Source organism: Pleurodeles waltl, chromosome 4_2, assembly GCF_031143425.1.
Source record: "Pleurodeles waltl isolate 20211129_DDA chromosome 4_2, aPleWal1.hap1.20221129, whole genome shotgun sequence".
Lineage (NCBI taxonomy): Eukaryota > Metazoa > Chordata > Amphibia > Caudata > Salamandridae > Pleurodeles > Pleurodeles waltl.
The window spans coordinates 1,019,950,944-1,020,023,032 of record NC_090443.1 but is presented as its reverse complement, the minus strand read 5'-3'; the positions used below and the strand labels follow the sequence as shown (position 1 = coordinate 1,020,023,032).

At 44.9% G+C, this 72,089-nt stretch overlaps 1 protein-coding gene across 1 annotated transcript; it reads right to left on the bottom strand.

The window, feature by feature from the left end:
• Nucleotides 1-27,964: 27,964 nt before the first annotated feature.
• On the bottom strand, nt 27,965-69,347 carry LOC138293604 (bile acid-CoA:amino acid N-acyltransferase-like). The gene is made up of 4 exons (XM_069232875.1): nt 69,162-69,347; nt 42,173-42,678; nt 39,100-39,302; nt 27,965-29,209 (listed from the first exon to the last, which is right to left on the bottom strand). The coding sequence occupies exons 2-4, from the start codon at nt 42,636-42,638 to the stop codon at nt 28,613-28,615; spliced, it is 1,266 nt and encodes a 421-aa protein (XP_069088976.1). The 5' UTR covers nt 42,639-42,678; nt 69,162-69,347; the 3' UTR covers nt 27,965-28,612.
• Between the last annotated feature and the right edge of the window lie 2,742 nt (nt 69,348-72,089).

The following is a 72,089-nucleotide window of genomic DNA, read 5'->3' as shown; positions in this document are numbered from 1 at the left end:
TGATTAATATTTATGTACATTGTGTAACTATATTTATTATATTATTTTAGGTCTGTGTAAATATTATATTTATTATAATATTTTAGGTGGGCTGCTGGGATTGTAGGTTTATGGGGTGGGAAGTTCAGTAGGTAATAATTACCAATTATTTATAACTTTATTAATAAATATTTCATTGATTGTTAATTATGTAAATTGTGTAATAACTTTATATGTTTGTTATATTTTAGGTGTGGGGTGTTGGGTATGTAGGGATATAGGGCGGGAAGTTAAGTAACAATTAATGAGTATTTATTATGGACTGTTTAATTGATAATTAATTAAGTAATAATTAAAAGTACTTATTAATTGTTATTTAATTAGTTAATTGATTAGCAAGTATGTGAATTGTGTTATACTTATTTATTTTAGTTATATTTTAAGTGTGGGCTGCTAGAATGGTAGGGGTATAGTGTGGGAAGTTAAAGTAATAAATAAATGATTGTATAATTGTATATATAGGGGGTTAATTAAGAATGTTCAGATTAGGGGCCAGATGTATCAAACTATTTTTCATTCGTAAACGGTGCAAATCGCAAAGTTCCACCGGTTGCAAATACAAAAAAGCCTTTCACATTTTATGAAAGCCATTCGCAGTTCAGTTTTAAGGAATCTCTAAAATAGCGATCCCCTAAAATTGCGACTCAATTTTGAGAATCGCAAATAGAGAATTCCTATTTGCTATTCCCTATGCACATGAATCAAGCATTTCCTAAGTGCGAACTGGGCATTTTGGAAATGCAATTACCACCAACTCCAAGTTGGTGGTAACCATGTGCAATTTTTAAAAATGCATTTTTAAAAGTGCCATGTAGTACGCACATGCCCCTAGGGCTTGTGTGCACTTCATATGTGCACACTTCAATTTTAGGGTGCCTCAAAGGGGGCCTTAGGCCCTTGGCATCCTTGGTTTTGCATTTCCTAATTTGCAATTCCCTAATAAGGAGTCACAAATTAGGAAATGCAAAAATGCTAAAACATTCGCACCTATGGGCCTGAGGGCCCATAGGAACGAATGGAGTTTCATTTCTTAATAGCGATTCCCTAATAGTGACTGCGACTCTGTGGGAATCGCTATTAGGGAATCGCTATTTTCGTACATACCATTTTGCATTTCTTAAATAGCAATTCCTTAAAATTCGCTAAGTACTTTCCTTACTGTTGCTTAAACTTGAGTGGGAACAGTAAATCCAACCCCTCCAAAGTCCAATGCTTTCTTTAATGTTGCATAGGCTGGAGCGGGAATAGTAAATGTTATCCCTCCTAAGACCAATATATTCACTGCTGTTGACCTCTTTGAAGTGAGAACAGTAAATGTAACCCATCTGAAAGCCTACGCTTTCACCACTGTTGCATAAAGTGGCCTTGGAATAGCATATCTATTATTCCCAGACTCCAGTACTCATCCTGATATTGTTTAAATACATCTACTATTATTATTTTTTAACTTTTTTATTTTATATTATTTGTCTATATGTATATATATATATATATTAACTTTAAAAAACAAAGGTTACAGGGATATTATAGTTAGGCTCACATTCTAAACATACAAAACCATAGAAATTCACATATTTTAGTTATAGTTATCTCAAGCAACTATTACTGTGTCCTAAGGTAACTATAACTTGCGCCATTTGCAGTTGGCGTCAGGGCCTGGCCTATGCCAGGCACTGTGGCCAATCCCCTTTAACCACCCAAGCTTACGAGAGAGAGAAAGTGAGAAATTGAGAGAGAGACAGAGAGAGACAGAGAGATAGAGTTTTTTTAGGCTTTGATGAAAGATATACTTAGAATGAGATATTTCCGGACAAATTGAAAAGAACAATTTTGTTGTCAATTAAAAAGCGTGCAATCACCTTTCAGTTGTTAAAAAACTATCACTCATTGCCCAAAGTTACTTTCCGGCACTAGTTATAGTTTCTTCAGATAAGCTTTAATATAACTGCTAAATTTTCGTGGTTTTGTATGGGTAAAATGTCAACCCAACTATAATGTCCCTGTAATCTTACAGTGAATTTCTATAAGTTTTGTAACGCATACGTTAATATTTCTGTCAGGTTGCGGCCAGCCAATCAGGGCTTTGCTTTTCCCCTGGATTCGAGGAGGATTCGTTGGATCCATGGATCGTCTTAAAAATTAAAATGGGCAATTTTTCGCCAATGAGTGGTCCCTAAGGGACCCTTCCATGTGCCCTATGGAGTCAGGATGCCTGTATCTTGACCACTTATATGTTTTTTGCATTGTTTTTTTTTTATTCAACGTTCCGCAGCCGCAAAACAAAGCTGCCATCCCTGGAGTAGCGCGTGTAATAGGGCGCAGTCCCCGAACACACACATTGAAGAGAAACACCTTCATTTAATGAAGAAAAGCCAGCCCCTGCAACACGTTTCAGCACTAAGCCTTGTTCACACATGGGATGGGAGTGTCCAATACAACCCTATGTATCCCATGAACCCCAAACACCCAAACAACATTGAAAAGGGACTCAAATTCCAATATATTTTAAATTGCATTGTAAACATGGCGGCTATCTTGGACCTGAAACTGGGCATTAAATAAGTGATAATAGGATGTTTAAACAATCACCACACAATGTGAAGTTATGTTAGATTGTGACATCATGTATATAGAGTAAAATGTAACCAATCTACTTAAATATGCATAGCCTTGCGTGTAATGGAGATAGCACACCTCGTACTTTTCTAAATACTGACTCTCAAACTTTCTACAGTCATTCTCACAGAACTATATTGCATTCATAATCCCACAGTGATATGTACAGAATTATCATATTAGGTAAACTTACAATAGAGTTTTGCAGATGCCACTTTAAACATGTGAGATCAAAATCTGTACAGGGATACACTCTTAAACAGCTAGCTGTTTACCCCTAGCCACAATCCAGTGCAGTCCTATCCAAGGATAATGGTTATACATAGGCTATAGTATAAATAAAATGTAAGGAGTTGTAGTAAATTTAAAAGAAACAATGTATATAGTTACGCTATTACTTGTCAGACTCCCAATATACAGTATACCTTGTTGTAAGAAATATAATGTGAGACCTGAGTCTCTCCTAGTGGCTGACAAGGATTGCTACATCCAAATGGTTTTCTGACCTGAACCCAGCGTAGGAAAATAACTACCAGTGTTATGTAATCTAACTAATTTAAAGAAACTAAGAAGTGGCCTAACACCAATGGGGCAAGATTATAATGAAATCAAGCCCAAGTGGGCCGGACTCAAAAAGATGCTGATGCTGACCTAGCCAATAAAGAAATACTGTCCAAGTGGGCAAAATGTGTCAGAAATACAAAGCCCAAAAACACAGAGCCCTGTATGGCATGCCTCATATGTACCTAAACAGTCCTTTCTAAGAAATAAATTAATAAAAGATGGATATCACCCAGGTGCTCCATGTGTTTGCCAGAAGAAAAGGGTAGGGTGCCCCAGCGGGGGCCTTCTCTCATACCCAGCACGCCAAGCGAGAGCCCCTTACCCTCCTCCCTAAAATAAAACAAAGATAAAAACAGGTTATACACTAACTCAGAAAGAGCATCTGCAACTGCACATACAGTTCCATACCTCACGCAACTGTAGGAAAGTACCATCTTGCCTGGCATGTTACCCCCATATTTCACTGTATATATGTTGTTTTAGTGTATGTGTCACTGGGACCCTGCCAGCCAGGGCCCCAGTGCTCATAAGTGTGCCCTGTATGTGTTCCCTGTGTGATGACTAACTGTCTCACTGAGGCTCTGCTAACCAGAACCTCAGTGGTTACGCTCTCTTTGCATTCCAAATTGTCACTAACAGGCTAGTGACCAATTTCACCAATTCACATTGGCATTCTGGAACACCCTTATAATTCCCTACTATATGGTACTAAGGTACCCAGGGTATTGGGGTTCCAGGAGATCCCTATGGGCTGCAGCATTTCTTTTGCCACCCATAGGGAGCTCTGACAATTCTTACACACGCCTGCCACTGCAGCCTAAGTGAAATAACGTCCACGTTATTCCACAGCCATTTACCACTGCACTTAAGTAACTTATAAGTCACCTATATGTCTAACCTTTACCTGGTGGAGGTTGGGTGCTAAGTTACTTAGTGTGTGCACTAGCCAAGGTGCCCCCACATCGTTCAGGGCAAATTCCCCGGACTTTGTGAGTGCGGGGACACCATTACACGCGTGCACTGTACCTATGTACAGCGTCACAATGGTAACTCCGAACATGGCCATGTAACATGTCTAAGATCGTCACCTCGGCATTGGGGAGACAATTCCATGATCCCCCGAGTCTCTAGCACAGACCCGGGTACTGCCAAACTACCTTTCCCGGGGTTTCACTACAGCTACTGTTGCTGCCAACCCCTCAGACAGGTTTCTGCCCTCCTGGGGTCCAGCCAGGCTTGGCCCAAGAAGGCAGAACAAAGGAGTTCCTCAGAGAGAGGGTGTTACACCCTCTCCCTTTGGAAAGAGGTGTCAGGGCTGGGGAGGAGTAGCCTCCCCCAGCCTCTGGAAATGCTTTGATGGGCACAGATGGTGCCCATCTCTGCATAAGCCAGTCTACACTGGTTCAGGGATCCCCCAATCCCCCAGCCCTGCTCTGGCGCGAAACTGGACAAATGAAAGGGGAGTGACTACTCCCCTGACCTGCACCTCCCAGGGGAGGTGCCCAGAGCTCCTCCAGTGTGCTCCAGACCTCTGCCATCTTGGAAACAGAGGTGCTGCTGGCACACTGGACTGCTATGAGTGGCCAGTGCCAGCAGGTGACGTCAGAGACTCCTCCTGATAGGCTCTTACCTGTGTTGCTAGCCTATCCTCCTTCCTAGGTAGCCAAACCTCCTTTTCTGGCTATTTAGGGTTTCTGCTTTGCGGAATTCTTTAGATAATGAATGCAAGAGCTCATCAGTGTTCCTCTGCTCCTCTGCATCTCTCTCTTCACCTTCTGCCAAAGGATCGACCGCTGACTGCTCAGGACGCCTGCAAAACCGCAACAAAGTAGCAAAGACGACTACTGCAACCTTGTATCGCTGATCCTGCCGCCTTCTCGACTGTTTTCCTGGTGGTGCATGCTCTGGGGGTAGCCTGCCTCCTCTCTGAAGAAATCTCCTGTGGGTCGACGGAATCTTCCCCCTGCAACCGCAGGCAACAAAAGACTGCATCACCGGTCCTCTGGGTCCCCTCTCAGCACGACGAGCGTGGTCCCTGGAACTCAGCAACTCTGTCCAAGTGACTCCCACAGTCCAGTGACTCTTCAGTCCAAGTTTGGTGGAGGTAAGTCCTTGCCTCCCCACGCTAGACAGCATTGCTGGGTACCACGTGATTTGCAGCTGCTCTGGCTCCTGTGCACTCTTCCAGGATTTCCTTCGTGCACAGCCAAGCCTGGGTCCCCGACACTCTAACCTGCAGTGCACAACCTCCTGAGTTGTCCTCCAGCGTCGTGGGACTCCCTTTTGTGTCTTCGGGTGAGCTCCGGTTCACTCCTCTTCTGCGGGTGCTGCCTGCTTCTGTGAGAGCTCCCTGACTTGCTGGGCGCCCCCTCTGTCTCCTCATCCAAGTGGCGACATCCTGGTCCCTCCTGGGCCACAGCAGCATCCAAAAACCTAACCGCGACCCTTGCAGCTAGCAAGGCTTGTTTGCGGTCTATCTGCGTGGGAACACCTCTGCAAGCTTCTTCACGGCATGGGACATCCATCCTCCAAAGGGGAAGTTCCTAGCCCTCTTCGTTCTTGCATAATCTACAGCTCCTACCATCCGGTGGCAGCTTCTTTGCACCCTCAGTTGGCATTTCCTGGGCATCTGCCCACTCTCGACTTTGTTGCGACTCTTGGACTTGGTCCCCTTGTTCCCCAGGTACTCTCGTCCGGAAATCCACTTTGGTTGCATTGCTGGTGTTGGTCTTCCTTGCAGAATTCCCCTATCACGACTTCTGTGCTCTCTGGGGAATATAGGTGCACTTTACACCTACTTTTCAGGGTCTTGGGGTGGGATATTTTTCTAACCCTCACTGTTTTCTTACAATCCCAGCGACACTCTACAAGCTCACATAGGTTTGGGGTCCATTCGTGGTTCGCATTCCACTTTTGGAGTATATGGTTTGTGTTGCCCCTACACCTATGTGCTCCTATTGCAATCTACTGTAACTTTACATTGCTTGCATTACTTCCTTTTGCTATTACTGCATATTTTTGGTATTGTGTACATATATCTTGTGTATATTTGCTATCCTCATACTGAGGGTACTCACTGAGATACTTTTGACATATTGTCATAAAAATAAAGTACCTTTATTTTTAGTATATCTGTGTATTGTGTTTTCTTATGATATTGTGGATATGACACCAGTGGTATAGTGGGAGCTTTGCATGTCTCCTAGTTCAGCCTAAGCTGCTCTGCTATAGCTACCTTCTATCAGCCTAAGCTGCTAGAAACACCTTTTCTACACTAATAAGGGATAGCTGGACCTGGTACAGAGTGTAAGTACCCCTTGGTACCCACTACAAGCCAGGCCAGCCTCCTACAGCAACTTACTAACAGACCCCTTGTAGCATACTCAATCCAGATTTACATGTAACACTTCATCGGAGTTGAGACCCCCGGGACCTTAGTGTTCAATAATATGAAAAGTCCAGGTATCAATTTTCTCAGTGCTAAAATGCGATCCCCACCCCTGGGATCTGCCGTCACATGATCTATTCCAATGTATCTTAAAAGATTCATGTCGCTAAGATGAAGCGCTTTGAAATGCCAGGCAACCGGATAGTGTTCATCCTCATTCCTAATGGCTCTTGCATGTTCCAGAATTCTCTTCCGTACAGGATGCAGGGTACTGCCTACATACCACAGACCACACGGGCATTCAAGAATATAGACCACAAATGGTGTACTACAGGCAGTGAACTTAAAGATGAGTCTTATTGTTTTTTTGCCAGGGATTGTAATTTTCTTAGTATTAGGTGAATGTTTGCATGCCTTACATCTACCACAAATGAAAAAAACTGGTATAGATCTATCTAAAGCATTCTCTTTTGCATCCCTTGCCTCAATATTGTTCCTGACAAGTAGATCCCTAAGGGATCCTGCTTTACGTTATGTGATCTTAGGTCTACTGCCCACAATTTCACCAGCCACTGGATCACACTGTAACAGATCAGCAATTTTCATTCAGAATTTCTTGAATACCTTTGGCCTTCCCATTATATGTTGTAATCAACCGTACATCGCTGTCCCCAGTGGCTCCTTGCTTTTTCTGTTAGTCATTACATTTAAAGAGAACCTCATTGCAAGTGTGTGAATCTTTTTTCTCACTTGCTTTTCTCAGAAACCATTTAGGGTATCTTCGTTGGGCAAAACGGTCAAGCATAATGACTTTGGGGGTCATTACAACCCTGGAGGTCCAAGACCGCCAGGGCTGTTTCGACGGAAGCACCGCCAACAGGCTGGCGGTGCTTCCCGGCATATTACGACCGCGGCGGTAACGCCGCGGTCGCACCGCCGGGGCCGGTAGTTTTCCGCCACAATGGCCCCAGCGGTTGTAATCCGCTAGCAGCGCTGCCCAGGGGATTACGAGTCCCCGCCAGGAAAAGGCTGGCGGTACGGGGGTCGTGGGGCCCCTGGGGGCCCCTGCACTGTCCATGCCACTGGCATGGGCAGTGCAGGGGCCCCCTGTCAGGGCCCTATGCGGCTTTTCACTGTCTGCTATGCAGACAGTGAAAAGCACGATGGGTGCAACTGCACCCGTCGCACGGCAGTAACACCGCCGGCTCCATTTGGAGCCGGCTCCCATGTTGCGGCCCACATTTCCGCTGGGCCGGCGGGGGGAAACTTGGTTTCCGCCCGCCGGCCCAGCGGGGATGTCCAAATGGGCACCGCGGGAGTGCGGCCGCATTGGTTACAGGTAGCCGCCCGCCAATGTTGTAATGACCCCCTTTGTCTCTTTCAAATGTGGCATCATCACTGCACTTCCTACAGGCCAGAACTAGCTCCCCATACCAGATGCTCCATGTGAGGTGATTCGGATGGCTGCTATGAGCATGAAGTAGGCTGTTGCTTGCTGTAGGTTTATAATATAGTCTTGATATGATTTTGTTGTCACCACCATCACCTCTACATCTAGGAATACTATGTATTCCATGTGTATGTGGGCTGTAAATTGCAGGTTCAAATCATTGTTTTTTTTTTTTTTTTAACACAGCTACTAGCCGCCTCCTCCTCACTCCCCTGCCTAATCAAAAATAAATCATCAATGAAACATAACCTTAAGATTATTTTTTCATGTCATTAGCCAAGATGGACGCCGTGGACACCCGATCCTGCCACAAGCCCATGAGAAGATTAGCACAGCAGGGAGCTCATCACCATCCCCTGTACCATCACCATCCGCCTGTATAGACTGCCCTGGAAAGAAAAGATGTTGTTAGTCAAACAAAATAATATAATTTCAAGATTGTGGTGAGGGGTAAACTGCCAGCTGTTTAATAGTGTGCCCCTGTACCTCACATGTTTAAACTGACATATTTAAAACTCTTGTGTAAGTTTACCTAGTATGATAAATCTGTACATATCACTTTGTGGGATAAAGAAAGCAATACCTGTTCTGTGAGAATGACTGTAGAACGTTTGAGAATTAGTATTTAGAAAACTATGAGGTGTGCTATCTCCATTACACGCAAGGTTATGCATATTTAAGAATATAGGTTACATTTTACTTTATATACATGATGTCACAATCTAACATAACTTTACTTTGTGTGGTGATTGATAAATCATTGCATTATCACCTATTTAATGCCCAGTTTCTGGTCCAAGATGGTCGCCATGTTTACAATGCAATTTATAATGTATTGGAATTCGAGTCTCTTTTCAATGTTGTTTGGGTGTATGGGGTTCATGGGGTACATAAGGTTGTATTTGAAACTCCCACCCCGTGCGTGAACAAGGCTTAGTGCAGACATGAGTCGCAGGGGCTGGGTTTTGTTCATTAAATGATTTACTGAGTTATCCTATATGTTAGACTTGGCATCCTTAGCGTGGTCTCTCCTAACTTTTTGCCTCTGTTTCCCAGGTTATTGATGTGTGCTGGACTCTGTTTTTACAGTTTTTGTTACTCTGGACACTTTACCACTGCTATCCAGTGCTATAGTGCACGTGCTCCTATGTAAAATGTATGTGTAATTGGATTTCCATGATTGGCATATTTGATTTACTGGTAAGTCCCTAGTACAGTGCACTAGAGGTGCCCAGGGCCTGTAAATCAAATGCTACTAGTGGGCCGGCAGCACTGGTTGTGCCACCCACATTAGTAGTCCTGCAAACATGGCTGAGAACTGCCACTGCAGTGTCTGTGTGTGTAGTTGTAAACTGCCAATTCGACTTGGCAAGTGTACCCACTTGCCAGGCGTTAAAGTTCCCTTTTCTTACATGTAAGCCACCCCTAAGATAGGCCCTAGGTAGGCCAATGGGTGGGGTGCAGTGTATGTTAAAGGTAGGACATATACTAATGTGTTTTATATGTCCTGACAGTGAAATACTGCCAAATTCGTTTTTCAATGTTGCAAGGCCTATCTCTCTCATAGGTTAACATGGGGGCTGCCTTTAAATATTATTGAAGCACAGATTTCCTTTGGGAGTAGATGGACATATGAAGTTTGGGGTCTCTGAACTCACAATTTAAAAATACATCTATTAGTGAAGTTGGTTTTGAGCTTGTGTGTTTGAAAATGCCACTTTTAGAAAGTAGTCATTTTCTTGCTTAAACCATTCTGTGACTCTGCCTGCTTGTGGATTCCCTGTCTGGGTTAGTTTGACAGTTGGGCTGTTTGCACCTCTCTCTAGACAGTGACACAAAGGGAGCTGGGGTGTAGCCTGCATATCCTGATGAGCCATATGTGCTAGGAGGGAGGGAAGGAGCGGTCACTTAAACCTGAAAGGGCTGTGCCTGCCCTCACTCAATGCAGTCTCCAACTCCCTGGTGTGTGTATGGGGCTTGGCCTGGGCAAGGCAGGATCTCACAAACAAGAGAGACTTTCCTTTGAAGTAGGCTACTTCAAAGGCAGAAAGGGGTTTAAGAAGAGCACCCATACCCCTGAAAATTAGATCACTTCTGGAATCAAGAGGAACCTCTGCCAAGGAGAAGAGCTGAGGAGAGGTGCTGCCCTGTCTGTGAAACGGGGCAAAGACTGGACTGTGTTGTGCATTCCTGCTTGTGAAGAATCTCCAAGGGCTTGAACTGAGCTTGCCTCCTGTTGTTAAAGTCTCAGGGTCATCAAAGACGTCCCCTGCCAACACCGGAACACTCTGCTGAGATTCCTGTACTACCAATTGGTGCCCTATCCACTTCCTGGGCCCTTGAAAGGTGATGCTGGTAGACCAAGACTGAAAATCCACACACAGATCGCCGTGCAGGGACATTTTCGACGCACGTTCTGTGACGCGGCTGATAAACGGCACGCCCCTGGCTTCACAGCTGAAATCAATGCTCTACCTGCATTGCGGCTGGAAGATTGACGCAACGCGGCTGGAGAAACGATGCACAGCACCCTCTAACGGAGGCTGATAACGACGCAAACCCCATGCAGCGTGGTTTTGTGATACCATGCAACCTGATTTTTTATGCAACATCGCTGGGCACGGAAAAACAACATAAAACCTACCCGGACCTGAGGTGCCTGTCCAGATCGACGCATTGCTCTCTTGCAGTAGAGGATAAACGACGCACACCGACCCAACAGGAGGAGGAACGACACACGGTCTCGCTTGCAAGTGAGAAATCGATGCCAACCCACCACATCCTCGCATGTACCACCAGGGCAGTTGGACCCACCGAGGATTAGCATCTCCGACCCAGATTCTACCTTCCATGTCTACACCCCTTCTCCAAAGCTAACATTTAGCAGGAAAGCAGAGTTAGAAACTGTTACCTCATTGGACTCATTGAAAGAAGACATTTTCACAAATCTGGACCACCTGGCTATGTAGGTCTTGGTGTTTGTACTGTTTACTATCCTTTCATATATTACTTGTTAGTTGTGTTATTTGTAGCAGGCATTGGAGTCGATTGCTATGTGTTCCCTATTTAAGAAAAAAGCTCATATGAAAAGCAGGAGCCTAAAAATAAGTCTATACTCTCAGTCAGATTATTCTTCAAAATTGATTCGGCCGCAAATCCGAATGGCCGCCTGAGCACAAAGCTCCGGGTGCCGGTTCGGATTGGAGCCTGCGGAGGGGGCTCAGTGCTGGAAGAGAGCCTCCCTCGCTATTTCAAAGATCCCTATAGCCATACGGGATCCAAGGAAAGCGAAAGGAGACGTCCCATGACACTCGCCGGCCGCGGTGGCCTCTGGCAGTGTTTGGCCGGGTGCGGCCTCGCGAGGGACATTGCGCCGCGGCCTCAATTTCTGTTGGGCGGGTGCACGCACGTCAACGGTGGAGCGGGAGGAAAGGACAGCCTCCCGCGGCCGCGCGCACCTGTTTTCGCCCATACTGATGCAGGGCTGTTGAGAGGAGCAAGTTAAGGGGTAAATGCCCCCACCTCTTTATGGCCAATAATTCAATTCAATTCAATCTAATTTTTGACGCACTTTCATATTCATTGAAATCAAAATGACAGAAACGACTAAGAAGAACGCCGGGGATGCCAAGTGTAGACAGCAGTCAGTCACACATGTGCGCAATCCCAGGAGCCTCACATATCTTCCTGTAAGCCCTGAGAAGCGCTAATCAAGCGCCAACGAACGCACCCAGTGCTGCATGGCACACTGGGGTCACTTGGCCCTCACAGATCTATACTGAGGGCCTAGTCTGATGTTTGGAGGAGGCGCAGTTCTACTAAGCGTGCGGGAGGGAGCAGCATCATTCTGTCCCATCCGGAGCTTCCTCGACGAAAGCCAGTGCCAGCATTGGGAGCTCAGGTGAGGAACCACTGTTTTCAGGGAGTGGCTGGGCCCCTCGGAGAGCGTCTTACAGGATAAGAACCATTGGTCTGCTTACAATGTCACAGTTACAGAGTCTCTATCAATTGGATCCGCCGGGCCTCCTTAACGCAGTCGTCCCTCCTCTGCTGTCCACTCCTATGTCCTGGCTTTAGACTGGTGAATGACGTTGGCCCAGCGTTACCAGGGATTTCTTAAACTGAACATTGAAAGAAGAATATGAGGAAAAGTGGACGCAGCCTGGTGCTCCGAGCCTCCTATATACCGGTGTGATCCGTGCATCAACCTTATCTCCTATTATGGACTTCCTCTGTCTGTTTGCTACCTCCTGTTGACTACACTCACCAGTTTTCCTGATGGCTACATTGCTAACAAAGTGCTCTGCGCACATCCTTACACAGCGCTTTATTTTTGGATTGCTCGATACCCTGGGGCAATGCCAAGCGGGATGTCTTCTGGTAAACACTCCCGCCAACTGTTGTTCTCTGAGGCCCTGGCACAACTTAAAGCCATGGCAACACAGGGAACCTCTCCAGGTTCTGCGCCATCACCTGCTGCTTCTCCCCGTTGGAGGCGACAGATCGAATACTGCAGGAGATTGCTGCGGTGGGGCACCGTCTGGAGACAATGGACGCCAGAATCTCTGAATTGACTATAGCCTCCTCCTCCATCCGGGCAGACATAGCTGGCTTTCGAGAGACTGTGCATAACTTGGATCAGCGCCTCACGATCATGGAAGAACATGTGGCAGTCTTACCCGGTCAGGAGGCTGAGTTGAGATCCCTGCGAGCAAAGGTCACTGACCTGGAGGATAGGAGCAGTAGAGATACCATACGCCTTTTTGGTATTCCGGAACACAAAGAGGGCTCTGATGTAAAAACTTTCCTCAAAAATCTCTTACCCGAGCTTACAGGTTTGGAGTATTCACCACCATTAGAGTTCCAAAGAGCGCACAGGATCGGTCCTCTTCAAAGAGCGACCCCTGACAAACCACGACCCATCATTGTATGCTTCCTGAGGCATGAACAAGCTCGTCAGACCATCTTGGCAGCTAAATCCCAAGGATCATACTCCCTTGAGGGACAAGAAATCAGGGTGGTGGCTGATTTCTCCAGACCAACAAATGAAAAGCGGAAAGCATTTCTGCCCTTCGTCCCCAACTCAGGAACGTAGATATTAAATTTGGCCTCTTTGAGCCAGCACGCATGTGGGTCACTTACAATGGCAAATCCAGGGATTTTACTAAACCAGCAGACCTCAGCGCCTTCCTGAGCGGCCTGGCTTCTCACCCTATGGACACTACCGCTACGCACCCCGACATGGACAATCTCACCCACGAGGATCTATCAGCAGCTTCATCTTCGTTGTCTCAACCACAGCGTCTTGTCTCGCAAAAGAGAGGCAGGATCTACGATCGCGCATCCAAAACTCAGGAGGGTCGCGACCACGTCCTCCAAGCGGTGATTGATCATACTCCGGATCAGGGCAGGGACAAGTCTCGCTCCCCCCTTAAAACCAATTCCTGAGGAACACTCCTGTTGCTGGACCTAGGAGAGCTCTGAGATCTTCCCACCTCTTACTCTGCAACAGGTACCTATTCCTCAGACAGCTAAGTGCCAAAATAAGCATTTAGTGTCATTGTCCTCTTTCCTGGTGGGTGAGGGGGCAAGTGTGGTTGGGGCAGGCAACTTGTCCTCAAGCGTTAACTGTATTTGTTATGATTAAACTCTACTCTTGGTTGGGCTATCTGGCCATTTCCCTTGTGAATGTCACACTATCCTGAGGATTGGCTATGGCTCATGTCTCGGAGTGACAACGGATATACCCTCTTGCTACTAGAATCTTGCATATGTTCTTTGATGCAGCTGGTTGAACGTTTGTTCCTCTTGGTATAGGTTTTATGTATGGTATTGATTGCACTGCATATGTCATGTGCTCAACCTTCGGTTGTTGATTGAGGTCATGCAGTCCTACCCTGTTGGCCCACCCCTTCCCCCCGTCCCACTCACTTCCACTCAGGGTACGGGTCTTTTTTCCTCATGCTGGGCCTTCCTGGGATTGTGTTCCTCCTTCTGGGTACTCCTTGGGCCACGTTGCTTCAATTATCCTTTTTTCTCAACTCTGGGACTTATATATTGCCCTCCTCTTGAAGTTGGTGTTACTGACTTTGGTGTATATGACATGGACTACATGTTTCTTTATTACAATAGCTGGTTCTCTTTTTATTGCTCCTTGTCAGAATGATCAATTAGGGTGTACCTCTCTCCCCCCCCTCCTCTTCCCTAGCCTCTTTCTCAAATGTATGCCATTCCATGGCTTTGTTTGCAGGGGAGGCCCCTTCGAAATCATACTAGTTAACATGATTGATTTCCTTGTCCCCCCTCCCGGTTCCCTCCGATGACCACCCGGTGCACGGGTCTTCCAGGTTTTGACCCGCAGTTTAACAGGACTTCTAATGACGAGACATTTCTCGATCACTGCATCTTTCATTTCCCTCGTCTTCATCTCCCGTTTTGCCTTATTTAATTGTCCCATTTCAAAACACAAGTTCGCGGAGATTCGCTAGATTTAGCTCTTACATATATCCATTGTCTCACCGATCGCGAATTCCCCAACTATTTGTAAGACTGTGCTCCTACTCCTCTACATAATGGGGTCGGCGACCCCACTCACAGTTCTCTCTTGGAATGTACATGGCATGACTCATTATATCAAGCTTCAGAAGGTCCTCTCTTATCTTTGATCAAAAAGTACTGACATTGCTCTTTTACAGGAAACTCACCTTACTCCATCTGAGTCAGAAAAACTCTGCAGAGATTGGGTAGGCAAGGTGATTTATAGTGGAGCGCCAGCTGTGCATGGCGAGTCTCAGGGTTCGGGGAGGAAATGCAGGGTTGCAATACTTATTTGCCGATCTCTCCAGTTTAGGCTTCTTAAAACAGGGAACGATCCAGAAGGGCGCTACGTATTGGCCAAGCTTACCCTTGGATCTTCTACGATTTGTATTGGTTCCATTTACCCTCCTGTCGGCTCAAACGCTCTTTTTTCCTCTCTCTTAAGAGACCACTGACAGAGATTGGGGCCTCCCAATACTTGTTGGGCAGGGACTGGAATTTAGTGCAGGATGCCATCTTAGATCGCTCTAGTGGTCTGGATACGGGAAATAATTCTGTTAGACCATGGTCTATTGGATCATTGGCGCCTCTGCCACCCAACGGACCGCGAATATACTTTCGTCTCTGCGGTACATGGAACTCAATCCCGGCTAGACTACTTTTTAATTAACCACCGGTTATTGCAATCGGTTCGTGTGTCTGAAATCCTTCTGGCCGCACTGTCGGATCACTCCCTGATTTTGCTGGCTTTGGAGCTGGGGATGGCCTCACCGGGTCGTAAGCTTTGGCGTCTCTCAAATTCCAGATATCGATCCCCGAAGGAAAAAGAACAAATCAGGTCTCATCTTGCCACATATCTCCAGAATAATAGGGGTTCTGTCTCCTCACCACAATTATTGTGGGCAGCGGCAAAGGCGACCATCAGAGGGCAGCTTATGAGGGATGCGGCCATTTCCAATGCCCAAAAGAGGGCCCGACAGAGCGTCCTTGACATCTGCATCGCTCAGACCACCCAAGAATATACTCGAACACCCACCCCAACCGTTCATCGACGTCTGGAGCTAGCTAAAATGGAGCTCAACTTGCTCTATACGTCACAAGCGGAATATGCCTTACAGAGATTGAAAGGCCATCATTATGAACACAGCGAGAAGGCAGGTCGTCTACTGGCTGCTCAACTCCGTCAGAGGGAGGCGGTGCTGGCCATCCCAGCTTTACGCAATCCCGACGGTTCGTTTATCACACACCCACAGGCAATTGCGGAGGAGTTTGGTAATTTTTATCGAACCCTATATACACCGAAAACTACTGACGATATTGGACGATTGGAGGCCTTCCTTGATAGGGCAAACATACCGTGTCTTTCAGATGAGGGTAGAGCACTCCTAGAGGGCATCTGCTTTGTGAAGATAGGAGTACTGGAAAAGACTTCCTTTAAAGCTGAAAAGGCCTTATCGGCTTCTGGGGACCACAAGAAGGGCTCTCCTTTCTTCCTTGACCCCTCCACTTCAATGCATGATACGTTTTGTGAAGGCAGTGTCTTCTCCTTTGTAGCGACTATAGCTAACTGAGATTCACTCATTTGGAACATTCAAAGTTTTAAGACATCTTGCCTTACAAAGGGATGACTGGAACATTATCTTTCTCTCCTCCCAGTCTATCTGAGGATTATGGTAACTCAACCAGGGCATTCCGAGGATGATTCCATACTGAGGAGCGTGAATAACATCAATGGTTACCAACGCAACGTGTCTAGTGTCATACGTTTTCCATTACAAATTACTGACAAGGGCAGGGTCTGCAGAGTCACTGGACCTCCCGTAAGGAACTTGCCATCTGCGGTTTCCACTAGCTCTGGTGTTTTCTTTTACTCACACGGGATCCCCCATGCTTTCACCAATTGAGTGTCTATGAAATTCTCAGTAGCACCTGAGTCCACTAAAGCTTCTCTTAGGTAAGTTTGTTCTTCTACTTGAATTTCTAGATCCAATTTCAAATACCGTGATTTTCTTAACGGTTGTGTCTCTTCCTGGGAAGGGTCTGTGGTAACTCCCAAGACTAACCCTTCCTTACACCCTGGGTATTTTAGTTTTTCCTGTTCAATATTTATGTTTGTCATAACCTTTTTGGCAACAGCCAATTTGCTCTTTGGTTTTACTGGACACTCTTTAACAAAATGACCCTCCTGGCCACAATACAAGCATTGCCTCTTTTTCCGACATAGGTCTTTCTCTTCATTCGTTAAGGACTGCCTGATAGTTCCAATTTCCATTGGTTCCTCATTGTTCCCTTTCTGAACTTGTGATTCTCTATGATCATGAACACGGCAGAAATATTTCTCCGTTTTTTTGCGTGTTCCCCTTCGTTCTGCAAGACGACGTTCCAGTCTCAAAACAAGGTTTATTAGATCTTGACATTCTGTAGGCTGCGGGTCTATCTGGGCAAGAATGTCTTTTAACCCGTCCTTGAGTCCTTGGCAGAACAAGGCTGCTTGCTTTCCTTCAGGCCAGGATGTCTCGGCTACCAGCCGATTAAAATTAGCTAAGTAGGATCTTGGTTACCTTGTCGCAAGTCTAATAGTTCACGATCTGCCGACAATGTCACTGTTCTTCGATCAAACACTCGTTCAAACTCACAAACAAAATTTCTCCAGTCATAGAGCAAAGGACTGTATTTATGCACAAGAGGAATTGCCCAGGTTGCCGCGTCTCCAGTCAGATAAGATAGCAAGAAGCCCACCCTGGATTGGGCATCAGGGAAAACACTTGGTCGACAGTTAAAATGCAATTCTACTTGCATCAAAAAGGATTGCGCTTTCAAAGGATAACCTAAGAACCGTTCTGGAGGAGCCAGAGGAATGGCTGAGCAAATGTTGAGAGAAATGTTGGTTGGAGGATTACCTCCTGTACCCTGAGGAGGAGGACCAAGCCAACCCGCACCCAAAGTACCTTGCTCCATCTTTCCCACTCTCTCCTGCAACTGACTCACTCTCTCAGCTAATCTGGCTGCTGTATCCTTTGATGACACTACCTCTGCTTGGAGCTGCGTGATAACTTTGACTAGCTCGTCCAACGTGGCCATGCTGAGAACACGCGCAAACCAGGAGGATAATAAGTTAGTGGGCTCACTATTCTGTCAGGGAGACCAGAGCCTCGGGATCTGCACACGTTCCCAACATGTCCACCACTAGACAGCTCCAAAGCTCCGATAGAAATATCACAGAGCCTGAGAGAGTCCAAGTGGGGGAAAAGTGGATTAGGAAGGCAACCGCTGGGAAGCAGACCTGTAGGAAGCAAAAGGTTAAAAAACACAATATCAAGATAAAGTCACATTAACTTTTAATAGTCAATGGTTCTAGGAGTTCAATGATACTCAGAACATGAAATAACACTCTGTTGAATCTAAGGTTCAATGATAGTCAGAACATGAAATAACACTCTGTACTGAAGAAACAGGAATGGCCTAGAACTAGACTCCAACTAGGCCTAAAAAAATCTAGGTACCTGGAAAGATCAAGAATGGTTAATACAATGTTTTATAGGAGTCTTTCATGAAATGTCACATAATGTCTAGGAATACAAGAACCTTCTAGAATAATGTTTCAGAACAAAACATTGCGTCTTTAACATAAGGACAAAATACAATCTGAAACATTCTCTGGAAAACAATAGGAATAATAATTTCTTAATATGCACAAAGAAAGTCACATTTTGAATTTAGCATCTTCACAGAAAATCCAAAGGCCCAGGATAAATGTGTGCACTTTAATAAACATTACACATCAAAGTTTTAATTGCCCTGAAATGATCACGCACACTGTTGCCGATCTGAACGTCAAGTTTTACATGCTAGAAATGAATCACGGACACTGTTGATTCTAACAAGAATATGCAAATGCCATGAAATGATCGCGCAAGCTGTGGCAGATCTGAACACCATGTTTTACATGCGGTAAATGAATCGCGCACACTGCTGATTCTAACAAGAGTATGTAAATGCCATGAAATGATTGCGCAAGCTGTTGCCGATCTGAACAAATTTACATTAGAGCAATGATTTGCGTACGAGTAGGCCCAAAACTCAAGAGTCTTTTAGAACGGGGACGGGGCCGAGCCCGGCCTTCGTCTTACCACCCTGCTCAAGGATCACCAAAATAATGCGGGGCAGGCCTGGAACGTGAAGGTAGGCCTCCGGAACAGGCGCTCAGGAAATTGCTGCTGCTCTGCACCGGGACCTCTGAATAGTGAGCACGTGGAGCTGGGCTGGCTCCCTTATATAGAGTCTGGCCCAGCCCACAAACCACACCCAGTCATGCTGCAGAAAAAGCTTCTAGAAGGTCCTAGAAAGGGACCACACCCTAACACACTCAGTAAGTCTCCAGCAATACCTTGCAAATGAACATTATTTTCAAACATCGTTAACAGTATTTTTCAAGGTTAAACTCTGCAATGCAAAAGGTTAACATACTGCATATAAACACATTGCATGAATTATGCTCTTGCATAAAGACTGGGTTCTTGCACTTTAGTCACCCGTAGAGCGCGCACTGTCTTGATGTTGACACAGATACTGTAGATTCATTGTATGAGGCATTTCGAGGGGCAGATCAAACGGGTACATTACATCCTCTTTCCAACAAAGCCTCCATAGTAGTTCTCCCCAAGCCGTGCAAAGACCCTATTCTATGTGGTAGCTATAGCCCTATATCTCTTTTAAATGGAGATATCAAGATACTGGCAGGGATTCTGGCATCTCGCCTCAGGAAGGTCGTCCCTTCTTTAATTCATCATACTCAAGTGGGTTTTGTTCCAGGCCGTTCGTCAAGGAATCATCTTCGCACATTATTCCACACTATTTGGACTGCCGGGACTCGCAGGAGGAGGCCCTTGCTTTTTCACTTGATGCTGAGAAAGCGTTTGATCGAATAGAGTGGTGGTACCTCTTTGAAGTATTGCGCCGTTTTGGTCTAGGGACTAATTTTATCAACCGAGTACGTTTGCTCTACGACTCCCCGACAGCCCAGGTAAACTGTGGTGGGTACCTTTCTGATGTTTTTTGCTCAGTAAGGGGACACATCAGGGCTGCCCTCTGTCCCCGTTATTATTTATTTTTGCTTTGGAGCCCTTAGCCGCACTGCTACGCAATTCCAATCTTATATCCGGTATCCTGGTCCCAGGCGGCCGATCCACCATTTATTTGTATGCTGATGATATTCTCCTCACTCTCACTGACTTATCCACTTCTCTTCCAGCTCTTCGAGCTGTTCTGACGGAGTTTGAACATCTTTCAGGCTACCGGATCAATTGGGACAAAAGTGAGGCGTTACAACTGTCTCTAGTAACAGTTCGTGCTTCAGTCCAGGGACTCCCAGTTAAATGGAAACAGGCACGTCTTCGTTATTTGGGCATTGATGTCAACAGAGGTTTGGACAACATGGTGGCGGACAACCTGGATCCTTTAATTTGCAGTATGAAACGGGATTTTGCTAAATGGACCCATTTGGTCCTTTCTATGTGGGGTAGAGTTCAGACTGTGTGAATGGTGACCTTGCCACCTTTCTTATATGTTTTAGGTATGCTGCCCCTACGAATACCCTTGTCTCTCCTCTGAGAGATTGATCGTCATATTTGGTCTTTTGTTTGGGGATCCATGCGTCCGCAGTTGCCACGAACCACCTTACTTGCCAGACGTGAGTACGGAGGTTTGAGTCTTCCCTCGGTAGAACATTACACCTTGGCACTACACTAATCACAGATGGTCTATTTACTCCCAGGAATACGAGATACGCCACATTGGGTGGAAATCGAACGACTGCTTTCATGTGCCGAATCAGGACTCCAGGTTATATACAACGCATGTCCGATTTCCCACCACATTCACAATCCTATGATTGGAGCCATGCGTACTGCATGGCGGAAAGCACACCGCTTATGAATGTAGAACCCTACATACACGACAAGGCAATCATTTCATTGGGGGGAAAAAGATCATTTTTTGGAAGGACTAGGGTCTGAAAGGTCTCCCAAAGGTAGATCAGTTTCTTATGGGGGACAGACTGAAGACATTCTCGGAACTCAAGGAGGAATTCAGACTCTCCGATCACCACTCATGGCGTTTTATACAGCTCAAGCACTGTCTGATGAGTCGTCTTGGGAACCCCCCTCAACGACTCATTTAATCTCCAATACTTCATTACTTGGAAACATGGGGGAAACTGAAGGGGGCTGTATCAGGCCTACAAGCCTTGCTAAATCGTCACCTCTTTTCACTCCCCCTCCAGGTTTCTTTCAAGAATAAGTGGGAGGCGCGTCTACAGGTTGAATACGATTTGGAGGACTGGGCAGATATAATCAAAGCTAGAGACCATGGAGCCCGGGAGGCCTGCTCAAAATTTCGTCTTTTTAAAACGTTACACGATTGGTATTGGACCCCCCAGAAGCTCCGTACTGCGGGGTTACTACATCATGCCTCCTGCTGGAGATGTCCTCATGTGCGCTGCGATTTACCTCACATTTTGCATGATTGCCCAGCCATACAGCCTTTCTGGCGAGCAGTGGGGGCTACTCTTAGGGAAACACTACCCTTGCCACTTTACCTTACCCCTCACCTTCTCTTGCTACACAACAATGGGGAGCTCCCTGATCTGTCCAGACCACAATGTCGCTTGTTACACACTGCACTAGCCACGGCAAAGATATGTATCCTCAGATATTGGCCAGCGACACTTGTACCCTCCCACGGGGAGTGGATCTCTGCAATGTATCAGGCTGCCTCCCATGAGCGTCTTATTTATGATCTACAGGATAAGACAGATGTGTTTCTACAGACATGGGCGCCCTTTCTCTCTGGGCCGGTGACCTGATTATCCCCTATGTCGACTACTTTACGGATGCCCTAGTGGCACCGCGCCTTTCCAATAATCTTAATCTTAACCTTATTATTATACCTCAGTACATATCGGTCCTTCTTGCCCTTCTTTATTCCTTGTTGCACTCCACTAAGTGCGCACATGCATTCTCTTCACACACTCTTTCATACCTCTCGCTCCTTCCCATCTGTACGCTGGTCTTCCATAGACGTGTCTCCTGTTTCCCTCCCCCCTTGGTCACTATTACTATAGTTGTTAATCTTCATATTACTATTATCATTATCATCTTCACTAGTATTACCATCATCATTCATATCACCATTATTCCTCTCGTTATTGTGCTCATTTTTATTTTACACATGTTCTCGGCTTCTGTCCTCTCTATTTTTCCTCGTACCTTTTCTTCTGCCTTTGCCTTTTCTGTTTCCTTCTTTGATATTTTCCTTCTTTGATATTTTCCTTCTTTCCCTCTTTTTTCCCTCTAGCTTCCATTACTTCTTCTCCTTATACAACTCTGGTTTTCTTTATTTGTCCTTTTTTAGCCTAATTTTGTATATATTCCTATCTTGTCAGATATATTTCCTTTAACTGTGACTATATCCACGTCATTGTACATCACTATTTAGAGACACTCGTCCCTCCCCTCTACTTGGCTCCCATAGGCCATCATGTCCCATCTAAAGTCAGATGTCTTGCGCTTGGTGGTTCTACAATGCTAAATGCCTACGGCATTTTGATATCCCTTTTAATTTCCTTCACCACTCAGTTGGGGGGATCTTTGTAGTTACGGGACCTCTAATGATGGGGCAGGTTGGATAGGGCAGGTCTATTAGTTCTATTAGGAATACAAATACCTGTGTCCTGAAGTGAGGTAGATAATTACATACATTTATATAATTGTAAAATGGTCACCCTGACTTGCTCCCATAAATACGTTATGTTATTCTATTCTATTCTACTATATCATCGCATCTCCCCCATCAAGATCTGGTGTTTTGGTATTGTATTATAGATACTTCATATGGTATATTTCAGTAGTTGTTGTATATCCTAGAAATTATTACTAGATAGCAGACACTTTCGGGAAGCTTTGCTTCCATTGATTGTCTCTATTGTTTTATTTGTTTGACATCTCACTGGTGTGGCCCTGTCAGGTTTTCAGTTGTATGATGCATGCGGATGTTAATGGCTTATTGGTCGCTCTCTGTTTCTGTATATTGTTTTGAAAAATGACAATAAAAAAAATACCACACAAAATTCAAATGAAGGAATGAAAGAATGGAGTATTTGTAAAGCTCAGCTGTTACTCCGAGGAGCATCCTGGTGCTCTTCTAAAAAGCTACTACAAATTCAGAAAGGTAAGCAGATGACCCTGGATTAGTAAATGACACAGTACATCCAAAGCTTGAAATAACCAAGTTTTTAGTTCCTTTTTAAAACTGACTTCAGCTTCAAAGAAACACATGATGTGAGGAAAGAGGTTCCATGCTTTAGAGCCTTGTACTGAAAAATACTTTCCACTCTGGCATTTTGGTCGGAAGGGAGGAGGTTTCAAAAGATTCTCAGCGGATGTTCTCAGAGAATGTTGAGGCAAATAATGACCGAACCAAGGGCAAAAGCCACCATTTTCCTGGCCGCTAAAGGTAAAAGATATACATTTTTTTCAAAGCTTTTATGAGGCTAAAACAGGTACCTTCAACAGCCAAGGCTTGAGGCATGAAAGAAAGGTCAATTTGATGCCAAGATATTTTGCAACACTTACAGTGGCTGGGGAGGAGGGGCCATTCTTGGGCACCACGTTGCAGGGGAAAAGCAATTAGATTTCCCAAAATAAAGTATTTCAGTTTTTTCAGACTTACATTTAAGGTGATTATCTTGCATCCATCGAAAAATAGCTGCTAAGCAGTTCTGAAAATTGACTTCTGAGATTTCTGAGTTTGATGAGTTTTTGTCCAAAGACAGGATTAAATGAGTGTCATCGGAATATGACATCGTGCCAACGCCATAAGAGGCAATTCATAACATAATTGGGGTCACATAAATGTTAAAAAAGGCTGGGCTTAAAGAAGCACCCTGAGCACGCCACCATGACCTTCTTTTCTGGAGACAAAATGTGTCCAAGTGATACTGATTGTCTTCTCTTAGTCAGAAAACATTTTAACCAATCTAAAGCGCTATTAGTTAGTTATTCCAACATTCTGGATCTGTTGCAGTAAAATGGCATGCAAGATGGTGTCACATGCAGTAGATAGGTCTAAAAGTGTCAGTACTGTATTGTTTCCTGAGTCCAAGGTCATCTTTATAGATTCTGAAACCTCAACAAGTGCTGATTCAGTTGAATGATTAGGCATGAAACCAGATTTTCATAAGTGCGGTAAATTGAAATTCTCAAGAAATGGCATGAGTTGTAGATTGACAATTTTTGCTTAGCATAAAAAGAAGAGATGGGCCTTAAACTGGACAGAGTGGTGGGTCCGCCACAAGAACTGTCACTTTTTTAATGAGATATTTATTATGTGATTGATAATTGGATCTACCATATTGATGGATGCATGTTTTATGGCTGGGGGGCGGGGGTCAAGCGGAGAAGACACAGAGTATGAGAGAAGCATATTCAATCTGTACAGAACTGGCAAGGATGCACATCCCAATACCACCAAAAGGAGGCAGAGTACCTCCAGGCTGCGGATAGGAGAGACCCAGGTCATCTGGTAAACAGCACATGGAGACTAAAATTATGAATGGAAGTTCAAATATATACAAATATGTCAGTTCTCACAATATTAAACATCTTAGATCTATTGTTAACTTTATTGAGCAGAGCACAGAAAACTAAAATCTGCATTAGCCATTTTGTTACAAACGGGGAGGTGTGTGTGAGTATGTATTTATACATATATAAATATATATATAAATATATACACACACACACACTTGAGATATGATATATATATGTGTGTGTGGGAGTATGTATGTATACATATATAAATACATATATACACACACACACACTTGAGATATGATATATATATATATGTGTGTGTGTGTGTGTGATTACTATATATATTTACTGAAAAATACAAAGGTTACAGGGATGTTATAGTTACTCTGAGTTCACTCATACAAAACCATAGAAATTCAGTAGTTATATTTAGAGTTATTTTACTCGCGGCCACGCCATGCACAGTCTTTTCTTCAAAAATGTGACTGCTAATGTTTTATTTATATTTTGAATGATGGTATTGAAGTTGTAATGAGTGTTGTAATAGCTGTGGTAATTAGCAGTGCATGGCGAGAGCCCGAGTTATAGTTAACCTTAGGGAGGGAGTTATAGTTACTTGAAATAACTAACTATGACGGAAGAATTTCTATGGTTTTGTGCAAGTAAATTCAGAACCTAACTATAATGTCCCTACAGCCAGGCCCTGCTGCCAACCCTCTATAAGCACCAAACACTGCATCTCTTCTTGCTCTCTTTTGTAACCTTTCTGCTCGCTTCTTGCCCTCTGTTTGTGCCTCTCTGCCCGTTTCTTGCCCCGTTTCTGATTCTTCATCAGTTTCTTGACCTGTTTGTGCCTGTCTGCCCATTTCCATCCCTCTGCTTGTGCCTCTATGCCCATTTTCTGGTTGTTTCTTGCCCTCTGTTTGTGCCTCTCTGCATGTTTCTTGCCCGGTTTCTGCCTCTCTGCGTTTTCTGCATGTTTCTTGCCCTCTGTTCTGTTTGTGCCTTTCTGCTTGTTTTTTCCCTTTTTGTGCCTCTCTGCCCATTTTCTGCTTTTTTCATGCCCTGACCCTGCCTCTCTGTTTCATGCTCTCTGTTTCTGCCTTTCAGCCTGTTTTCTGCTCGTTTCTTGCCCTCTGTGCTTTTCCGCTCGTTTCTTCCCACCTTTTGTCCATTTCTGCTTTTTTCTGCTAATTTATTGCCCTCCGTTTCGGTCTTTCTGCTCGTTTCTAGACCTCTCCTTGCGCCTTTCTACTCCTTTCTTGACTCCTGCTTATGCCATTCTGTGCATTTCTTGACTTCTGTTTCTGCCTTTCTGCTCATTTTCTGTGCGTTTCTTACCCTATGTTTCTGCCTTTCTGATCGCTTCTTGCCCTGTTCGTGCCTCTCTCTCCTCTGTAGGGGACTGAAGGGGAGCCTCAGGGCCCTCGCAGTCCCAGCCGGCTCCCTGCCTACAGCGGGAGCTGGAATTGTTGTTGGACACAGGGAGCTGCTAAACATGCATGTCCCTCTGTGCAACAGCAATAATTTCATCTCTTTCCTTGCCTGCTTTCAGCAGGCAAGAGTATTTTGACAGCTCTCGCCTGCTGGAACAGGAGTGTTTGCTCCGACTTGGTGGGAGCTGTCAAAGCTTACACCAAGTCAGAGAAAACCGCTATATCCCAGGGGTGGGCATTTCACGAGATAGCAGGAGCTCGCCCTGGGGGGAGGCAGTCCCCAGGGCCTTTATTGGCTCCATGAGGAGGGCTGAGCAGCCCCCCTCCAACGTTTAAGTTAGCCCCTCGGAGGTGGTGGTCCCTGGGGCCAGTGATCTGCGACAGACCCCCCTTTGTTATTTCTTTTTTCAGCCCAAGGGATGTGGCGGTCCCTGGGAACATGGGTGGGCCATGCAGACCACCCCCCCTCAACACATAATAGAACATTATGCCCAGGGAGGTGGGTATGCAAGACCACTCCTACTATAATTAAGATATTTTGCCCCAGGGAGTTGGTGGTCCCCAAAGCGTGGGAGGAGTGTCATGCGGCCCACCTCGCATACTATTGAATTTAAGCCATGGGGAAGTGGCGGTACCCAGGGCATAAATAGGCCTTAGTAGGCGGGCCCGTGCGCCCCCCTCCTTTATTTTTTGCATGCCCCTGGGATCTGGCCTACCCGGGTGCTTTAGTAAAACAAGAGTGGGAGACCGCGCTTGTTTTAAAAAAAAAGAAAAAACATTTTGATACAAATTTGCCTGGAATTTGCAGCAAAAATTAAAATGCCCATTGCTTGCCCTGCTTGTGCCTCTCTCCCCATTTTCTGCTCGTTTCTTGCCGTTTGTGCCTCTCTGCCCATTTCTTGCCCTCTGCTTGTGCCTCTATGCCCATTTTCTGCTTGATTCTTGCCCTCTGTTTGTGTCTCTCTGTCCGTTTCTTGACCGGTTTCTGCCTCTCTGCTCTTTTCTGCTTGTTTCTTGCCCCGTTTGTGCCTTTCTGCTCTTTTCCTCCCCCTTTGTCCCTTTCTGCTTGTTTCTTGAACTCTGTTTCTGCCTTTCTGCTTGTTTCTTGCCCTTAGGCTATACCTCTCTGCCTGTTTTCTGCTCGTTTCATGTCCTCTGTTTGTCCCTTACTGCTCATTTCTTGCCTTCCGTTTGTGCCTTTCTCTTTGTTTTTTCCCCTTTGTTTGTGCCTTTCTGCTTGTTTTATGCTCGTTTCTTGCTCTCTGTTTCTACCTTTCTGCTTGTTTCTGGCCCTATGCTCCTGCCTTTATGCAAATTTTTTGCCCTCTTTCTCCCTTTATGCATGTTTTATGCTTGTTTTTGTGCCCTCTGTTTCTGCCTTCATGCTTGTTTCTCGACTTCTGTTTGTGCCTTTCCACTCTTTTCTTGACACGTTTGTGCCTTTCTGCTTGTTTCTTAATTTCTGTTTCCGCAATTCTGCTAATTTTATGTGTGTTTCTCACCTGTTTAAGCCTTTCTGCTTGTTTCTTGCTTTGTTTAGGCCTTTTTCTCCTCTGTTGCGGACTGCAGGGGATCCCCAAGGCCCCCAAGTCCCAGCTGGCTCCCAGTCTCCTGTGGGATCCAGCATTGCTAAACATGCAGCTCCTTGTGTGCAAGAGCAATGTTTTATCTCTTTCCCTGCCGCATCTCTGCTTCCAGCAGGTGAGAGCACTTCAACAGCTCTCCCCCGCTAAAAACTGGAGTGTTAGCTCTGACTTGGCATGAGCTCTCAAAGCTCCCACCAAGTTAGAGCAAAACAGCTATGTCCCGAAGCTCCCACCAAGTTAGAGCAAACAGCTATGTCCGGGGGATGGGCACCTCGGGACATAGCAGGAGCCGGGCCTGGGGGGGTGGTGGTCCACAGGGTCATTATTGGCTCCACGAGGGGGATCCCTCCCACATTTAAGTTAGCCCTGGAAAGGTGATTCCCGGGGCTGGCGGTCCACAACAGACCCCATTCATTATTTCATAAAAAAAAAAAAATAAAAAAAAAAAAAATAAATAAGTCAGACCCCCGGGGAGGTGGCGGTCCATGGGGCTGCAGGGGAGTCGCAGGCCCCCCCACCGCCCCCGGAGAGGTGGTGGCCCATGGGGAGACATTTTGCTTCGGGGAGGTGACGGTCCCTGGTGTAAGGAGACGACGCTCGGCCTCAACCCCTTCTCCCCCCCCCCCCCCCCCACACCATAATATTCAATCTAAGCCCCAGGGAGGTGATGGTCCCTGGGGCATAAATAAGCCCTAGTAGTAGCCTTTAGTAAAACAAGCACAGGAGACAGCATTTGTTATTATATTTTTTTAATTTTGCAGCAAATTTGTCACAAATTTGCAGCATTTATTTTTAAGTGCTTTTTTTGCCCTGGCCCTGAATAAAAGCAACCCCTGACATGGGTGTTGGTTCTCTCCACCTAAACTTGAAAGCTACCCAGATTTCTCTGCTTCCTTTTTTGCATACATTATACAGCAGTCTAAGCCTGAAAGGGTATTTTTTTGACTTATACTGGCCACACCCTTATTACTGGACAAAGTTAAACCTCTCTGAAGAGCTGTTTTAACAGCAACCCAACTTGCTTTTATTCATTCCAGGTTAGCTTAGATGGTATTTTATCAATCCAAAGCTGTAATATTTTGCCTGGAGTGGTAAAACGCTTTTGCCATTTTTACAGATTGACAAAGGTGGCACTTGCTAATTTGTTGATTACTTTCTAGTATAAATTCAGACAAATAAGCATGGAAAAATAAAAATCCGGGAAAACTAACTGTGTTCAAAATTTGGGGATTTTAAAAACAGACCCAAAAAACATTGATTAAACACATCTGTTGTGAAAACGATCACATTCAAGCTTAACTATTTTGAAACCACTCTGTTTACAAGCTTTTTTGTGCACCATAAGTTCTCACAACCAGTTCAAGGACAGTGTTGATTTACATTTTTAGATTTTAACATGTCACTTATCAAAGCTTGCTGACTCCTGGACCTTTTATTTGGCACTGGAGAAAATTTAGTATTTCCTTCCAGGAATGTTCTTGCGCTTTGCCGTGGGCTTCTAACTCCCCTCCCCACAGAAGCGGCAGTGGGAAAATAGGGACAATTGAAATGTGACAGAGAGGCGAGCCCGGGGGCTCTATTAAGTGTCCAGCGCTCGGGTAGAAGAGGAGGCGACCATTTGTCTTCCCGTTCCTTTTGAGCCGCGCGAGTGCTTCACCCGCATACAGTTTGCTGTTGTAGTTCTTATCATCACCGCCCACGATGAACAGTAGGGAACCCGAGGCTCTTTCCACAGGGAGGATACAGTCCTGATGTTCTGGTGCACGGGGATCCACAAGCGCATCATATATTTCCATTGCTCCATAACTGGTGGTGCGAATAAACTCTGGATTATATGGCGATCCATTGATACAGAGGTCCCGGTAGCGTAGTGTCATGCCGTTAATGCTGTTGGTACCGTTAATGCAGACAGTAGCTGCCACTTGTTTTAAGAAAGTCGCCATAGCCAGAGCAATCTCCGCTCCTTTGCAAACAGACACCACTCCAACAGTCGGACCCAAGACCTAGAAAAAAAAAAAACATACTTGTGAGCAAGAAAATGACTTGTACTCACTGCAGTTATTTTTTTGTCAGAAACTTCAGGTTGTATTGCAAAATCAATTCCAGACTATGGCATTATATCTGCTAAGCAAATGTTTACCAGTCAAGACAGAGGGCTTTATTGAGTGTGGCAGTCTGTAGACCGCCACACTCGTGGTGGTGATTTGACCACCAGGGAACTGCCAGCTCCGCTAGAATCTTGGATCCTGACTGTCTGGCAGTGGCAAAAGATCCTAATCCGCCTGGGCAGTGCTGCACGCAGCGCTGCCCTGAAGATTACGACCTTTCATGGTGGTAGCACCTCCATGAAAAGGCTGGCGGAGAACAGGTGGGGCCCCTGCACTGCCCAGGTACCTGGCATGGGCAGTGAGCCTCCACCACCCCCGACAAGCACCCTCGCAATGTTCACTGTCTGCTTTGCTTTTTAGACAGTGAACATTGCGAGGGTGCTGGTGCGGCCTGTAGGAGACAATTACGAGCAGGAGACAATGCTGTAGCCTGTTTCCTGCTACGTTTCCCCCCCGCCGTCCTAGCAGGAAACCCATAATTGCTCCAGCAGGGAGGTCACTGGGTAGGCGGCGACCACCCTGTCGGGAGTTTGGCAGATGGAGTTTTCCGTCCACCAAACTCATAATGGGACCCAGAGTGTGATCTGGAATTTTCCATTTAGGAAAGGGGAATTCACTTGTGTAGCATAGACTGTATACTGATTCCTCTCTAGACAGTTTGCAACAACTTACAGGATGCCAGGCTTGCGTCACCCACCAGTACACATCAAGCGGAGACTGGTTAAGAGGAGTTCAGTTAGAGTTTGATATAGATTGTGAAGCATCAGAGCCACAGTAAAGCATTCTCTGAAAATTTAGGTTTGAGTAATGAAGACTGCCCTTATGGTTGACTAAAGAGGCATAATTTTATTGCTTTTACTTTCAATTTGAAAACGTATTTTAGGGCTAATTAGCAAACCTTGCACTACACTTGCGTTTTATTGAGGAAGCTGGGATAACATAACAAGAAAGGAGGCACTGGTTTAATAAATCAGAGCTTTATAAAAGTTATTGGAAACAGGAGTATTGGTAATGTAATATGCATCTGTTTATTTTGCAAGGTTGCTCTCCACGAAATAGTTTTTGTAAACTAATTTAGCTGCCATTTTGGGAGATAATGCAGTTAGTACTCTCATCTACTCAAGTGACACTGAGCAAGGGCAGACTTCCAAAGGCAAGCCCCATCCAAAACCGTGGCCAGAGCACCTGGCCACATCTGGCCAGAAATTGTCATGGTGCACTGCTTGAGACAAGTTAGCAGTAAATTACTGGAATTCACCTCAATAATTTCAATTGCCAGAATTCAGTACACAAAGGTTGTTTAAGGAAGACAAAGAATATAATAAATGATTCTATTTCTAAATTGGGATAATAAATGCAAGATCTTTACCTAAACATAAAACGGAGGTTGGCAAACTCATTCAAGACCTTAAACTGTACATATCATTTGTTACGGAGACATTTCTAACATGGATTCAGCAGGATGAAAAATACTCCAGCTAGAGAAAAGTTGGTAAGAAGGGGCGAGTTGTTGCTATAATTTATAAACCGGTTATTTTGCTACCTACTACAAATACAGGTCCTATAAATGACTTGTAAATTAGCTGTAAATCTATCCATATCAGTGACTAATTTGATCTGAAATAGTCTGGTCTACCATCCATCATGTCAAGACAGGACATTATCCCTGAGTTTAGGTAGCTTACGGCTCCTGTTGTGCGGACAACTGCTAACTTATTAGACCTTGGTGATTTTAATATCAGAATTGATGTAACTGATTTTAGGGGAGTGAAAGGTTTTTTAGAGTCAATAAATGTATTAGGGCTGGCTCAGGTGATTAATCGCCCCACATCTGTTACAGGAAATTGCTTAGATCATATCTTCTTACATTTGAATTTTCTGAAGCTCTTAATCTCATAGAAGTCATTTTAATGGACTGGATGGACCATTACTTTATTTTAGTAGAGGTATGCCTAAAAACCTTTGAAAATACACCATATCTGGGTAAGGAGCATAAACATGCATAATCAAAAAATATACAAGATAATATTAAATTGTCTGAGGTTGCACCAATAGAGTAAATTCCGCTATTAACAAATTAACGAAGTAGCAACATTTAAGATGGTATAATCGGTTTGAAAAAACCCACAGCCATCTGGTATAGTGAGCCGTGACGACTGAATAAGCGGGAATGCAAAGCAGTAGAAAGTAATTGGCTAAGGATGATGATCCTTAGAAAAAAGTAGAATATGCAGAAATCTTGAAAAAATACAAGAAAGTAGTTAAGGAATCTAAATCAACCTACTATTTGTGTGGAATTGTGACAGCAAATAAAGCTTCTAGCAATGTTTCCAAAATTATAAATGAATTGTCCGGGCCCACGTGGTGCACTATTCAAATGACAGCATCAGAGAATCGTGGGACTCATTAGTAGCATACTATTCTGAAAAGAACCAGACATTTCTTTGATGACGCAAGATACAGAAAAAGTGATTAGACGTCTTCCATGCTCACTAGCGACAGTCTCAGTGAGCAATGTTAGAAATAAAGCTCCCAAGATAAAATCTAGGCCCCAGTAGGTCCACGCATGGCACCAAAGACCTTGCTATGCAGACATTAGCTACTAAGTCACCAGAGATCCTTAACTGTCCTCCTGCAAAAGAGCTAGTCCCTACGGACTAGAAAAACTGGTCATTAGACCCCTACTCAAAACCATCAACTGACCCAAGTTTTGAAAGCAGCTTTTGGACAATCTCACTACTGCCTTTTATGTTAAAAGTAGCAAAGAAAATTGTGAATCATCAGTAATCAACATTTATCAGGGATAATAATAATAATGGGCTGCATGACTACCAGGCAGGTTTTAGAGCCTGCCATGGGATTGAGATGGCCTTATTGGCAGTAACGAAAAAGCTGCAGATGATTCCTGAAAAAAAGTGACAACTCCATTCTCAGCCCATGATTCTGTGAGATTCAATGGTCGAAATCCTTTCTCCAAAATAAAAGCAAAATAATGTCAATGCCTACATTCACATCCACTGATTTTAGAATGGATGGGGAGTCCCACAAGGGTCCCTGCTAGGGTCAAATGATTCATTGTCACAAGCTACCGTCAGTAAAAACATGACTTTAGTAACAGGATGGATTAGAGGCAACTGTCTCAAATTAAATTCTGGTAAGACCGAGGTCCTGATTGATGAAGGATCCCTCTCTTTATGGAACAAATTGTGGTGGCCGTCCTATTCAGGAAGCTCTCCAGAGTTGATGGGTCCTGAATGTAATCAGGGATTCACATTTGATAGAAACACTGAATATTCTGAACAAATTATATTTAGCCATTCCTTAATCTGCTTCGGAAAAACTGCAGAAGGTCCAAAATATGGCTATTAGATTTATGCTGGATCAGCCACAAACAACACTTGTCGCTAAGCATTTAGATAAACTACGCTCACTATTAAGAGGATCAAGTTCAAGTGCTCACAATGACGCAAAGCTATTTACCAAACCTAGCCCTAGGTCTGTGAAGGACTTAACTAAAATACAGAGGATGAGAAAAGGAGGTCACCCATTTTCTTATGCAACAACCAGATTGTGGCATGCACTCCCTATTCAGTTACATACTGGAAGTGATTTCCAAGTCTTTAGGAAATCGGTCAAAACTCACCTGTACAAATAAATGATCAATGTATAGAAGGCAGTATTAGGGCCAGGGTGCATTAACGAGAATGGTGATCTTACAAAACACAATTTTAGTCTATAGGACTAAAACCTGCTTGCCAGTAGGCTATGCGTAGGTAATGCAGCACATGGTATACATATATTATTAACATGTACTCTAAAGCCATCCTAGCTCTATCAGAAGAACTCATATGCAGGATCTACATAAGAATAACTCCGCCCCCAACAGAACTACTCAAGTTTCCTCTCCTTAAGTGTCACTATCCAGTACCTTTCTTTGTTAGAACCCTGATTGTTCCTAATGCTCATAATGGGACCTTACTCACTCCAGAGTGCTTGACAATTTCAGCATCCGGCTTGAAGACTCTGATCGTCTGGATTGTAAACACTAATTTCAAATTCTAGGTTTCAAGGCAAGAGGTTCGGTGGCTATGCATAAAAAGGTTAATTTAACTTTAATCTTTGTACGACCTGGCTGAATATCACCGGAGGTGGCAATTCCAAACACCTCAGTCTAGTCACCCATCACTGGAGACCCACGGTCACCTTGTTTCCATCTTACCGAGTCTAACAACCATGACGAGGTTGTGTAAGAAAACCTCTAAATCTGATGTTCTCGTTTGTCCTTGATGAAAACCACTCTGAGACAAGCTACATAACATTTACCAGGTAATGCAAAACTTGTCTGTTCTTTCTAACGTGGGAAACATAGATAAGTGATCCAATTCAGCGTTACACTTGTTGCTTTCCTTTTAACACCAAATCTAACCTATTGCTGGAAACATCTGACATCCCTATTGCCCCCATGTTGGACGTCACAGATGAAATCCCAGAGTTAATTGAGGGAATCTATGGTTGCTATACCTGGTCCAAGCGGACTCCCAACAATAGAAGCTTAACAGTGTTGCTTGCATTCTAATAGCTTATCAGTGGAATTTTAGCTCATTAACCTCGAGCTCTTTGAGACTGTTTGACACACCGGCTTGGTAGGATAGATTTTAAGATGCTTAATGTTACTTCTCTCAGACAGGAAACCAACCCATTTTTCTCTTCCCAGTCAAGACTTCTCGTGTGTGAAGCAATAAGGCTTTCCCCATTTGCTCTTTTACTGTGTGCCTGCTGTGCCCTCATTCAGGTACTCGTTTCTCAAGTTAACCCGCAATACCCAGATTTTACTGAGATTAGGTACAAGTTAAGGACCGCTGATCAGCCCTATTGGCTGCTGGAACAAGGTTTATCTTTGCTAAGTTTAGTTATTACAGACATTTTCACATAAAGTCTTGTGAGGAGTTAATCATTATATTCCATACTGAATGTGCAGGAAAAAATTCCGAACTGCCAAGGGCCCTGTAAACTCAGTTTCTCCAGATTTTGTCATAGGACTCTTACCATGGGGTTAAGACTGCTGAGTTTGGGCAGCGCACCACCACATGTCAGTAACCGAGTCAGTCTCCCACCAGAAGCACGTTGAAACTTGTTGGCCTGACTGGGTCAGGTAGCTAGCAGCACCTCACCCAAACCTAGAAACTAAAGGTGATTTGTGGCAGCCTGGAGACATAACACTCAGACTCCTTAGGAAAGTGTAGACAACAGATCATGCCCCTTTCTTTCATGTACGCTAAGTCTCATAAATGCGAAGGCAGACAAGGAGATGCAAGAAAAGTTTCAATACATTTATTGAAGCGATTGCATCCTAGTATATAAAACATGGGCTGCGATTATTAGGATCATGAAACATAGCACAGTGATGATTGTGAGCATTAGTGTGAAATGATCAGTGCCAACATCCTGAAATGAGCATGAATTGTGTGATTCCAACCTATGCCCTAATATCGAAACCTGCCAGCAAGTTGGTATCTAGCCCTTCTGCCTGTCCCGGTCTAAAGAAGAAGTACCAACCCCAAACCAGAAAAGAGGCAAGGGTCTGCTGTTGTTCTGCTGGCAATCCTCCCGGTTGGCTGGAAGACGAAACCAGGGTCGGTGAAGCTGTCGATGAAATGGCAGACAGCATGCAATGGCTCTGGCAGGAATGCACTCTACCCTACTTTGGGCGTTGCGGTGTTTATATCATCAAATGTCTTCTCAGAAGAGGCCCGATGTATTGCTATGCCTAGGGGTTGAGGCTTCACTCCAGGACTCTTGGAGTGGCGATTCTAGGTAAATTACTTGTGTACAGCCTTCAGCAGGGCACAGAGTGAAATGCGTGCAAAGGACTGATAATGCCTTCTCAGCAAACAGCTGATTAGGAATATAAAAACAGCCAAGCTAAAACCAAGCCAAGCTAAAATATAATAAACTGAACAAATAAAATGTGTATGTAGGTAAAAGGGCACAGGCCGCAGGCCTTGATATAAGTGTGCCCAGGGAAGGCATTAAAAGGACCCCACAACACTTTGTTAAATCAGTGGGTGTTCAGCACAAGTGGCACAGTCAAAGTGGTTTAGGTTATTCCAAGATAGTGTTCCTCATTACTGTCTAATGATCTCATGTAGAATGCCAAAACTCTCTCCTGACACTCACTATGTCTTAAAGTATTTTGACCCACTGACACATTCGCTGTATACAAGGTTTGCTTAGAAATTTATGCGAATGACATTATGATCCTTCTAGATACTGGGTGGGATCAGCTTTTTGTGTGGTTACCACTGCCTCACGTCAAATTGTGGATGCAATAGTTCTAATTTGCTTCAGTACTCCAAAACTGAGATCTGGCTACCAAGCCAGGCCACCTCTACATTCCGACCTTTCAGATGGCTAGTCAGTGGAAATTTGATGTAACTGTAGCCGAAGGTTCCAAGGAACTCAGGAAGGTTGAAAATTCTTGTGGCAATTTGCGACCACTAAAGGTTTTTGCAAACTGACCTATGTAGAAATAATCCTTTTTGCAAAATAATGGTTGAGTCACTTACAATCCGATCTACCCCATTATTATACATGAGTTAGGTCGCAAATTGCAACTCACTCAGATCAGTGGCCATCACAGAGATGGTGCCCAGCCCTCCAGCAGGACTGTATTTATAAAAAAAAAAAAAATCTATCAATGGTTTGTGACCAAAATTGTGGTTTTACTGTATCTAAAAATGGGTTTTCATTTGCTTATCTCCTGCCGCCCTCGGGGCTCAGTGGGTTGCTATCGTGAACCTGCTCCGCTGCTCTGTTTCTCAATGGAGTCTTGCTGGCTAAGCCTTCAGGGTGCTCCTTTGTGCTGCAAGCTGCTCGTCTTGAGCCACTGAAAGATGCTTTCCTCAAGTTTGTGTCTTTCAAAACGTTCTTCCTAGTGGCTATCACTTCACCATCTGGGCGAGTAAAGTTTTTTAGTTTATGAGGAGCCTTAACAAAGGATTTTTCCTGACTAACATGAAGACAGGTCCAGTATTTGCTCCTATGATTGCTCAAAGCATCATAGAGAATCTGAAGTGGCTCCTCCTGTGCTTCACTCAATCCTGTGTCTCCGGAAAGTTACTGGGTGTTAGTAGAGCATCTCGATTCATTTGGATTGCACGGGTACTTTGCATTGCTGTGACAGTCTTTTGTGATTTTTGATGCAGAACATTAGAACCTTTGTCTGGGGCCTTAAGTTGTTAGCAAGTCTGCAATCCCCTTCCCATATGATATTTCCAGTATGGATCAGCCCGAGTTAATTTAGGGACAATCGACTAAGGTGTGCATGCGCCCTGCTCAGAAGCTCAGGGCGGCTCTATGAATGACATTTGTGTAGGGCAACTAAGGCTGTTAGTTGGGCTGACCACTGTGGACCATTACCGTCTGGACATGCATGGATTTGCAGGATCAATAGACTTTTGGCACACATGTATTATCATCTGCCTCACCATCTTGGTTAGATTGTGATACTGTTCACTGAAGTACACCTGGTGTTGAATTCTGTTTTGAAGTTTGTACTTTATTTTTGGAGTGCAAATCCAAAGCTGCAGGAAAAGCCCGAGCATATCCTCATAAGAATAAGTCAGAGATGAGGAAGAAAGAGAAAGATTCCTCCAATCCTTATCTCCTTACTCTACAGGCCTTCATTCCTCACCTTGAAGAAGCAGAAGCTACAACCAGACCCTGGAGCATGAACATTTAGTAAAGAATGAAAACACTGATTTTTATAGTCATGGTTTTCATCTTTTCTTGCTTTCATTCACTGTGCAGAAGTAGGTCTAACATCAAAAGGGATAGAGCAGGTACAACATTTTTCAGGCCTCAATTGCTCCTCTCCAAACTCCAAAGGCCAACTTCCACATTCCTCTCTTTTCTCTGGTAAAGAAGTTCAAGAAATGAGCTGTTGAGCCTGACACCGGTTTCTTAATTAACAGTAGCAGTGATAAGGTGATCTCACAGAATGATTACCATCTTAATTATTCTCACCTTGGTAGGACGACATCTCCAGCTTCTGCCTACCAGTTGACTCATTGAATGAATGTTTATTTGTTACTAGAGTAGGAGAAATCATGCATTGGCAGGTATCTGTGATCTGCTGAAACATGTCTCTAAAATAGAAAGCTATAGCTTGTGCTGCCTTCCATAGTTCCTGTAAACTATGAATCCAGCTCCTAGAGCAGACCTTCATTCAGGACCACGCTGCTTCATAATTGTCAAGTTCTTGCATCTTCTGCTTCATGATGAGTTTCCAGGAGTGCCAAAGACTGGTTTGGGTTATTGAAGACCTGCACATTTTTATGGATTCACACTGTGGACCTGGACCTTATATAACTATTGAGCTAGAATTTAGTTGAAAGGGGGAATCCTGTTGGAGGGCGGCCGCCAACATTGTTACTTGTTTAGCCTTTAAAACTGGATACATCATGTTTCCAGACTATTTCTGACATCTACAGGTATCCAAATTGTCAGGTGGCGTGGTCATATGGTTAGGGCAAGGGGTATGTCTTGCTGCTATATGAGGTCTGGAACCCTAACAGTTTTTCCGAATACGCTCTGCGGATATTTGCAGATGTCATGACGTCTGGCTTCAACGGTGCCTCCAGGACCCATGTACATCCCTGGATCAGGGAACCAAGGTTTGTACGTGATTATGTTCTAGTAGTGTGTGTCCTGTCTTGAAACACAAAAGACTGATCAGTTTGCCAAAAATAGCATATGTTCTGTGTTAGTCAGTGCAATAGCACTTGTTTTTGGCACAGTTTGCATATCAGGAATATGTTTGCAGCCCTTTAAAAAAACCTTTTGTTTCTGTTCCTGGCTAGGGTTCCCACTACAGTACCTCTTTCACGTCACCCTACTCAAATTGTCCCAATTCTGTCTACTTTTTAGACAAATTTAAAGTAATTATCCCGTTTAAGGGGAGAGAAGTTTAGAGGTGACACGCTGCTTCCTCTTCACCTCCCCACATGCCACAGAAGTCCCTTTTGTTCATAACTTCGGTCTGTGACACTGATCTGCCTCATCTACAGGGCACCAAAAGAAAAGTCCCTAGCCCAGCACCCTGGTTTTGCTGCCTAAGCAGGCTCACTGAAGTAGGAATGAATATGAATATGCTAGCAGTGGGACTGAATTTCTGAGTCCCTCCAGGTGTAGCTTACAAAGAAGCCATCTTAAAATTCCGACATTCGTTTTACTTTTTCTTCCAGAATCCTACGTGGTTGTTTTTTTTTTTAACTACTTCGAGCATATGATATGTCTAATTTGAAGATCTCTACAAGAATGATTCTACCTTATCCTACAAACTTATATAGGGGACAGGCAAAAAAAAATCAACACCAAGATAATTTTGAAGCTTGTTACAAGTAGAGTAACTCGTGTGGCAGCTGAATCCTGTAAAAGGACTATGTGATAGAGTGAGAGAGCTTTTAAACAGCAAACGTTAAGTCAGAATTACACTACGTTTGGCAGGAAGGAGTCGGAGAGGACACACCTTGGGGTGCTTCAAGAGGAGGTCTGCAGCTTCTTCAAAGTACTCAAGATCAGAGGGGACATACCTTGGGGTGCTCCAAGAGGAGGTCTGCAGCTTCTTCAAAGTACTCAAGATCAGAGGAGACATACCTTGGGGTGCTTCAAGAGGAGGTCTGCAGCTTCTTCAAAGTACTCAAGATCAGATGAGACATACCTTGGGGTGCTTCAAGAGGAGGTCTGCAGCTTCTTCAAAGTACTCAAGATCAGAGGAGACATACCTTGGGGTGCTTCAAGAGGAGGTCTGCAGCTTCTTCAAAGTACTCAAGATCCACTTCACCGAGAAAACCTGGCAGGTCATCGTAGGCAAAATAGGCCAAAGCGAGTGTGGCAAAGCCCCGGCTGGCAAGAAGACCGCTGCGGAACTCTGTGAGACCCCCGACTCCTCCAAACATGTCAATGACTCCAGGGAATGGACCATCTCCTGTGGGATTAAAGACAGCAAAGCTGCGACAACCCAGTCAGTAACCAGGTTACAGACAAAAAACATGAACAGAGAATTTAGAAAGCTGAAATGGTTTATTGGCAGCTGCCCACCAACCTTTTCAACTATGCAGTTTTGTCTTGTCAACAAAGATATTTAACCAGAGCCAGGATACAATGGTGAAGGTCACAGACTTAGAGCATGAGTTCCAGGACACAATACTGACTCGTACAACTTGTGCTTTCGCTGCATGGACCTGCAACACGTAATACACATTTTCTGGATCAGCTACTCTGAAACTGCAATGCTAGCTCTATGCACACTCATCCAAGTGACATAGGCTTGCAGATAATCTATTTCTTTAATAAGACATCGATTTGTTAGCAGGTATGGATAATTGCTATACACAAAAAACAGATAATCAAACAGATGTTGCCATTTGAATATATCCTCCTGGCCTGTGCCTCTCATTAATTCTTGGCAAAAAGAACAGATGATGGACAGAATGCTGAACAATGCAAACATTCACCCCCAGTCACAAATATCTGGGTTTAATCCATTGTTTTTTTGCCCACCAGGCCATCCCAGTGTGGACCCAGCCATATGCAAATCAGTCTTGACCCTGTCCCTCATGGAAATAGTCCAGCCCGAACTGCCAGACCAGGTCCTCCCTGGACAGGAAACAAGCATCCTGGGACTGGTTTTGGGGTATCACCACTTTTCAGCAAGACTAGTCTGAGTCCAGGCAGCAGAGTGCAGGCGTGGTGTACTGTGCTACTGTGGGCCTTAGGAAGAAAAGTAAGTTGTCCATTGTTATCATCAATTCTAGCCAGCACTCTTTAAGAGGCCAGCCGAATCCCGCTACTAAAGTTACTCTTCTGGAAAGGCCATTCCCAAAGATGTTGGCAAGCGTAACAGTGGGTCGAAACACAGTGGACACTTCACAAGATTGTCTAAGGCCTTGTGGAACACAGACCTGAGATGCGTTTCCATAATTTTGAGGGGGTGTTGCTGAAGAGAGGTGAATGGCTTTCCAGGCAAGCTCTGTAGCCTTATTCGGTCACAGCTGGTAGTTTTGGGGCAAGCAGAGAAAGACATAAAGCTTGATTACGACCTTGGTGGAGGGGATTACTCAGTCACAAACATGATGGATATCCTGTCTGCCGTATTACAAGTTCCAATATATCCTATAGAACTTGTAATACGGCGGACGGGATATCCGTCACATTTGTAACAGAGTAGGCCCATAGTGTACTATGAGATGGCCAGAGTGCAGAGCATCAGGCTTGGCAGTGGACATCAGAGCGGTTTCTTATCTTTGTGGAGTGCTTGGCCAACAGGAGTACAGTGTATTAGTCACACAGCTTCTCAGAAGTCAAGGTAGTGAACAAACATCTGCCCAGCCATCATATCATTAAGTTCAAGACATGGTCTTGCATTGTCCCAAGCTGAATAACACATTTCCTATAGGGATGGCTTCTTTGATGGGGCAACAGGTCACATCTATGATGAAGGGAACCATGAGAGTATAGAAGTTGGGCCACATGCATTATGTAGTAAGTTACTAATTATTTCTGAATAGGTATAGTACTTGAAGCAGCTACAGCTGTTTGATCAACGGAAAATATCATGAAAATAGGACAATGCAAGATTAGGTGCTTTCAGCACTATTTGCGGCCATATAAGCCACGGTTCCCAATGGCCACTTCTGAGGGGGCCTCACCAGTATACCCCATCCCTATTTACAGAAACCATCTCATGAGCATTATAAAGCATGCCCTTTTCGAGAAAAATAAATGCAGGACCAAATCAAACACTGGCATGTTACACCACTCACCAGATAAAAAGAACAAGTGATAGGGACATGTCCACTTGGGAGAGATTCCCAGACCCTCTCATGAATCAAACGCACCTGCTTCTTCTACCACAAAGTATTCCAAACCAACAGAAATCTTATGGAATCTCAATGAATGCCCTAAAATTCCTGATGGGGGCAGTGAGAGTGCCCTTGTCACTCACCTCCTAGATAATTACAAGGTTCATGGAAACACCAGAAATAGAATGAGGAACTACCAGAACGACTGGACTTGGAAATACCAATCCCTCATTTCGCAGGAGATTCTCAGGAGTTAACGCAATTGTAGACTTAACATTTCCTGCACCAAGGAACTTGTTCTGCAGCCTTTGTTCTGGCAAAAGCAGTGCTTTTTGTAACACTTGCTAACTCTCACACCCAGCAGACGTGCAACGATCTGTCCATGTTTTTCATGAAGTCCAGAAAATCAGAACTGCCATGACCATCATAAAAGCACCGTCCAAAGTCGCACAACTTCGCCAGTTTCGTGTTGACACCATTCCACTGTCAGCCATCTTCAACACGACAGACAACGTACTGATACAGTGATTTCATACAGTGGCCAATAGTGCAAAGTGTTGGTGCCAATCCTCTGAAGAGATTTCACAGTGAAACACTGCCAAAGTTCACATTTGATCCCAGACCAGCCACAATGGTGTACAGGAATGTCCAATCTACCCCCCTGACACAGGAACATAAGAGCCTCAGATCACACTTGCAGAGGTTTGGTGCACAGTCCCGAGACTCCTCCAACAACTGCAGAGTGCCTTCCATTGGTCTAAACCCCAATCAGCAGACAACAGTCTGCATCCAAGACACCCAGGTGGACCAAGCGACAAAAAGAAAACCCTGCTCTATACAAAAATTCACAACAAACTGTTGCCCGATCGAATTAATGACAGAAACAGAGAATGGGATGCAACTGTTGAGAGTGGTGATGGATTCTGGGTGAATATTGAGGGGAAAAAACAGCACCTACTGAAGAATGAAAGCTCTGCCAGAAGGACACACTCACCTGGAGGTAGGAAAAGTGCTCCCCGCACCCTGCCTTCCCGGATCGCTATTCGTCGCACTCCAGGTGCCACGTACCACCGCTCAATCGTCTGGCTGGCCAAAGGTGTGATGGCAGGAGATGGTTCAAGCTGCATTGAATCAAAAACTTCCACAGTGACGCGGTAGGGACTTCCAATCACATCTCGTTTCATGAGCCGGTGAAAAGGCTTCACGGAGCTCAAGGCCCAGAGGAGGCCCATGGGCAGTACACCTTGGTAATCCCCTCCAGTGGCTGCTGCCTTCTCCAGGTCCACCTCTCCAGCAGCATCACCTCGGTAGAACGCCCTCGAGATGTACAAGAATCCCTTCTCATCCACCAGTGAGGCCCTGAGAGTCACCAGCTGATTGGGCTCCAGACCAGAGACGAAGATTCTTATGGGTTCATCCGCCAGAGAGACCTTTGGGAGCACAGTGAGATCGACCATCATGGAGGCAATCTCTGAACTCTCTTGAAGAGGAAGCAGTTACCTAGCAAATAAAGCACAAAAAGAGGAGAGAGAATTAGTATCATACCTCTATCGGGATGCAGGTCAGACCCTCGAGATGGTTTCATTAACATCAATGCACCATACCAACTCATTGCCTACAGGTATGTCTATAGAGCAAGTACTAACCACAGAGATAAGCGCCTCAGGACACTTTTTTAATGGTATAAAAACGCGGCCAGGAATGTCAGCTCACCTTTATGTTTTCCGAAGACAAAGATTTGGAGAATATGCACTTTTACTGGTACTTATGGTTTCTCATTAAGAGAGACATTCCTTCTCGATGAGGTCATTCCAACTTTTGCTTAAAAAACACTCAATGCAACTTAATCAAAATCTTAAGAGTAAAAATACAAAGGATTGTAATACAAATAGTTTTACTTGATATGAGCTTATGTGTGTTAATTGTCGAAGTTTTGGTCTCCAAACAGTAAACATCCATGAAACCATCTTCAGGACTATATTTGTTTAGTAGGACCATCTAGTGAATAGGAACTTTCATGTAGACAACACATACAAGCCAATGTAACGTAATTTAAATTTGCAAATCTAATTTTGTAGTGTTGAATTTGCGTAGGGATACTGCAGTTAATAAATAAACTAATTCAGACAACAACGTGAACCTAGGACTGGCCAGATGTCTATCCCATCTCTGATCATCAGACAAAATCATTGTAGAAGGCTGACCCTCTATGCAGTGTACAAACTAGGCACACTGTGCAGGGGGGTCCAGGCAACCACAGATCACCTAATGCAGTGGTTCCCAACCTTTTGACTTCTGTGGACCCCCACTTTATCATTCCTGGAACCCGGGGACCCCGACTGAATCATTATTGGAATCCGGGGACTCCTTACTGAGTCATTACTCAAAGCTGGTGACCTAATCTGTTAAGATTATTTAATTTTCTAAGAAGTTGCGGCCCCCCTGATTAGGCTTCGCTGAGTCCTTGAGGTCCCCGGACCACAGGTTGGGTACCACTGACCTAATGCTCTAATTTTTAAGGTAGCTGGTCGAGCAGTTAGGCTAGTCCCAGAGATGTGCTAAGCATTTGTTGTACTCACAAAATCAATTAAGCACCACACATACTCAATGAATACCTGGAGACCAGGCTTTATAAAAATACTTCAGACTTTTATGTTGAATACCAGAATCATTAAGATACTTTAAGTACTTTTTGAGATATTACTTTTCCAAGTTTTAATAAAGTTATTCTTTTTGTGTGTAATTACGCACCATAGGAATCACTAGACAGTCACTTTACAAAATGCATTAAAAATCATACAGTTGGGTTACCAGTCTCTTCTTTTGCAGGATGGCTGAAGAAGTCGGTGGGCACACTGTGCTAGCTGGAGAGTCTTGGGTGGCACCCGGTTGGGGCAAAAGCAGAGCTAGAAAGTCTCTTGGCACAGGGCCACTAGAAGGGGCCACCAGGAAAAGGAGCTGGTTTGCAGATTTAAAAGTGGTGCCTTGGGGTCCCTTTGGGTTGTCGAGGTCGCAAGGGGTTAGGGACCCGGAGCACACAGTTGGTTCAGCGATGCAGGGCTCAGGGTGGCTGGATGCACGGCGATTTGGAGGTCATGAAGGCTGTGCGCACTGAAGCCCTTTGGAGCTGGAGGTGAGTCTTCCTCTCAGGACGAGGGCACTCTGGTGGGAGGTCCGGGGTGTTCCTGAAGTCCCTTGATTGGGGCTTCCTCCTGGTACCGTTGCAGCTCTAGGGGAGCTGTTGTCATTGTTGTCCGACATACACTGACTAGAACTTGGGGTATTGGCACAACTTGGCCACGGGAGGGCACAGTGCCACCAAAGTTGCCACACTTGTAGGTCTCGTCCGGGCTGTCGTCGTTGTGTTGTTGGGTCTGGCTGCGACTTCTGGTTGCAGAGATATCGGCCGGTCGGTGAAGTGTCCCTCACTGGCTTGCTGGTTCTTTGCAGGTTTCATTGCTTCTTTAGTGGTGCCTCCACTCAGGAGGGAGATCACGGGCTATTTGCGAAGCCTGGAGGTCCTCTGGGTCTTTTGAGGTCGGTCCAGTGGTCAGCTACTCCTCCGCATCAATTAGCAGGACTCTGGTGCAGCAAGCAGGGGTCTAAGAGCCTCTTCTGATGCAGCAGGTCCTCTGTTCTCGTCCTCTCGGGTTCTTTGGTGCTGTCTTCTTTTCTTCCTGATGATTCTGATTTCTTGGTCTGAGGGGCCCACTTAATACTGAATTTAGTGGGTGTTTTAAGGGGAACCTGGTAGTGTCCAATGGGACACTTACACTTTAGTGGATACACTCACTACAGTGACCACTTCCTGTGGGACGGGTCACTACCCTAAACCTCATTGGCTATTCTTCTGCCCTCCAACATGGAGGAAAATTAAATGGGGGGTCCACTTCACCTGCAAAGCCCCAAGGGGTGGTGCCTGCTCAGTGAGATCCCTCCTCCTACCCTTTGTGTGGTTTCCCGCCTTTGCTCTCGCCAAAAGTGGGGGTTGACAAATGGGGAAGCCCTCTGCTGCTAGCAGCAGGCCTGGGGTCTCGAGATTCAAGGGTGGTAGCCCTTTGAAGCTCACTGCCAGGGGACTGCACTTTCCTGAGTGAAAGGGTGTTAGCTCCTCCACCCAGGAAGGGCATTGTCTTGCAAACCAGAGAGACAGGGCTCTCCCCTATGGTTTGTATATTAGCTGTCTGGAGGTGGCATGCTGGGTGGAACCAGTCAGCAACCATGCCGGTTAGGTTAGTTTTTGCAGGGGGCACTTCTAAGGCGACCCCTGGATGCATTGAGGGTTAAATCCAATACTGGTACCAGTTTGGATTTATCATCCTGAGCTGTTTGATACCAAACAACCCAGGGTGCAGAGTGGCCATCATGTAGCTGTGGAACTCGTGTTTGACCAGAGTCCAGTACATGTACTTAAAATGGCTGCTGTGCTCACTCACTATGTACCAGGTTTGGCAAGGACACAGTGGGGGTATACTTCTCATGCAACTATGCCCTCACATATAGTATGGTGCACCCTGCCTTAGGGCTGAAGGCCTGCTAGAGGGGGGACTTTCCCATAACATATGCAGTTTTGGGTGTACAGGGCACACAGGAAGAGTGCCATGTCGAGTTTGTCTGTTTAGGTTTGCCACTAAACACTCAGCCTGCAATGGCAGTACAGGGTGCATCTGGGTGCAGAGGCCTAGACGGTGGCACAATCAGTGCGTCTGCCGTCAGGATCGTACCCCTAGTATCCCATGCCCTGGGTACAGGTGTGCCCATTTGCTAGGAACTCACAGTGACATTTAAGAGTGTATCCAATTGTGCCAAGCATCACTACAGGTTTAGGGAAAGTGTTCAGGCCCAGGGGACCTGGTTAGCAGGAGCCCTGGGCCCTATAACTTCTAGGACACATCAACATCAGGCAAAAAATGTGGGGCTTACCATGCAATAAGAGGCCTCTTCTCGCAATCATCCCCTGATATTTATACTCCCGGACCTGCTCTAACCGTATATATCCAAAAACCACAAGAAGCTCTTTTTCCGCTTACTAAAAAGCAGAGTTTTGGTCTTCTCAGTATTCATGTTTGATTTATTAATGTGGCAATAGAAACTTAACGCATTTAATTGGCCTTGCAGTCCGATAGGCGTAAGATCTAGGACCACCAAATCATCTGCATACAGAAGGCAACTGACATGCCTTCCCCCAATTTTAGGTGATTTGTGACTGAGTACTAAAATCCAGATGAAATGTACCATAAATTCAAACACACGTCATGCTCAGCATGGACGCCATTTAGGTGGTCACATCTGTGACCTCCGATCTTCAACTTGCGACCTCCAAACCCTATATTTATGTTGATACGCAGGGAGGTAGCTACCATTAGTGCAGCGACACTGGGCTCCAGAGCCCTGAGGGGCCTGTTCAACCTAGATAAAGTCTGTATTTTATTAAACCAGCATCAGTCAAAAGGGGAATTTTCCTTGCTTGCACCAGGACCCATGGCATCTTTGCTACACTATTGACTATGACCAAAACCTGCTGGTTTATTGTCCTGCAGTACTGAGATGACCGTCACCAGCAGATATTCCTTCCGGTCACCTACTCACGCTTAGGATTGGGTCAGCGGACTGCTTCTCGGATGTGTGGTAATCTGGGAACATGGGAGTGAGCGACTGGAGCAAGGAGAATAGCGGGGAGGCACAAAGCAGCGCAATCGATGGGAACAGACGGTGTGCCTTTAAAATTGTTACGCACAAGAGGTGGGCAAAGCAACCAATGAACAGGGAGGGCAGATCTAAGGGTCTGGCTTGCCTCTAAGAGCCTGTGCATGTGTCGAGCCATGGAAACACAGCATGCGTACATCCTGCAACAAATGTGCAAAAATGATAAATGTAAAAATGTCACAGGCTCCAAAAAGTACATATCTTTAGCAAGGTGAAGAGTTTCACCTTACTAGATCAGATGATATCTCTGCATTGAATGGCATCTATTGAAAGTGATAGTTTTTAAACATGAACTTAGAAACATTTATGCACCCCCTAGCCGACCTGATGACAATGCCATTAGTAAACTAAGAAGCAAGTCAAATGGAACATATCTGCTGAAAGTAGGGGTGCGAGAGATGCAGCCGCACCCCCAAAATAACAAGGGATGTGGAGGGAAGCTACAGCACCTCCAAAATAACAATGACGGGTTTCAGATGGTGAATGAGCAACAAAGAGGCCTTTAAATTTTGTGTTTATCTTTCTCAGTGTTCAAAGACAGGCCAAACGTCAGGCTATGTCACCTAACAAACTGCTGATCATTAATCTAACATGGAGATTGGTGTTTAACTTTCTTTCTCCAACTGCAAAGTTAGAGGATTTTGTAAGGCGAACTATGCAACAATCTTTTTGGGTACAGGGAGTGGGAAAAGAAAGTCTGTAGGATGTCCCAAACATTATTTAATACCTGTAAATGAACTGTCTGCATATTTCAAGATATACCAGCAGTTAAAGCGCAAATGTAGCACACTTTTTTGTAACTCTGAAGTGTGATGAAAACAAAGATTTTAATAGGATTTAAACAGATGAAGACAATTTACTTGGTGATGCGAAAATGATAGACATTTGCTGGAATCCGATGTTCACATATTGTTTGTGCGCTATGTTTTTATCACTAAAACTGCTTGTCAGCACGAACTTTGAGGGCATTTCAATGGAAAACGTACTGTGTATACAAGTAAGTTTTCTGACACCATGTGCCACAAAGCACCACTGACAAACATGCCACAGCCTTACCACTTTCCTGGCTGATCTGCCTTGTTTGTTCTCTGTGACACCTGGATTTGGCAGGATCCCTTTCAATTCAGTCATGTGCCATGGATGGGTGGCAGCACCCGTCGCTGGCAATGCTTCCAGCACCACTGCATGAGGCAACATTACAATCCAGCACATCAAACAGAAGAAAGGCTTTTGTGTAGCGCACATCCTGAACTCACGCACTTCAAGGCGCTCTCGTGTGATAATTAAGAAAAGGGAGGCATGGGGAATAAAATACGTGCACAGGATCACACAGTGGGGATTTTCCAGTTTGCAGAAACCACACAAGCGATAGGGGGCAGGAAGACCACCAAGTGAGCCGGTGATCAGTATAGGGAAAGGTGCGGGAAACATTGTGACGCGAAGGGTTAATTAGCTTTAACAGTGTAGATGAGCGTGATGCCTGCCGAAGCCAGAGAAAGGTGGAAGAAATTCACGATGTTCGCTTTCAAGCTTGTTTTCTTTTGACATTCCGTAGATAAACTTATTCGCAGCTGCATGTGTGAGAAACAGGCTGTGAAGGAGATTCAGTCTCAACCTTGAGAACGAGACCACAGTAAAAGATGGAATGAAAACAATGGCCGGGGGATGGCAAGGCAGCCAAGAGACATGTACTGATAACATAGCTAGAAAATACTGGAAGGGGGTAGAATCCAAGCTTCAGGTTATTTAAATGCTGAAAGGTGGGTGAGGGAATTGAAGCTCGCAGATGGAGTTATGAAACTGTCATCTTCAGACCCTGAGCTGCCTCCCTGTTGTACTGTTCCACGACCGTGACCCTCGAGGGGGAGAGAGGTCCAAGCGGGCGGTAGAGGGCTTCCCAGCATTCGTGGACTAAGTTAAGTTCCACCCAGGGATGAAAGGCTTTTTGTTTCTCTGCTCTATTATTACGATTGAATATTATGCTTGCACTGTGTTTATAATCTGAGAAATTCAGCTCGTTTATAGTTTTTCTTCCTTACTTAACATCGTAGTGTGCGTCTACCACAGTAATTGAAATATGCATTTTAGTGTGCAGTAAATCAAAGCTTATCTGAAGTATTCAACTCGTTTATATTCTGCTCCCTGAACATCGTAGTGTATCACATTTTGGTATACAGTTATTCCAAGTTTATATCTGTCAATGAACTCTTTGCTCAGATGTATACATAGATGCTCTCTGTAGTGTACATATATATATGAATAGAAGCTTTTCATTGCTATTCTTATTCCACTATTGTTGATGTGCTAAATGCCTGCATTTACCTGAAATTCTAGTAAAGCTAAATTGTATTCATAATTGGCGTGTGGTCCTTCATTGAGCGTCCTTATTGACTTATACCGAACAGGTGTCAACTAGCCACCTGGATAAAACAGTCGGACACCGGGTTTGATCCCTCAGTGCCTCACCACTTCCATCATACACTGGGTGGAAGGTCTCTTTTCATTCAAACTCAAGATGAGGGTGAAATCTCCGACTGTGGTGGGCACATGCAGACTGCAAGAGAGACTTACCTGAGTGACTTACACAAAGTTGGTTCAGAATAAACGTACCCCAGGCACCAGGCCTCTTTCATATAGGCAGTAGGCCCTCTGACACAGCGCATTGCAGTTCGCCTAAATGATTGCAGATTTTATTTTATTTTTTAGTTTAAGCATCTTTTACCGGAATGATAACCATAAATAGTAACAAGGTAACATAGTACTATTGAACATACTAAAAGAGAAATAAATAGTGCAGATTACATTTGAATCAGCAAATAGAAAAAACAATTTATATCACGAGCGAGGTATAGTTACAGTAAAACATAGCGATAATAGATAGAGAAAAGAAGAGATAAAAAGAGGAAACACAGCATAAACAGATAAAGGGCTGAAATAGAAGAATATAAAAATAACATTGTAAGTACTATAAATGAGCAATACTCATCATAATACAACATAAAGCTATAAGAAGCAATTCAAGGAGGTTTGAGAACCTCTTAAGCAAAGACATCAACCGGGTGCCCAGAAGCCCTGTCCAAGCTATGATTACAAGAAGCAGCATCCCACCAGGCTCTATTAGAAGATCATTCCAGCTTTGGCCTTGTTTCTTCGTGCATGCATTCCACTTGAATAAATTGATGATGCACATCTCTGTCCCACTCTGAGCATGTCAGAAATGAAACATAACAACTTAGATTTGGAATAAAGTAGATGATGGCTTAAATCTATTGCACCAGATTTTTGCACTGAAATTTAACAATGAAGAAATCTGTCCCTGCAAATGAAATTAGAAGATATGGATTCCTAGGTTAACCCAAGATGGCTGCCAATGCAAAACAAATGGTCCAAGATCTCAAGGTCAGACATAACTGCAAAGCCTTGTGTTGTCTTTGATAATTGAAACTGTCAGCTGCTTGTTTGAAGAAATGATTCTACTGCCTAGTCCAAGTAGTAACCTTGCCACGAACAAGGCAAACGTGTTCTCTTTCTCTCCCTGATAACACCGGTCATGGGCTAACTAAGGTGACAATAGCCAGGTCTAAATGTTGTCCTCTTGTCCCATGTAATGGGTCGTCACAGATGATTTGCATTTTTCAGGCAACAGCCTGCTGCCCATCTCATTGTTGTCAGGTAGATATCTGATGAGTCATCACACCATGTAAACCCTGTCAGGTAGATATCTGATGAGTCATCACACCATGTAAACCCTGAACACAACAGGATGTGCTGCTGTTTTACTCTACCCAAGTATATGGTTAATGTCCTGACCACACATGTAGCAGCAGGTTTAGTAGGAGTTGCTGAAGTATTTATATAGCTGGGTTTTTAAATGTAACCCTGCTACATTATGATGATTTATTGGTGATTTTCCATCAATCTCTGTGTTGTTAATTGCTGTGATTTCGCATGGCAAAAAGGTCACCTCTAATGACATTACTGGGTTAAATGTTGTCACAACCTGTGATGTAATTCAGGGGTCAGAGGGCACTTGATATCACTTCCACTACCTCTGACATTTTAGTGAAATGACGTCCAATGCAAATCTCAAGGGGAGGGGTGGGGTGGGGTTTGGAGGGAGTAAAAATATTCAAATAAAAAAAATATTAAAAAAAACACCACCTTATCTCTTCCCACCGCCACCTGCCACCTTGATCCTCTTCTGGTGTCCCAGCATTCACTGGGATACCAGCACAAGCTCCCCAGCAATCCTGGCACTGCTTTCATGCTAAACCTAGCATGAGAGTAGTATCAGGATTCATCTGAGCAGCTTGGGCTGCCGCTCAGACACAATTCTGGGGTCTGTGCAGCTAAATTGCATGTGTGTTTGGCCAGCCTCTGACGGCAGGCCAAACACACATGTTCACTTATGTGCATTATCTCCTCCTCCCACCTCCTGTGGCCCAGCCTGTCCCTCCCTTCACATGCTGCTGGCTGTGCCAGCAGCTGAAAGATAAAACAATAAAGAAATATAGTTTTATCATTCAGCTCCTGGCTTAGCCAGGGGAGCGACACTCCTTAACCACTGGGAATGAGCCACCCCTGCTGATGTCCATGAAGCTCAGAACAAATGACTAAGACTGATTGGCATGAGGTGGGTCTCTAAATAGAATGGCATGGTGGGAGAAAAAACAAAGGTCTAGAATTGTTTTTTGTTTTGTTTTTTTTAAATTGCATGCTCAAGGTCACTTGGGGCCACATGTAGGTAACTTTTTGCACATTGCAAACAGCAAATTTCACTGTTTGCGACGTGCAAAAAGCACATTGCGATGCACAAACCCAGTTTTGCGATTCGGTAACCTGGTTACCGAATCGCAAAACGGGTGTACGACTCGCAATTAGGAAGGTGTGTTCCCTTCCTAATTGCGACTCGCAATGCAATGTAGGATTGTTTTGTGACCGCGAACGCGGTTGCAAAACAATCGCAGTAGGCACCCATTTCAAATGGGTGCTAACCCATTCGCAAAGGGGAAGGGGTCTCCATGGGACCCCTTCCCCGTTGTGATTGTCACTGAAAACATTTTTTCAGAGCAGGCAGTGGTCCTACGGACTACTGCCTGCTCTGAAAAAAATGTAAGGAAAACGTTTAATTTTTTGTTTTTGTAATGCATCTCGTTTTCCTTAATGGAATACGGCCTGCTTTACAAAAAAAAAAAACTGCATTATTGACAGGCAGTCACAGACATGGTGGTCTGCTGTCCGCAGCAGGCCACCATCCCTGTGAGGGCCGCCATTCGCAAGGGGGTTGCAAATTGCGACCCACCTCATGAATATTCATAAGGTGGGCATTTGTGACCCCCTTGCGAATCGCTAACAGTGTCATGGACACTGTTGTGCATACGTTTTTGCGACGTTGTGAGTCGCAAAACCAAACGTTCGTACATGTGGCCCGAAATTTCTTACGAATGGTTTGAAAGTCACAATGAGAGGTTCACATTTAATTCCACACAGGTGGAGCAAAATGAGTATCCCACAGTCACGCACAGTCAGCAACATGCTGCATTTTCAAATGTCTCATATAGCTCAGTGAATTAATTAAAAGAGAGTAACAAGAGTGTGCTACTAAAATGCAGATGCTCTTGGTGCAGTGGTCAAAGCGGGCGCGATCTGAGGGGCACGGCGTGCCCATACCTTTTTTTTTTTTTTTTTTTTTTTTTTTTTAAATTGAAGAAAAATAGTTCCCCTACTTTTTGTGTAAATACAACTGTTCCAGGACAGTTAATTCCAACAGCTGAAATGCTTCAGCTGAAGGGTAAGGCAGCGAGTCTCCTGTGCTGTGAAATCGAGGGAGGGGCAGACAACTAAACAAGCCTTCTTGCCAGATGCCTGCTCCCTGAAACACATGTAAATGTGCACAACTGGTCACTCTTCAAATGTAAAAGGGTACTAGGAAACTGGCTTGGAATCACTTTATGCTTCCTGATGACACTGATTTATTCTTTTTGAATTATACAGCAAACGATTTACTAGGTGATCTGTGAAGTGTGTGGTTTTAAAAGACAGACAGTTATAAAAACAATGCACCACTCACAGTCTGGGTATTACTAAAAATGTGTATTTTGCAAGCACTTTTTTTATCCTAAACCTTTTTGCACATTTTTAGCAGCCCATCTTATACTGATAATAATGTACAGTTAAAACAATTACTTACATATTCACAGTGCTTTTTGTCACAGACTGGGACCTCGTAGCCCTAAACACACAAGTCACTATTCTCCACCAAGCAGGTTTCAATTCTGTGGCTCTCTGGTTACAGACACAGACCTCGCCAGTGCATTACCTAATGGAGATTTCATAATGTACAACAGCTCCTTTCCCAATGATTACCTCAACTTGAATTTATTTTGCATTTAAGCTGTGCATTGTTTTATATGTAGTTAGGTGAACTTGAAAGACCGAAAAAAAATGTTTAGCCACTCCTTTGACCCCGCCGCTACGTTTACTCACCCCACCCCCATTCCACGCAGCATCTAAGTTCCCATGCTTTTTAAAAAAATGTTTAAGCACTTTGACCGCTGTCTAGGCTACACGCACCAACAGGTAGGGTAATATAAATAGGGTCTCTGAGAACTTTAGCCCCAAGTTCATGATCTGTATTTCAAAATCCTTAAATCACCAGTACACATGACGTGCGACACCTCACTGGCTTGATCATGCGATGGCTCAAACACCTGTCACGAAAACTGTGGTGGACTTCCAGGTGCAGGTAAGCACCTCACGTGCTGCCATTATATCCATCACATGTTGGGGAGAAAGCATGGGCGCCAACCCTCTGGCTGCACTTTTACGAACAATCCCAAGCGGATCTTTGATCCACAACATTTTTCCACATAAATTCTTTATTATCAGTGTTGGAGGTAAACAAGTAGCACGCATGTCTAGCACTGTTGGATGTGTCTTTTACCTTCATCACAGTCATTTGGCAACTCATTATAAGATTTGGTCATCAGTCCTGATATTTTTCCACACAATACGAGAATAAGGAACTAAATAAAAATAATATTTTCCCTTAAGTTGGCAATACGAGAATTGCCTCCCCAGACCAGAACATCAATAAGTTCACTAATCATACAATTTGATAGTGACATTGTCCGTATTACAATAAAGCCTCTACGGTGATATCAATGAATATCGTTACAGGGTCATATTTAAGCGTTTATGTATCTTACGATATCACTGTTTATCCGTAAAACGAAGAGAAAATCAACAACAGAACATGCTCAGGAGACTGTCCCAATCAGCACTGGTCCTATACAAAGCCTCTTTAGTACAAATTTTCAGAAGTGTTGTCAGTTCAGCTCTAAACCACGTCTGAACATCGTGGAGCCATGCTTCAGCATCTGTCACCTTATTGGTCTTCAACAGCATCGCTATGTTTCTATTAACTGTCACCAAAACTCATAGCTGCCAAGTTTTCAGTTTGCTTATGTATGACATTCCCCTGTGAGTAGTATGTTTATGTGTGACATTTCAAGGCTTATGTGTGACACTTTGAGGGTCACTTTATTGTGAGTGAAATAAGACACTTGCATCCATATCAAGAGATACTTTTTAGAAATGATTCCCGCATTATGGACGTGATGGTCCATAATGCGGGAATTGACCTAGGGCGCTTTACATTAGAATCAGATCCGTCTTTATTTACACAATTAAGTAGATGGTTTGCTCAGAATCACAGAATGTTGAGCCAGGGCCGGGATTCAAGTCCTCTTCTGTGGTTCTAAAGTTGCCACTTCTGGTCCCTAGGCCTCCTCTCGTCCCGCCCCCTTCTCCTTCTCCCTGTACAGTTCTCCAACTAGGCCACCCTTTTACCAGTTTAGACTGACAACGTTTTTGGCATATATTTAGAGGCTCCGTTTTGCAGCTCGAGGTCCACATCCGTTTGATGACAGGGTTTGAGCAGGGGGTGCTTTTGTACATTAATTAGGCGGGGGTGTTGTTTTGTGTTTAGGTCTTCAAATCTCTGTGGTTCGCTTGGCTGGGATATGAGTTTCTGTGATAGTGGACTATTTCTTGAAAAGTATCAAGAATCCTATACTTCCTGGTGTACACCTGCATCACCCTGTGGCCGTTGGTACACAGTACTCGGAGCTTAGCTTTTATGCGTTCCAACAAAGTGGGAAACTGGAACTACACAGTTTCATCGCACTTCAGGACATGGTTCTTTTGCATGACAACCTCAGGTAATGCGGAAAAATTACCAAAAATGCGTTATTCTAACACAAGATGTGTGGCACTGGGCACGGCTGAAAACTAAGTCTATGAACTTACATACTGATTTAGTATTCTTGGACCTAAGCATACATCCAAGTAAGCATACCGGAAGATTAAGCTCGCTATGCTTATCAGACAATCCACTTTGCAGTTCCTGTATTTCGGACCCCCTTTCAGAGGGCCACAGGGCAAGCAGAAGTTACTGGGCCCAACCGTGGGCGTTGAGGTTGGTTAATCCTGATGTCCCAGGGCCCAACATACATTGGGCTCTGAGGAACTGCGTCAAGTACCCCTTCAGCACTTGACTCAGTGGTGGCGTGAGTCGAGCAGTCCAAGGCTTTTCAGAGAGGAGGCGAGGAGTACACAGGCTCACACCTCAACTTACATCCAGCAGCCACACTAAAAGTCCAGCCAAATACTTACTTTTATTAAAAACAAAGTGTATTTATACACATGCATAAAGCAATACATGATAAACACTAAATAATAACACTCTTCATTAGGTCTGTGTTCTAGCACTGTCCTCGATGGCACCAATGTTCCACTCTTCTGGTTATTTTCCATTGACCAGAGGCAACATCCAGGCCCTACTAGAGAATACCACCCTCAGTAGTCTCTCTGTGGCTATTCAATGCCCAAGTGGCCCAGCAACATCAGCGCTTCAGTCAAAGAGGATTCCCCTCTCAAGGTCTCAGCGACTTGATGTTCAGGCATGGGAATGTGAAGTGATTCTGGGAAGAGGTCGATTGCTTCTGGTGCCAACGATGAACAGTAGCCTCACCACAGCTGGCACGGGGTCTGGACCGCCATTGAGCTTCTCTATTTCCGCTGTATCTTCAGTCTCTGATGGCAGACCTGGGGTGCTATTTGAATTCTGATGACAACGTAGAGGCTCTGAGTTCCCAGCTGCACAATGTTCATGGACAAAGATAGTCTGCTTTCTCCCCAGCCCCCACCTGGCATACAGGGGTTGTGCTCTGGGCACTCAAGGTGGCGTCCCTCTTCAGGTCAGAACACTGCACAGGTAGACTACCATCTTCTCACCACTGTGCTGCATCAGGGAGAAGCCACTTAAGCTTCAACACAGCCCTCACCTAGCACACAGGGGTTGCGTTCCGCGCATTCAAGTAGGTGTACAACTTCAGGCCAAAACACTGCACAGGGCTGCACCATGGTTATGGCCCTTAAGCTTCACTGCGGCCCCCGCCAGTCTGGCATAATGGATATATGCTCAACGCACACGGGTGTAAGGCCTGATTGGTACAGCGGTCTGATCTTCTCTGCGGACTCCACCTGGCATACAGGGGTCACACACTGTAGCCCAGGATTATTCACCTAGCAGAATCGCCACCGGACCTGTCTGCCTCCAGATAATCTCTTACTCCTCACAGGGTCTACTAGTCTTGGGTCACACAGAAGTTGGTGCACAAGGCTCCAGGGCAACTGTTCTTGATTCTCCTGGGTGATGTCCCTGACCCTACTGGCAGGAGACTGGCTGTCCCTTAGTCCCTAGTCCTGGTCACAGCAGGCAGAATTCCTGCTAATTTTCTCCCGCTGATGTAGGTTTCAAGCTCCCCTTTTAATAATAATTTTCCAGACACAAATGTGATTTAGTGTCAGACTCAAAGGTTTGTGTTCTGGGGTTGTCCACTTTGAAGTGCTGCTGGACCTGGCCGTTTTTGCAGGGTTATTCACAAACTTTTTACCTTCTTCCTCCTATTTTTTCTGACATGTTTTTGTTGGTTTTAGGACTCTGGGCACTTTACCACTGCTAATTAGTGCTAAAGTGCATATGCTCTCTGTCCATAAAGTACTGGTGATTTGTTTATCAAGGATTGGCGTATTTGATTTACTAGTAAGTCCTTAGTAAAGTGTGCTATGCAAGCCCAGGGCCTGCAAGTCAAATGCTACTAGTGGGCCTGCAGCACTGTTTGTGCCGCCCACATAAGCAGCCCTGTAAAAATGGCTCAGACCTGCCACTGTAGTGTCTGTGTGTGCAGTTTTAAATTGCCATTTCGACCTGGCAAGTGCACCCACTTGCCAGACCAAACCTTTCCCATTTACTACATGTAAGTCACCCCTAAAGTTGCCCCAAGGCAGCCCCCATGGGCAGGGTGCAGTGTAATCAAAAGGTAGGACATGTACTGGTGTGCTCTACATGTCAGGATAGTGGAATACTGCTAACCTTTGTTTTCACCATTGCACGGCCTATGTCTCTGATAGGATAACATGGGGATTGTCTTGAAATATCTTATAAATGTAAATTCCTATTGGGAGCGGATAGAGATATGGAGTCTGGGGTCTCTGAACTCACAACTTAAATACATCTTTTGGTGAAGTTGTTTTTTTAATTGAGAGTTTGAAAATGCCACTTTTAGAAAGTGGGCATTTTCTTGTTTAACCATTCTGTGCCTCTGCCTGTCTGCTGAATACACGTCTGGGGCAGGATGACATTTTGGCTTTTTGTGAATTCACTCTAGGCAGTCACACAAAGGAACCGGAGGAGTGCCCTGCATATCCTGATGGCCAATCACCACACTGATGGGTCTTCCTGAGCAAGAGTGGAGCGAGGAGCTGATGCCTGCACCTAAATAGGGCTGTGCCTGTCCTCACACATAGCAGTCTCCAACCCCCTGCACTGTGTCAAGGGCCAGGGCAGGGAAAGGCAGCATCTTGTGCACTACAAAGATTCTCTTTGAAGTTTGCCTACTTCAAAGACAGAAATGGGTGTAAGTACTGGACCTCTGACACCACATAGTTAGAATCCTTCTGGACAGCGGAAATTCTGCCAGGACGAAGAGCTGGATGCTGTAGGAGGGACTGCCACTCTGTCTGTTGCTTTGAAGTGCTGGCCTGCTTCCTCTGTCCTAGGAGTGATAGGACTGGACTTGGCTTTCTACATCCGCCTTCCAAAGGTTCTCCAAGTGCTTGGACTGAACTTGTCTCCTGTTAAGAAGTCTCAGACACATCAAAGACTTCATCTGCCAGTGAGTGGGTTCTTCTGCTGAGTCCTATTTTGCCAAGTGGTGCCAACTCCAGATCTGGGCCCTTGGAAATGCAAGCTGGTAATCTGAAGAAGAAAATCCATGCACCACGCCAGAGGAATCGACGCATCACCCGTCTCACAGCTGAAGAATCGACGCAGCGCCTGTCTCACAGCTGGAGAATCGATGCAGCTCCTGTTTCACCGCGGTCCCATCAACATATCGCATCTGGATTTTCCACGCATCATCCCTGGGCTCCACATGCACTCTCTGGCACTGAATGCAACCCAATTGAGGCCAAAGGTGAGCTAAGCACACAGCAGTGGAACTTTACAGAGGCACCACTCCAGGGACACGGCCAGTACAATTTACTGATCACAATTACTGAAAACACACTATGCTGCCACAACTGTGCTTGTGCTTCTTAAATACAGGTGAGGGCAGTAGCCTTCCACCACCTTAGGCTAGCATTTTGGACACCCTGCCCTGTCTTTGCTGGACGATAATTTATGAGACAGGCCCAGGTCACGATGCACATACATGATCAGTGTTCGCTTTTGACAAAAATAATGTTACCTAGAATCCAGATGTCACTGCATCTGGGCCACCAGGGTAGGGGTGCACATCCATTACCATGCAAGGGACTTTTCTGTCACAAAAGCACCAAATTTGTTTAATCATAGGACACTCCCAAATCACGTGATAAAATTCAGTTTGCGTTATCTGGCAACGTAGACAACCATCAGATGTACAAATAGGACAATCCTACTAGGGGACAAGTACGTACTAGGATCCCTTCCCATTCTCTGTCCGTAAGTATCCTTCCTATCTTGTCATCGCATCACACAAAGGAACCTGTCTCTGAACTCACAATTTAAAAATACAGCTTTTAGTGAAGTTGGTTTTTAAATTCCCTGTTTGAAAATGCCACTTTTGGCAAGAAGGCATCTTCTTTCCTAAACCATTCTGTGACTGCCTGTTTGTGGATTGTCTGTCTGGGTCAGTTTGACAGTTGGGCTGTTTTGCACCTCTCAAGACAGTGACACAAAAGGGCGGGGTGTAGCATGCATATCCTGATGAGCCATCTGAGCTAGAGAGGAGGGAAGAGTGGTCATCCACACCTGAAAGGACTGTGCCTGCTCTCACACAATGCAGTCTCCAGCCCACTGGTATATGTCTGGGGCATGACCTGGACAAGGAAGGATCTTGCAAACACTTGAAACTTTGATTTGAAGTTTGCCAACCTCAAAGGCAGAAAGGGGTATAAGAAGAAGACCCAAAACACCAGACTGGTAGAATCTTTCTGGAATCAAGTGGAACCTCTGCCCAGAAGAAGAGCTGAAGAAGGAGTACTGTCCCTTTGCTGTGTTGCTTTGCTGGACTGGCCAGCAGTTGCTGCTTCTGCCTGAAAAGAGTGCAAACGGTGAACTTTGCTGTGTGTCCTGCTTGAGAAAGTTCTCCAAGGGCTTGGAATAGAGCTTGACTCCTGTTGGAAGTCTCAGGGACACCAAAGACTTCAGTTTCCTTGACCTGCAGCACTGGGAACTGTGTGTTTTGTGCTGTTCAAGAGGAGAAACCACTGCGATTCCCCCAACGACGCCACTGGCCTGCACCGTGACCTGCAAATGCTGCACTGCCCCGCTTCGCACCGCAACCCTGGTCTCACTGACGCTGTCATCAGACGACTTCACCGAGCCGCTGCTCGCATCGCGACCGATGGGCCCCGCACTACGGCATCGCCTTGCTCACACCACAGCCTGGGCATCCCCGACAATGACGCTCAAGCTGACATCGGCGCCGCTGCCTGCACTGTGGCCTTTGGACACCGCTCATGAGGAGCACGAAACACCGTCCCATCTCGCACCGCAGCCACGGTCTCCCGATGCCAGCACCATCGACTCCAGTGTGGTCACCAGGCATCCCTGCTTGCACCGTGGCCTGTGGATATCGCTCATGAGGGTCACAAAGAACAGTCCAGTCCCGCACCTCTGGCTTGGGCCTACCGACGACAACGCTTCAGCAACGACGACGACGCTGCCTGCACCGTGACCTGGTGACACCGCATGTTGCACCGCTCCACTTCACACCGCAGCCCTGGTCTCACCGATGCCACTGGATGCCGTCACTGAGCCGCTGCCTGCACCGTGACCTGTGGGCACCACACGTCGCATCATCCCGCTTCGCACCCCAGCCCTGATGCCATCCACGCCAGTGCTCCTGACTTCATCAGCCCGAAGTTCGATCCGCAAGGCGTGACTTCAAGGACCCAACGACTCCTGCACCGACTCCAGAACCGACACCAGCGACGCCGCTCTTCGGAGCTCACTGTGAGGATCACAACACCCAGCAAATCCAAAAGGTACTGTTTGCAGGTCTTCCCGAAACCGTAGCTGGTACACAACGCTGTGGCTGGCCGAAACTGTTGGTTTTGTTGATCACAACGCCGTGATAGCCCCAGGTGGAGCTATTGACTTCAAGGGACTGTATTTTCGAGTAAATCTTGCAGAATGGTCTTGTTTTATATAGATAAATATTGGCTATTTTTCTAAAACTGGTGTGGTGTCCTTTTGTAGTGTTTTCACTTATTACTGTGTGTTTTGTGCAAATGCTTTACACATTGCTTCGGAGATAAGCCTCACTGCTCGTGCCAAGCTACCAAATGGGTGAGCAGGGGTTATCTGAGCGGGTATCTCCGTCATCCTGACTAGAGTGAGGGTCCCTACTTGGACAGGGTGCAAAATGACTACCAATTAGAGACCCCATTTCTAAAAGGACCTTTTCCTTTTAGGTTAAATTCTCATGAGATGTTGGATTAGTAATAGAATATCCTATTGTTTTACATAAAGTGAGTCTGGGGAAACTGACCTTTGGGACAGGACATTCAGGAACTGTGAAAGTACAAGTATATACATTTGTTTCGACCATGAGTTAAGATGCATGCCATTCTCATGCAGGACCTGGGAAACTGACCCCATGTTTCAAGTCTCTATATGACTGATGCTCATTGGACAATTCCATCTTTAGAACTTTGCGGAGTGATGAACTGACAAATCATCTTGCACCTTGTAATTTTATATACTGCTCCCTTTGTGGACCAGTAGCAGTGTGAGCTGTTTTTGGAGTTTCAGCCTGGCTTCCCCCTCACGCTCTGTGGTCCTGATTTTCCCTGCTGCAGTCCTGCTTGGACACTCTCTTTGAACACTCCTTCTTTGACTTTTCTGCTGGAGCAGTCACCCTGTCTGTTCCCCTTAGACTTTGTCCCCGGTTCCCTCTTGCTCTTCTTATGAGTTCATCTATATTTGGACTCAGAGGTAGTGACCTCCCAGCACTTAATAGAGCGTCTGACATGTTGACGCTTTCCCTTTTTACTTAATTTTTGCCAAATTTGGTTATTTACCTTTTGGCCCTGATGACTTTTTCCAAATTCTTTTTGTCCTTTATTTTTTTACTTTATGTCCATATCTGTTGCAACTCAAACACGTTAGTCCCTTTCCCAATCGGTAGGGTTTCCCTTGTCCCAGTAAACTAGCTGAGGTGATTTTAAATTTGTCTTAATGCAACCCTTGCCGTTCAAACCTCAAATTGTATTGCTAATATTTTGCATAATTATCATTGAATTCTTGGTCCTTTTAATTATTACTCGCCTGGATTTATTCCACCACTTTGGTCAGCCCATAGTAATTCTGTACCTATATGGTTTGGTCTTGAGGCTCATTTACATAATTCTGAGTATCAGTTTGTAATAAACTTTTAACCTTTCCCCGCCTGGAGTTTTTCTTGTGTGACCAAATGGGTCATACTGTAAATTGGATTTGTTGATGGGATTTTGATATCCAACTAGTTCTACCCCCAGCTGGTTGGAAAGAGTGATGGACCTCGCCTATCCCATGACTAAGGAAATGCGTTATCAGCTACCACCTGCCTTGGGGCAGCCAAATCTGTCCCGTCTGTAGCCCTGGGAGAGATCTACTGGTCCCCTTGTCGAAAATGTGATCAGGCACCTATCACTGGGCTGTCCTCTCCGTCTCTGTGTACTTGTGGGCTGTGAACTTGTAGCATGTGTGTGGTGCGACTGGTTTATGTTGCACTTTGTGTTGTATCAGCAATGTCCTGGCCCCCTGTACACTGTGCCCTTTACTTTGTTAAGGTGTGTGTGGCAATCCTGCGTGACAAATGATGCAGCAAGACTTTAGTCCAGTGGTTCGAACCCTGTGGTCCAGGGTCCCCTGGGGGTCCACAAAGACTCCTCAGGGGGTCCGCGACTGCTTAGAAAATTAAATTATATTGACAGATCAGGTCCCCAGTTTTCAGTAATGACTCAGTGGAGGTCCCTTGATTCCAATAATGATTCAGTAGGGGTCCCCGGGTTCCAGGAATGATAAAGTGGGGATCCTCATAAGTCATAAGGTTAGCAGCCACTGCTTTAGTCTGTTTGGGAGAATCAAAAAATTTCTAGCTTATGCAACAAGAACTTTCAATTCTATTAAGGACACGGAGGCGAGGAATATGCTTTCTCTTTCTTTACAGTCAACACACAGCAGCCAATAAAAAAAACAGCACTACATTTCCCAAGAGCTTTACAGCCTCGTTATGGTCCCCAATCAGGGCCCACCATCTAGTATATAGAAAGAGCGCCCTCTGGTGGACCCGACCGGTGTAAAATTATCGATCGCGCTCAGGCTCGAAAAAGCCTACCGCGCGTCTAGTTGCCAAGGAACTACAGAAAACACTTGTGCGCACGATCAACAGAGATTATCAAAAAGAGTAAACCAACAGTAGACTGTCAAAGGCACTTCTTAGCAACTCTACAACTCAGAGACAGAGAAGGGGACTTATCTGAATCAGAGAGCAGTGAAGAAAAAGGAAGAACGTCACCGCCTGGGGATATTTATACATGCAGTCGGATGCCAGTGTGATTGGACATTGGTTGCCATGGGAATGGGTCTCATGGGCATTGTAGTTTTCTTTGTTGAACTTTGAACCTGCTATTAATAAAAAGGGAAGAAAGATTGTGCATAATTCTCGCCTCCGGTCCGGACATAGAATACTATAGTCAGTCTTTTTTCTTTGCTCAAGATATTTCCAGAATCAAAAACGCGAACCAACACCGACCAACGTAGTCGTGGTGCCAACCCATGGTATCTTCTTAATGAAGGAATCAAAACAGCACAACGGTGCAACACATAACTGAACAGCTCTCCATGTTGGAATTCATGAAGATCTCCGCCGAAATCTTTCAAGTGGTTTTCTCATCTGTAAAAGAAAAGACTTATTCATCATAATACAAAAATGCCATAGAAATTAAATGCAAAAGCTACCCATATCACGGGTGGGATAATCCTCGCTTCCGTGTCCTTAATAGAATTGAAAATTCTTGTCGCATAAGCTAGAACATTTTTGCTTCTATGTCAGGAACGGAGGCTTCGGATTATGCTAGTTTAAAGCTGAGCTATAACCCCAGAAGCTACATCTGCAATTGGTTTATGATAAAACAACTTAAAAGTAGAGTCTGAAGACCAACCTGCCACTGTCATAATATCTTACAATCTGGATCCTGAATTAAACGCTTTTGAGGCCATATCGCCTCTAACAGAATGCGCCCCAAAAACTGAAACATCTATTTCTGCTTCTTGTAATAACCACCTGACCCATGTAGCCAATGTTGCTGAAGACACAGGGCCAAAGGTCTATTGCAACTAAATCAATAATTGACCAGAATGATATCTACGAAATTCACAAGTGACATCCTCCTACACTTTTAAACAATTCACCACACATAATTTAGAATGGTCTCTAAAACTTGGATAAGAAATACATGTAGAATTCGATTTTGTGCGTTTAGAGATCTAAAAAGAAATTCCTGTAGGAGTAAAAACCCTACCTGCAATATCCAGGGCTCTGATGTCTGACACTCTACGAATGAAATCAGACAAAGTAACATAGTTAATTTTGCTGATAATTGTTTTCTTGATAAACCCTAATTAACTGGCCATGAAACCAGGAATTTCAAAATTATATTAACATCCCACAGAGAGGAATACTTTGATTGAGGAGGATGCACCAAGCATATACCACGTAGAAATTTACATATTAGAGGATGTTCCCCAACAGACTTACCATCCACTCGAGGATGTTTGGCCGAAATAGCCAACCTAAAACTGTTAACCGTCCTGTAAGCCAAACCTTGTGCCACTAATTGAGACAAGAAATTAGCAATCATCTGCACTGATGCCCCCAAAGGATCCACACTCTTCTGACTGCACCAATCCAACCATCGTTTCCAGGCGGCGGCATATCTTTTATGTGTACTAGGCACCAGGGATTAAGAGAGGAAGAATCTAATGTCTTCCCAAACCTCTGAGACCTGCTCTGACACCCTGATATTCTCCAGGCCATGAGCGACAATTTGTCCTCTAGAATGAGAGGATGTGGATGCTCCATTGGGTCCAATAAAAGATCCTCCGATGTCAGAATTCACATTGAGGCCGCGCAACAAAGGGACAATGCCACTGGAAGCCACAACTGGGCCTTCCAGCATGGAGTTACCAAAATCATCTCCACCTTCTGACGAAGGACCTGGTAGAGAACTTGGTGAATCATGGAAAAGGGGGGGAAATGCGTAATTCAGTTCCTCTGCCCAAGACTGAAGGAAGGCGTCCGAACTGAGAGCCATCTGATCTGGCCTCCAACTGTAAAAACTGGGAAGTTTAGTGTTCAGGCGGGACGCAAACAGATCCAGCGAGCACGGACCCCAAAGAAGATTCAGAATTTGAAATACTCTGGGGTGTAATCTCCAATCGCTGACATCTCGGAGATATTGAGAATTCCAATCTGCTACTACATTCACCTTGCCCGGGATCTATTCCGCTGTGGTCGAAATCTGATGAGCTAAGCAAAAGTGTCAAAAAGTCCTTTGCAATCTCCACTAACATCTTGCACCGCGTCCGTCCCAGTTTGTTGATATACCTCACTGCCGAAATGTTGTCTATTTTCAGCCGGATGCAACATTTGGTCTTGATCGGGACAGTGTCTTCACCCCAAAAAGAGCCTGCTAGAAGCTCCAGGTAGTTGATATGCAGCTGAAGTTCCTACGGGAACCACCAACCCCCTGTCTCTATCTGCCCACATCTGGCTCCCCAGACCCATTTGCTGGCATTCAACTCTATGACAATCTCTGGGACTGAAGCAAAAATTGCCTTGCTGTTCCAAGCGTCAAGCCAACTACCACTGAAGCTCCGTTCGGGCTTCATGAGATAAAACAATCAGTTCTGAATAAGACAGGCCCTTTCGGAGATGCATAATCTTGAGTCTCTGGAGGGCCCGGAAAAATGACTTGAATAGATGAAGCCAGGAGGCCTACCAATCGGGCAAGAACCCTTGAGGAAATCGAAGGAACAGACAACGCTATCTTCAACTCCTTCTTGATAGCTAGTCTCTTGGTCAAAGGGAGTTTCAAATGGGTCGAGATGGAATCTATCCTGAACCCCAAAAAATCTATCTATCTATTTGGGAAGGATCTAACTGGGATTTCTCTGTGTTTATAATTAAAGCTAAATCCTGAAGCAGTTGAATTGTCCAGGAAAGGTGTAGAAGAACCAGACTTTTCTCTTTCGCCATAATAAGAATGTCGTCGAGATAAACTATGAGCCGCACTCCCTTATCTCTGAGCCACTGCATAACTGGGTGCATGACCTTGGTAAAACACCAAGGGGCGGAAGACAGTTTGGAAGGAAGAGCTGAGAACTCGTAACACCTTTTTCACCAAAAGAACTGCAGGAAACGGCGATGAGGAACGAAAATAGGAATGGGCAGGTAAGCATCCTTGAGATCTAAACGGACCATCCTGTCGCCCTCTAACAAAAGATCCCGGAGGAGATGAATGCCTTCCATTTTGAAATGCCGGTACACAATCCACGTGTTGAATTGACAAAGATTGAGCACCAGGCGGGAACCCCCTCCTTTCTTCTGGACCAGGAAGACAGTACTGATAAACCCTCTGGGGTGAGGATGAGAAGGAACAATGGCCAATTTCCGAAGAAGAGCTTCTACTTCTTGATCTATGAAAGTACTCTCTTGATGGGAAATCTGAGAGGGGCAGAATGAACATTTGTTCGGGAGTTGAATAAAATTCTAGATTATAACCTGCTACCGTCTCTAGCACCCATGCACTGTGTGTGATTAAAGACAAGTTGTGCACATACATTCTCACTCTGCCCCCCCAATAAAATCTCCCTGGGAGAAAGAATTGTTACCTGATTGAGAGGAACTCTGGTTGTACTGTCCTCCTCTGTGAGGCCCCATGGGATTGCGACCTCTGTAAACTCTGCCTCTCGAAGGGTAAAAGTTGGAATTGTTTTGGTAGCCCGAGGATCCTCTGCCTCTATAGTATGGACGAGAGGTCTGGGAATTGAACCAGCCTGGCGCTCGACCTCCGAAGCTTCCGGCCCTGCGAAAAAGGCCACTGTTAAACACCTTCTTGATTGAGGTTTGGGCCTTATCCAAAGCAGAGAAGGTAGCCACATATTTGGCCAGGTCTTTGACGAATCTGTCGCCAAACAAAAGTCCATTAGCCGCAGGACCTGCATCAAAAGGCGCTAACTCCGCCAATTTGGGATCAATACGCAGCAGGAGAGACTTCCTACTTTCCGTGAAAATTGAGCAACTGGCGTTTCCTAATAAACAAATGGTCCTTTGGGCCCATTCTAGCAGGACATCAGGATCTATTGATTCTTGTGTTTCTTTAGCTTGAACCGCTAAATCTAAAATCTTATTAAGGGGGACCAGAAATATCTAACAACTTGTCCTGACATCCCCACCAGGCTCTATCAATGCCTTTTTAGAGATGCTTAGCATATTTTTTAAGGAAAGTCACCATGTGAGGATCCAGTTCAGAAGTCTCCGCAACCTTGCCGGAGAGAACAAGGCGAGCGCATCCAGAACGCAGCGTGTTGCGAATGTCCTTCTCAAAACTTTTCCGGAGTCTGGATTGAACATACCCTGCCACCTCTTGACATGGCGTCCATTCCATGGACCTGGGATATACTATAGCATCAGGATCAAATTGTAAATTCTTACTGGGGGAGGGGAAAATCAAAGGTTCCTCAGTATGTTGAGTCTTACACTTGCATTTGCCCTGAGTTTTGTCAGGGGTCGACTTATTGTCCGAATCCGAAGAATTGGACTTGTCAGATGTATTCAGGGTAGTCTGAAATGAAGGAGTAGCTTAATGACTCTTAAAGGCTTCATACTCGTGATCATTCAAGATCGCATTAATGGACTGTTCCAAAGGGTCATACGATGATGACCGGCCAGGCTCATTTATATTGACCTCTACAGGGGTGGGGTTCCCAAAGCCTGCGCCAAAGTGCTTAACGCCAAAGTTGAAGATAGGTTGCACAAACGGGGTCAGGGCTTTCACTAAAGCTTTATTTACAGAATCTTGAACGTGGAAGTCTAGAACCTCCACAAGGTGCTCTTTATAACTTTCTCTCTTTTGCCGAAGCGCGCTCGCACCGAACTCGAAAAACGGGTCCATGCACATGTGCAAAAATGGCAACAGAAAGAGGACTGCTCTCCACGCTTGCGTGGCCTCCCCTGGCACTCCTTACTGGCGGTAGTGGAAATCGGCTAATATGTATGCCAATGGCAAAATTACCTTATCGCAGCGAGCGCAAGCAACAGTGTACCACAATCAAGGCGCCTGAAGGCAATAAGCCACGCCGAACATAAATAGAAACATATTGTCAATCGTAAAATCGTAAGGCAAAAAGTGGAAGTACTTAGCTCTGCGTGAAGCAGCAAAGAAAGAGGAAGGACTATAGTATTCATACCAAATGTAGGGCTGTTTTTTATTGGCTCCTGTGTGTTGACAGCAAAGAAAGAGAAAGCATAATCCGAAGCATCCGGTCCTGACATAGAATCCACGGACCACATGCAAGAACACATTTTCTTCAGGAAACAGAATGGGTAAAATAAAATAAAAAAAAGCTTTGCTACATCTGGCCACGTGTTTGTCTCCCTGCAGGGCAGAGCTCTTCTTAGGAACACCAAATTAACAAACTTGTGCTGCCCTGACCCCAAATCTGACTAGTGAGATCATTCCCCTTCTCAGGATTTCTGAGCTCTCGAGACGCCTGGACTGGGTCTCTCTTTAACCCTCGAGCCCTTTGACCACTGCATGGCCCCTCCCACCTGCAGGGAGGAAAAGTCGCCCTGCACTGATTGGCTAAAAATCGAGATTTTAACTATGACACCGTAAAACGAATTTACAAACAATGGCACCTTTAAAACTCAAATAGAGTATCGCCAATCCAATATCGATCCACTCAACAAAAACTCCAGAACGACGCCCATAATCGGATAGCGCTCCGAGACCACACAAATAGTGAATAAACACTAAGCACTTTTTATTTTTTTGCACTTTTATATGGCGCGAACTCGACCGGGCTTTATTGGGGCGCTTTACAAGCGCACCAGTAACATTACACAAGTACGCTTAACGGAACCATTAGTTGTTAATAAAATATGCATCACATATTACATAAATTGTACTGTGCTTAGTGTTAAAGAGATTAACGAGGAAAGAAGGACACTTTCTTCGCGAAATAACAAACGAGGCGAGCTCTTTAATTTTAAAAAAGTTAATGAATTTCGGACACTATGCAAGAGACCTCTCGAGTTTCCCCAATGCCATGAGGGCGCAGCTGTTGCAGTTCAGGCTTTCCCAGTGCATTCTGGTAGTTGCAGTTCTGAAGTCACAACAAACAGGATTGCAAGAGCCAGAATGCCAAGAACTACAATCTGTGATGAGAGACCATAGCGGTCTTTCCCCTCGGACTACACGCCTGCGGAATTTGCATTTTCGTCTTTTAAAACAATATTAATTCTGCTCGACACATCTCAACAGCGACACTCCTTGTTCAAGTGTTAAATGCAAGAGTTAACTTCAAGAGACTGCCAGTCTGAAATGCGGATACCCTGATCCAGTCCCCCGTCCCCACCTGCACACCCCAGCCAGGCAGCACCGGGGCACCCCCTTACCTGCAGGAGAGCACCCGAGCTGGGGTTCACTGGCTTCACAAGTTCTGCAGAGTGCAAGGAAGATGGACAGAGCGGACCAATCACGGGCTCACTGCCTTACCACACCCTTCTACGATCACGAAGCTGATAGGACGCGCCCGTCAATCATTAATCCACTAGCTGCTACAGTCCAAGGACACACTGTTGCATATAATGCAAGCGAGGAGGAGGACACGGTATCCCGGGGCGGGACCTATATAGCCCCGCCTCTGAAGACTCACAGTCAGACTTGGCAGCTGTTACTTATTGGGTCCTGTAACAAACAGAACCACCTTAAGTGAGAGGAAGTGGGGAACCACCCCAGTTCATCTTGAATCATTGATTATATATCACTACGTGATCTCAAACGGCGCCCCATGGCCACAGTGCAAGGAAGAAAGTATTCACACACTTGGAACAGTGCGAAAGGGACAAAGGGCCACATGTACCAAAGTTGGGATTTGCGACTCGCAAATCCGAATGTATTATAGTGTCATTGACACTAAGGGCCATATGTACAAACACATTTTCCCATAGATACAGAATGGGTAAAACCCTTTGATACATCTGGCCCTAAGATTCGGAAGGGGGTCGCAAAATGCCCACCTCATGAATATTTATGCGTTTTGCGACCCCCTTGGGAATGGCAGCCCTCACAGGGATGGTGGCCTGCTGGAGACAGCAGACCACCATGTCTGTGGCTGCTTTTCAATAAAGCAGATTTTTTTTTTTTTTTTTTAAATGCAGCCCGTTTTCCTTAAAGGAAAACGAGATGCATTACAAAAACAAAAAATGAAACGTTTTTGTTTAATTTTTTCAGAGCAGGCAGTGGTCCGTGCAAAAAGCATTGTACACGTGGCCCTGAGCTCTGTAGATTCTCTGAGCTTTTTAACCCTGTCTCTCCTAGGCCTTCCCCCTTGTGCCCTTTTTTCCCAACTTCCTGGGGATTCCAAAGGTACCTGGGGTTTGTGGTTTCCCCTGGAGGGAACTGAGAAAATAGGCAAAATATAGCAAAATGTTAAGTCTTTTGAAAAAATGGAGAAAGAGTGCTCCAGATAAATATGTCTGTTTTTTCCCCTAAAAATGGCATCCACAAACGGTTTGCTGTACTAAAGTCCACATCTTCCCAGCTTTCAGGCGCATGCAGGGCTGAATCAGAAATGTAAATTTTGTACCACAATTTAAGCATTTTTCAATGAGGTAGCCTGTTTGCCATATTATTTGGGCTCTCAACCTACTTCCAGTTTGTGGTGGAAAACAGTGTGAAACCCATGAGTGATCCAGAAAAGCTATACATGTCTGAAAAGTAGACAGAATTGTGAATTCAGCAATGGCTCACACTTGTAGATCCCTCACGGTTTTCCCAACGAAAATAACTGTTGAAATAAAGAAATATTGAAAAGGAGTAGGAAAAAACGGGCATTTGTGACAACATTTTCATCTGTAACTTTTTGTCACAATGGCCAATTGACAAATGCAATGTACCATTACGTCTGCTAGACCGTTCTGGTTGCAGAATATATAGGGTCTGTAGGTTCTCCAGGAACTCAAGGTACCCAGAGCAAACAACAGAGCTGGACGGTGCAATGGTTTTTCATTGAGTACCAAGTCTACACCAATTCTTATAGCAAAAGAGGCAGAGTGAAAAATGGGTATCAAGGAAACTTACATGTTTCTGAAATGGGCACAACATATAGAGTTTAGGAGCAGTGGTTATTTGTACATCTCTGAATTTGGGGGTACCTATACTAACATGACTTTGAGGGTATTTTTCAAAATGTCATTTTCTTATACTCTGGCTTACATTTGAAAGGCACAAATGCAGTAAAATCCAATTGGTGATAACAAATGTTCTACTATTCCATGGTCCCACAATTCTCCCGATAAAAGTGGCACCCCACCTGTGTGGGTGGACCTAGTGCCGACAGGAAACAGCCCAAAATAGACATGTTTGCAGTGCATTTTTTCACTGAAAACTGACCCTCTTTATCCGATGTGGGTAGCTCTAAATTTTGGACCCTAGCTCAGCCGCCACCTAGGGAAACCTAGCCAACCCGGACATTGTTTAAAACTAGACATCTAGGGGTACCCGGGGTGGGATGACTTGCGTGGGCCTCACCAGTTTTTTTTTTACCCAGAATCACTTCCAAACCTCAAACTTTGACTAAAAAAACATTTTCCTCATATTTCTTTGATGGAAAATTCTGGAATTTTGGGGGAGCCACAAATTTCCTTTCACCCAGCGTTCCCCCAAGTCTCCTGAAAAAAATGGCACCTCACTGGTGAGGGTAGAGCTAGAGCTCGCAACTGGAAACGGCCCAAAACACAACATGTATGCAGTGCATTTTTCCACTGAAAATTGACCCTCTTTTTTCTATGTGGGTAGCTCTAGATTTTGGACCCTAGCTCAGCCGGCACCTAGGGAAACCTAGCCAACCTGTACATTTTTGTAAACTGGACCTCACGGGGTATCCAGGGTGGGCTGACTTGCGAGGATGTCACCAGGTTTTTTTTTACCAAGAATCCCTTACAAACCTCAAACTTTGACTAAAAAAACACATTTTCCTCCTATTTCTGTGATGGAGAGTTCTGGAATCTGTGGGGAGCCACACATTTCCTTCCACCCGGCATTCTCCCAATGAATATGGTACTTCACTTGTGAGGGTAGATCTATAGCCTGCAACAGGAAACAGCTCAAAACACAACATGGGTGTAGCACATTTGTCCACTGAAAATTGACCCTCTTTTTCCGATGTGGGTAGCTCTAGAATTTGGACCCTAGCGTAGTTGACGCCTAGGGAAACCTAGCCAACCTGTACCTTTTGGAAAACTAGACACCTTGGGGTTATCCAAGGTGGTCTGACTTCTGTGGGTCTCACCAGATTTTTTACCTAGAATCCCTTGCAAACT

Bases quoted from the DNA above. Each gene is read 5' to 3' on its own strand.
- LOC138293604 (XM_069232875.1), bottom strand. From the start codon at position 42,638: ATGATGGTCGATCTCACTGTGCTCCCAAAGGTCTCTCTGGCGGATGAA. The intron at 39,303-42,172 runs GTGAGTGTGTCC...TTAATCCCACAG, and splicing joins AGCACTTTTCCTACCTCCAG to GAGATGGTCCATTCCCTGGA. The intron at 29,210-39,099 runs GTATGTCTCCTC...TTTTTTTTCTAG, and splicing joins TCCTCTTGAAGCACCCCAAG to GTCTTGGGTCCGACTGTTGG.